Raw genomic sequence first — 72089 nt, 5'->3', positions numbered from 1 at the left:
AATCTTGAATTTTTCACATGAATTGTTCATTGAAAACCTTATACGGAACTGAAGATATAAAGTCATTAATTAAGGAAAAACAGTATTGCTCTTTGTTTGAAATAGATCCATTTATCGCATTGGAGATTTCTCTAATAATGTTATCTTTCAAAATGACACGTAGACATCAGTTTTATGTCAAAATGTGGAAATTATAGGATTACATAAAAAATAAGTATCACCACTAAGATTTTGGATATCTGTAATCCATGCGAAATTTTGTTAATCATTGGTAATTCGATTATATGACTGTAACAATACCTTGTTATATGCATTATTTGATGTCAGACTACAACCATCTTGAACTTTATCAATTATTTTCGGTGGCTGATGTAAGAAAATATTATTAGAAAGAATAATTCATGAAAAGGCTACATGAAACTGTTCATGAGTTACAACAGTTTTTGGCAAGTATGATCCAATTCATAAAAGTGTTTGTTCCTTAGATTTATCCATGGTTATTGTAACTGTAACTTTCAATGGAAATTATGTGTTTGTCATTTGAAAAGTCATAGCGGATGAAGTGAAATAAATTTCGTAATAAAAGAGATTCAAAAGTTAATTTTTGTTTTAATCTGTTATTATTGTAATTGTAATCTGTTATTGCTTCAATAAAAACATCTGAGAAATACAGGGTGGTTATAATTAAACTTCCCCTATAAACAGCATCCTAAAATCAGACAAGTGAAAGGATTGCAACGAAATTTGATATATAGACTATACACGAGATGCACTCACGGAATTTAGGGGGAAAAAAAGTTCCAAAATGTCCACTAGAGGGTGCCTTTTCCAGTAAAACCTTAATTTTAACACAATAAAACCAAACTGAAACCAAAACTGAATACAGAAGCAATATTAACATTTGTTGACTAGTTTCTGATCACCTTGTCATCGAACCACGTTAAGTAAAGTTAAGGAAATAGTAACAGTACGCTGTTTTAAAAAAAAAAGTTCAGTTTGCAGAAACAAGAACAGAAACAGAAATTGAACAAGAGGAGCAGTTGTTAATTGTGTCCAGGATGATGTAGGGAAAGGTGCTCCATATGACCACCGTCATTCCCTCGCAAAATTTCGATAGACTGTGTGTTCAACAGCAGATCGTAACTGATCAGTTGTGGTGCTTTGCACGTGAAGCGTTTTGGAGTTCTTCAAGTCATTCAACGTCGCAACAACCGTCATCATTACAGCCGGAAACATCACGACAGAGACCGCAAACGTTTCTTACCCTAACCTGTTTTGAATAAAGCTTCCTGTTCTTCGCAGACATGTAAATCTCGAGATTTTTTCTTAGAATTGACAGCTTTTCCGGGTTTTACATTTCATTCTCATAATTCTTGTTCTGGATTGTTAATATTGTTTCTGTATTCCGCTTTGGTCATTTATTGTGTTAAATTTTATGTTTCTCTTGAAAAGGCGCCCTCTGGTAGACATTTTGGAACTTTTTTTCCGAAATTCCGTGAGCGCATCTCGTGTATAGTCTATATAACAAATTTCGTTGCAATCCGTCCATCCGTTTGCGTTGTATGATGCTGTTTATACGGGAAGTTTAATTATAACCATACTGTATATACTAAATGAGAGTTTTATTAATTTTATTGAGAATGTAATGTATTATACTATACTTTTCTATATAAGAAATGTAAAGGAAAGCAGTATTTTACTCATCAGAAAATTCGATTGTTGCTCATTTCTCTCGGAGCTATTTCGTCGTGGTCTTATGCGTGTAACGGGCTTTTTGTGTGTGTGCGCGCTCGCGAATTTCAAATATAAGTTTACTGAATATGTATTTTTATATGACCTGAGCTCTAATGACAAAATGCAAAAAAGTACGTTTTCCGCAGGCAATGAATGAAATAATAATAATAATTCCGTAAGATACGAAAATGTTTTTTTTGAATTCCGTCAATTGTTTCTCTTATAATAACTGTTCAAAGCGTCCTATCGTTAATACTACTTCTTTTATTATGATTTTTGAAGTTTTCACGAATTTATTGCGCACTCTATATTTAGTCTATCAGTGTTCTATAATGTTTTATATTCTGATTTAGTAACATCCATATAATTAATCTCAGAATGGGTACTCCAAAATAAAATTTGAAACAGATAATTCTACATTTTTTAAGTTTGTAATTGGTGATTCCAGATTTTAGAAAATTCTAATCCAAATCTGAAACACCGCTGGAAATAAAGATTATTTTGTTAGGACAAAATGAAATAAAGTTTTTTTAATAACATATGCTTCTAAAGAACTTAATTTCTTATTTAGTTAGCGTAAGTTTTATAGATATTGAGTAATGCAAGTTTATTTGGTATTTATAATGGAATTGTAGAACTACGCAAAAATTGAATGAATAGTTTGACTAAGAGAACAAATCTTAAAGTATTTTTAAGTATCCTAAACAACCCTGAAATAATATCTCTTCAATGCAAGTTTGAATTTGGAAAGGGGAAAATGTCGAGGGGAGTTAAAACTGGGGAACACAATGGATGGGGCATTTTTGAAATTTCAAAATTAGTTTTGGAAGAATTAAGGGAAAATATCTGCTATTAAACTTACTTGAAGGTTTTTAAAATTTGACTACCAAATGGCTCTAAAAAGCGCCTTTGGCGGAAAAAAAAAGAATATGCTTTAAAAATTATACGCATTTTAATGTACATTTGGTAAACAGTTAATTTTGCTTGGAGTTATTGTGTTAAATAGTTTATTTATAGCTGATTTAAAGAAATAAATTTATAAAGCTGATTCCTTGAAAATCATCAAATGTTTTACCACAAGTAAATAAAAAGGTAAAAAAAAAAAAAAAAACAGCAATGAATATGATTTAATTCCATTTGTAATATCTAATTTTTTTGTTAAAAAATTATGAATTCTTTTATTTATACGTTGTGTAGTAAAATAGGAGTTTTTTCTTATATATATAATGAGATAAAGAGAAAAGAATCTATTTGATGAAAAAAGATACTTTTAAAGAATAAAGTTTCCAGGTATTTATCATTTCCAATAAATAAGATTTCGATTCTGATTGCACAAGTTTGTCAGATCATGTTAAATTATACAAGATTTAGAAACAACCATAATGGATTTAAAATGCATTTTATGTTGAAAGTCTATGAGTTTTGAAATTTTATCTTGAAGTACCTAATTTATAATTCTTAGAATGAAGAACTTTTTTCTTTATCTTTATGGTAATATGAATAGAATAAGGAGGAATTGTTTATTTAAACTTAAAATACTCATTTATTGATTTCGCTAACTAAAATATTCATTTTAACTAAAAGATGATTCGCTATCTCAGAAATTATCAGTTTTGAAAAAAAAAAGCTATCAGGATATTATAATTGAATGGTAATTTATCCATAAGTAGTTTAAAATTTTTAATTTCATCCAAGATGTCAAGTTTTCTTTGCATTTCAAAAATATTAAATAACTGATATATAATATAAATTAATTGTAGTTTGGTCAATATAAAATTTTATGAATGAAGAAGTGATAGTTCAGTAGGTAAGTATCATGATTTCATCCCCCCCCCCCACTGCCACATACTTTTCCGTCTTAAATTACTCAGCTTGATAATTTTTGTCCAAAAAATGAATATAAAATAACAAATACGCAATAAATGGTCTTCAGTGCTCGTCGCTTTTTATGTATAAAAATAAATGATAAATGACTACATTTTAATTTACCCATTTTATAAAAACAAATTTAAGAAGAGTGATCTCTATCAAAAGAAAATGAATACCTAATAAACCACATGCGTTTTTTGCAAAACCATAACTCATAAAAATAAGATATAAAAAAAGAAAAAAATGTAAAAACGAAAGTGAACTTTGGTTTTGAATGAAAAAAAGAAGGAACCAGTTAGCCTCACTCTAATCCAGGGCTGATCTGATAGCAGCTCTATCACCTCTTAAATGAAAGATTAGTTTTCGTCTCCAAACAATTAATCAGATGTGTTCGTAGTGATCCTTAATGAGGAACTCGCAAACCAGTCGTAATCTGCATTTTTCTTGCTTGTTGGCTCATGTCTTGCTTCATTTCCACGTTTTTATAACTTGTTTCCTTTTTCTTTTATCATTGTTCTTACAGCATAAAAATGTAAGATAGAGAATTAAATTCTCAGAAGGAAAAAGCAAACAAGTTAGATGGGAAAAAAAATGCATTTTGAAAAAATAATTTCAAAAGTTTTGCAGCTCTTCTGCACGAGTTGTCGCTGTTAAAACTTTATTTTCATCATATATATATAAATATTATTACATATATTGCACATATTATTATTACATCATATATATATACATAAATTAAACATGAGAGGCTTAGAAATATTTCTTTAGTTAAGTTAAAACTAATCTGATGATGAGAAAGTATTAAATTTATTACAATAAAAATCTAATTGTTTGGATGAATTGGACCCAGACATGATCTAGATTATAGAATATACGGATAACTGTCTAAAAAAAAAGATTTTTTCTTAGAAAAAATTTATTATAATATATTAATTTAATGATTTCAAAAATAACACTGTTGGCAATTTGTACACTAACAGACTTATTACTTTATTCTGTTTTAAAATATCAGTCCAAATCAACTGTTCGCTATTTTTAATTGCTTCTTAACACTGAAGTCTCGTATTTAGATGTCATTCCATCTATGCCAGCAGTGTGTTAAGGCAAGAAAAGGCCACGCTGGCTTACCGTCTCATGCTTGATTCAATAGCAATGTCTTCTGGATTCTTCTCTTACTCTTAGAATGGTCTCATCGTCAGCAAAATTTGGAATCCAGTATTCGAATACATGAAAAGGCCACGCTGGCTTACCGTCTCATGCTTGATTCAATAGCAATGTCTTCTGGATTCTTCTCTTACTCTTAGAATGGTCTCATCGTCAGCAAAATTTGGAATCCAGTATTCGAAAACATGTTTCTTTCTTTCTTTCCAAAGTGTTTGAGATAATTGTAATCATAACCGGAGTGGATGCAGAATACAGAAAAGCAGTTAAAAAAAATTATCGTTTAAAACAATCCAAATGGCAATTACAGGCAGATTGTTTTTCATTGAAAGTTGATTTACTAGGAGTAGGCTTCTGAATTAAATATACTTCTATGATTTGGTATATGGAAAAATCCGGTATTCATACATTATCTTTGCAAATTTAGATTTTAATAACCTTCAAACTATATTAGATAATAACAAACGACTTTTTCCTGCTTCCTGGCATAGGGGTAGCGCATTTTCCCCGTGATCTGGACGTCCCGGGTTCGAGTCCCGGTTTGGTCATAGTTGTTCTTCCTGTTCTATCTGTGAGGTGTGTGAATGTGCCCTCCTGTAAAAAGGGGTTGTGCAAGCGAATGAGTGATGCGCGAGTAGTCAAGTCGTACTCTTGGCCCTAGTTGGCTCTACAATAAAAACAAGAGACGCTCCCCCTTAGGCTTAAATCAGCTGTCTTCGAACAGCAACAACAAATGACATTCAATATGTGATAAAATAACTCGTAGGGTTTTTTCTTCTTTTTTCGTTTTTCAAGTGATACAGTTTTGAGTAAAACGTGGTCACCACAAGAGAAATGTGAGTGCGTTGTCTGGTTCATTGATACTAAATTCAATACCTAAATGCGATGAAACTTTCGGACACCGTACGGAAAGAAACTACCATCCTAACTGACTCTTCCGACTTGGTTAAGTCACTTATGGAAACAAATAGTATTCTTCAGAAACAGAAAAAGGATCGCCGACTTGTTTCAGATCCTTAAATGAACGAAGTACGACTGGCTTTTATAAGCAGTCTGATAAAATCAATTTACATGATTGTCAGAGAATTGGATGATCATCAGCAGTGCACCAATCCTTGCATAAATGGTTACGTCTTTATGCTAATAAGATGCAGCTGCTTTAGACACTACAGCCTACAAATTAACTTCAGCCCGAACAGTTTACAATGGATATACTGACTAACATTGGTGTAAGCATTGCCTTTTTGGAAAATATTTTATATTCCGGTGAATCAATATTTCATATATACGGCAAAATGTAGCATCACAATGTTCTAATATAGGGATTAAAACTTACTAAAGTTGCACGTGAAATGAAGAGAGACAATACCATGATCAATATGTGGCGCGGACTTAAACACAGTTGCATCATTGGTCAAATCTTTCCAGAAAGATAAGGCACTATTTCACTCATTTCTAAATGTCCATCAATTTCTGGATGAAAAGTTTCCGGAAAAGTGGATTGCACGAGATGTTTATATTTATTGATTGCTACAATCACCACGTACTGACCAAGATTATAGATCTGCAAGATTTGAAGATATATATTCTAAATTCATTTTAATGTGTCGTCGTGAATTTACTGAAGAGAAATTGAAAGGATAAAAATTGAATATTGGCTGGTTTGTGCCACTAGAAATGTACACATTGAGATGTAAGTAAAGCTTTAAGGTTATTAAAGTCTAAAGTTGTTAAGCTAATTTTTGCATTTTTATTGCATATTCTTGCTCTATTGTTTTTTCAGTTTTGAATTATAAAAACATACTCGTCCACTCATTGGCTTTTATGACGAAAATTGTTTGTAAATTAAATTATTTTAATCCAAAAAACCCTGTGTGGCTATCTGCCATTTGCTCTCTTTTTCAATTAAATGTCATTCACAGTGCAGCACTATTAGTTTTGATGAAATCTATTCGGTAACAGCGTAACCATTTATTTGCATATCTATTATGTATATGAACTTGATTTTTCAAAAAAGCACTAAACTAAGCAGATCGATTCTAGTTCGAGATTTTTTTCTTTCAAACAGTTGATAAATATTAAATTTCGTATATTTAATCTGGGAGAAGAGACTTTTTTCCAAAATGCAAGCTCGCAACCTCTCATTCTACAACAAAGCTATCAAAAGGGGACATTAACATGTTAATGTTTAAAAATTGTTATTTCATCAGTCATTCATTTAGTTTCATGGTTCAAAAATCGTTCAAAATGTTTTACAGTCCAGACCATTAAATCTAGAAGAACAGCGTTTAGCATGATCTTACTTGTAATGCGAAACAATTGTTTTTCATAGGGAAATAAAATAATACGTTCAATTCCGAAAAACATTTAAACGAATTTATAACTATATTATTTATAATGCATGTGTTTCTATAACAAAAAAAATTGTCTGAAGATATTTGTCTTTAACTACTCTTCCAAATTTGACAACAATGAGACACAGAATTTCTTCCTGGACAGAGGGATTTTTATCAACGTGCGGGTATAATTTTTCATGTTTTCAGTATCTTTGTTTTGTTGTTTTGTTGAGACATCTTTTTGTGTATAGCAGACCACCCCGCTACCACTGAACGAAACAGTATCGACAGGATTTGTTGTGGCCAACTACTGTTTTTATTGAACACCGTCTTTAACACCATCTGATTCCCCGAGCTGACATCCTCATCAGGGTGGTCAGCCCATCTTCTTCCTCGTCTTCCAATACACCTATCATCCTGTTAAATGAAGACCAGGCCACCACTATAAGAAAATCACCTCAAAATTCTCAATATTCCTCCAAATTCTCTTTCCACAACAAAAGAAATCCAAATACTTTAAAAATTTCAAATAGTTGGTAAAAAACTGTCAATTCTTAACATGCCCTTCACTCTGTTTAGGCTATTATTTTTTCCAAGTTCTGACCAAATCTCATTCAAAACTTTTTGCTATGATTCAGAACACAATTCCATAAGTCCATAAGCTCTTCGGTAGCTTAGGTTGTATTTTTCCACCATTTCACTGTTGTCGTTGTTATTCACTTTTAGTTTCATAATCTTGGTCAGGGACATAATCTCGTCGATTAAGATCTCACAGCTAATAATTGAAACTCTTATTGAGTCGAGTTCGATAACGTTATCAGGCCAAAACTTCGTCCACGAAGAGGCCATGGTGGCCTGGTGAAACCGAAGGGCCTCAGGTTCGGGACCCGATTCCACCGAAAAACCGCCGTGTAAGCGAGTCTGATGCAAGGTTACAAGTCCTGGCCAAACGACCTCTCACTGGTGTGGCGGGGTGTGGAGATGGGTGTGCTAGCTCAGGTGTCGTCCTCGTCATCTGACTGCGGTTCAAAATTACGAGGTCCGACCCAAAATAGACCTAGTTTTGCTTTAAAAACTAGACGTTAATATAATTATATTAAACTCTTCCATGGAGAAATGAAGATTATCTTCTAATAAGTGTTTAACACAGACTGACGTTCATGATATAAGCCAATCTTGCATGTGGCATCAGGATGTCTCTTCATTCTGAAAAATATTAGTCATTAAAAGACATATTTTTTTTCACGTTTTGTTTTACTTGGAATGCGAGTCACTCGTTTTGAGGAATGTTCGTTGAGCAAGGTATGACTGTAGTCACTTCTACGAAAATAGCCATTTCGTAATTAATTCAAAACTATTCCAAATTTTAACGTGATTATGTTTTCAGATTGATATTCTTTCTTTAAATAAAAATCATTACACACAGAATGCAGTAGCTGTTGCAGTCAAGATATACGAATCAAGCCGGAATCATTATCACACTATGATGCTTCAATTAGAAGTTTCAATGTCCTTTAATTCAAAGGACAATATTTTTAGAGTGATTTTTAATTAAATATAATACATGTTGAACATGATACATGATGCATGAAGACCTGTGAAAAGAGCTTTGAACGCTTTCAATAGATAAAGGGGCTTGAGAAGGATTTCATTGATTTTTTTAAAAACGTCTTTAATGGTTTTAAAGTTATTCGACTCCAGTTACGTTTCTTTGAAAATCCAATCCAAAGCATCGGTAATATTTAGCTATTTATCCACACCATAAAACTTCAAACGAAACCAAAAGAGACGGAGAGAGGGGTGGAGAAAAGATAAAAAAAAAGTCAAAGAAGTCTCTACCCTCCATATAATATTTCCCTACTCGAGCGCGAGTGTTTAAATTATAACATCAGTTTAATGACTCCATGAATGAGAAATTCTTTTTCCTCCTCCTCCTCCTCCGAGAAAAATTCGGGAGGGCGATAAATTACAAAATCCGGCAACCCCCCACAATTTTCCCTTTCCCTATCAAAGCGACCCCAGGGACTGCGGCATCTGATGATAGTAGGAGCGAGGAGCACACTTACTAGGCCGCAGGGCGATTGAAGGCACCAATCTCTGTCATCCCCCCCTTCCCCTTAAAACACCGGCAGAGAAAAGAAAGAAAGAACAGCCGAAGCAAAATACCGACCCTCCCCCGCCCAGAGGTGTCTCTTTTGCCTCAATGTTGACTCTTACTTCCCTTGCTCTCCATCCTCCAATCTCTCTCTGCTCCCGCGATGCAAATGCAGTCTCCTCGCCTCTAGGAAGTGGTGCCCGCATGGGGATAAATATACATACACATGCACGCACTTTCATGCGAATAAATCTTTTCCACCTATTAGAGCGTGCCTTCCTTTAAAAGAAACGCACCGGCGTGGCGAAGAAATAAAAAAAAGGGGGTATGGAAGTAAGATTTTTTTTAAAAAAAAACAAAAAAAGGGAAAAAATAAGCGATAAAAAATTGAAAGAAGAGGAAAGAAAGAGAATGTACGTCAAAAACAAATACTTGGAGGGAAAAATCCTTTAGAAAGTTAAAAATGCCTCGGTTGGGGTCTTTGTATGAAGAAAGTGTGGGAATGGAGGGGATGGTATTGGAGGAGGGAGGGCTAGAAAGGAAAAAAGGTGAATTCAAGGTAGGTTTTTTTTTTCAAGTTTTATCAGTTCTCTCCTCCCCCATGCCTGCGACAAGGAAGAAAAATACGAAAAATGGCTTTAAAGCAAAGAAGGTTGAGTAATTATAAAAATAAGTTTAAAATATCGAAAAGCCGTATCCTTTTTCTTTTTCTTTTCTTCCTTTTTTTTAATTTTCTGGTTTTTGGTTTGTTTAAAAATATAATAAAAAGTTTTAAAGCAGAACATTCCATGCATCTAGGGAATCTTTTTAGTCTTTTCTTTTTCCTCTTTTAAGATCTACTGTCTTTACATCTCGGAAGACTTGATTCAAAACTCTGTCTGACACATCAAGTATATTTTTAAAATTTATAGATATTTTATTTTGTTTAATATTTTTTACTTTGCTTTTAGTAATTTAAATATCACGGTTTTCTTAACTTCATTTATCAAACGAAACGTATTCAGATAGCATAGTCTGTTGCACAATATTGTACAATATTATATGGTATTAATCAATATTCCCCAATATTAAACAATATTGTGAATATTGATCATTATTATACAATATTGTTAATATTGATCATTATTATACAATATTGTACAATATTGTGAATATTGATCATTATTATACAATATTGTACAATATTTGTGTGTTATTAGAAATAGGCTAGAATTTTTTTCCGAGAAGAATCATTTTCTTTATCCGTAGATCAATGAAGTAAGAAAGATATCAAGAATGAAAAACTATTTGAAAAAAGGAGTTATATCGGATGTTTTTAAGAATTTTGTATCTAATTTATGAAATAATTTATATTCATTTTTAAATTAATGTTGTCTCTCATATTTTTTACTATAAATTTCAAAGAATTTTTTTCCTCATGGTTTTGTTTCATTACCTTGAGAGACATTTTATTTAACATTTAAATTCACAGTTATTTCATCTTTATCTTATGACAATTCCTATGTGATAACCGTAACTATTATGTAGATCTACTGAATATTAACAGTTAACATATGCTTGTCTTTATTGTGTGTCTTCAGGCTGATGTAGGATACTATGGGTATGGGCGTTTATATTACTCTAGGTATATTAGAACGAGCATCCTCTCTATAAGGTGGACATTTTGTAATAGTAAATATATCTTGAAAGTGCGTTCATCCAAATAAAAAAATATTATATTTAAAGGTGTATTGGCAGAGCAGGTTTCCCATCCCTTTTCCAATAAAGATTTTCACCAAGGATGTGAGATTAATGTTACTTTGAAGCTTCTGATATCTTTTTATGACAAATGTCTGAATATTCACGGCGACCCTATCGAAAAGCAACATTTATACAATTTTTGGTGATAAAATCATTTTGTTCACCTCCTTTGCTTTTTTTATGGTCCATCGACCATGTTAAAAAAATAGCCTAGCGCATAATAACTAATAAAAAAAGCTACATTTTTCCTGAGTGACCAATTACTATTATTCAAGTAACACCGATGTACTATATTTTATATTCATATTGCCACAACTGGGGCCTAATTAATACTTTTCACTCAAAAAAGTCATTCGAAGCTTAATTATTCACCCAATGTAAAGACTTGCTTATTGTTCATAAAAATTACTATACATCATTTTTTTAAAGTTGAATTCCCCTAAAAAATTATTCGACATCTTCTTACCACTCTGTAGATATTTTTAACAATCAAAATTAAAAATAAATAAATAAAATTTCAAACTGATGCACCATCTTTAATGTCTTGATGCACCATCTGAAAGGAAAAATCCGAGTGCAAGGAGTTAAATATCAATACGTATTTAGTCTACAACGGGTGAAGTCATGCAGCTACGGCACTCGTCGAAGAATGTTCGCTTTTGTAGATGTAGAGGATATGTATCCAATAATTACTGATTTCTCTATTTTTTTTTTTTTTTTTTGGAAGCTACTTGCGAATGGAATATAGAATTGTAAATTCCTCTAATTTTATCTTGAACTTCTAAAAATTCGAAAGAGCTGGGTCTGTTTCAGAATAGCATTTTTTTTATTATTATTTTTCTGTGGGATTTTTTTTAAAATTTTTCATTTATAACAAGAACAACGAATTTGTTCAAATACAGATTACAACTTTAATCAAATACAAATTACACTTTACAAGTTTTATATTTTTTATAACGAAAATTTAAATTTCCGTTATTTTTATGACTACAAAAGTATTCGCAAGAATTGCGAAATCGAGAAGTCATTTACTTCCACTGAATAGTAATTGATCGTTCATTACAAGAATACTATAAAAAAAGAGAAATACCACTGATGGTATCTTTATTTTTCGTGTTTTATTTGATGCCATCATTATTTTATAATTCAGCGTATTCGGGTCACTTTCCTCCTATGCTCTTTTATATTTTAAGTATGTAATTTTTTACTGGCAAAAAAAAAGGAAATTCTACAATGTATATTTTGAATACAGCTGTGTAATTATAATTATTTATCTACTCTGCATTTCTACAAAATATGTGATAAAGGAAATAAATAGGAAAAATTTATTATTTTGTCTGTGGATATAAAAAGAATGACATTTTCTGTCCGAGATACCATTATATATGATTTCATTTGTTTGAAATCTCAAAAGTATTTGGATATTTTAATTAAAATTACCTTAACTCTCTAAAATAATTATTATTATTTTAATATTCTAAACGAATAATAAACTGAAAGTAAAATAATTAAAAAAATGTTGAAACGAAAAATGTAGCTAATTATTGTCTGATAAGGAATCGAAGTCAATTTTTAAGTAGCTTTATCAAAAAATTTTATTTTTAAGGCTCAGAAATGTAAGATTACAAGCGATTTTTGACAAAAAGAATAATATCATTTTATGAAAGTACTAAGAATAAAAATGCAAATACTAATTTATCTAAAAAAATAATTTATCACAAAAATTGGAAAATGATTTTTGCCTATTAAGATAAATATACTTGTTAAACACATACCAAAATAATTCCTGCAATAAAATTTTAAAATATTAAAATAAATTCTTATTCACGAATTTCAACTTTTTATTTTTAACAGATTTCTCATCATCAGACGACAATTTTTGTGTTGCAATAATTTTTTTTGTTTATTTTAAAAAAATAGGGAATTTGTAAATCGATGTAAAAATGTGTTTTTCCTTCTTTATTTTCATTTCTTACGTGTTTACATTTAAATTAGTTGTTTAAATTCAAGTTCTAAATCAAACTTTTTAAAAGCAATTTATTAGGATTACGAATTACAAATATTGAAAATTCTCCATCGCTTAATTAGTAGAGTAAAATTCTCCATCGCTTAGTTATTTATCCCGTCTACAGTAATTTAAAAGCAAAGAACGGCAATTAATTGAACGTTTTCTTGTTATTCATTGTTTGTTCATGTATAGAGAATTCTGGACATTTCCTAAAATTCTAAATGAATTATTCTGAAAAGTATTAGAGAGACTATCCAAAGGGAAAGTTCTCTGCTCCTTTGGGTCATCAGCTGATTCAAACTAATAAATAAATATACTTTACTGCGAAACTAAATCATGTAATTCCTTGTATCGTGACTAAAATATGTAAATTAATATAACCGAAACAGACAAAATCGTTTTAATAAAAAATTATCTAATATAATAATTAAGAAAATAAATGTCATTTATTACAGTAATTCATTGAAATTACGCTCGTTAATATAGACATTTATTATAAATGTAAAATTTTGGGTCTTTTGATAATTAGAACTGCTATTAAAAAGAAATTTTTTTGCATTTGACATTACTTGGGAAATCATTTAAGAGACGTATTATTTCAAGAAAGCTGCATCCATAGAAATGCAAAGAATATAAAATATATTCTTGCCACCTATTTCTTTCACCAAAATCCCTATCATGCAAAATTAATAGTTTCCCGATCAAAACATATTATTAATAACCAACTGGGAATAACAAACTTGTCAGTTTTATAACCTTTTTGAAACTATTCTCCCCCCCCAGTCCCCCCCCAAACTCCAAAGTATTGAGCAAGGAGCACCAACACTTAATACCATCACATCCTCCCTATTTAAATTCACTTCAACATATTTCTGAAATTGGGAATCTAATGAATCGCTTTTCCCCGCAGAATGGAAATATAAAAAGCAAAAAAGGCTGCAGTCAGCTGCACGGCTCCCATCAGACGCTAAATTCCCACCTCTCCAAAAACCAATCCACGAACCAAAATAATATCACATAGAGTATGCAACAGCGGGTGAGAAGAGAAAAAAAAGTAATGATAGATAGAAGAAAAGGGAAGAAAAAAATAGCGTTCCTCTTTGATAGGAGTTGGTAGGGATTGGTTAGAAAAGAGCCCTATGAAAAGGGCGTCGATTTGATAGGATTGCCGATGGTAGACAAGGCAGCGTCCTAGACAAAAGGGGGTACCGAAATACTTTCTCTCTCGATCGGTCCACACAAACAGCCCACAATAAACACGCAGAGAGCAGCGAGGGATGCCTCAGAGGAAGGATGGAAGGAGAGAGAGAGAGGAAGAGAGAGGGATTGAGAGGGAGAGGGGCTCGGATTCATCCTCTCCAGAATCCACGCCGTCATCTCCACAAAAGGCAGACATCAACTCCACGTCGCCATGGGACGCGGCGGTCTTTTGAACGGGTAAATGGAAAACCTAAAAGGAAGAGAGGGAAGAGAAAGTCATCAGGAGTAAGAGAGAGGAGGGTCTTTCCGTGAAAGGAAGATCCTCCTGGCGGGGGAGCCTTATTGAAACAGTGAAGGCTGGCATGGCGAAGTACAAAAGCGCACAATCAGACCTCGCGGGAATCGGCCGGGGAAGAGTTCTAGCCTGTCCCCAGAGGATGGAGAGTCAGCTGCCGACCGGCCGGCCGGAAAATACCTGCCGCCCACCCCCTTCCTCCTGTCATCAATTGAATTCGATACGGAAGGCTTTTCGATTAAACCTCGGGCAACGACTCGGCGTTTCGAAATGGTATGCAAGGGAATTTCAGTTCAGCCAGAACAACGGATCAAATGGTCTCGGCGCCACTTTCAATGCAGGGGCGGCACAAAGGAGCAAGCGGGATCGATAGAAACCGAAGGAGGTGGAAAAAATAAATTCAGATTTCTTCAATTTCGCTGCTGAAATGGTGTTATAATTGTATTATGAGTAGACGATTTAATATCTCACGATTGAGGAAGTTTTATATTATTAAGACAAGTTTATTTTGAGAAAGTTATGAATCCCTGCGACAAAATTTCGTACGATGGATTTATTCGCTGAAATATCTACAGGAGAGATGATATTTTTCAGTATTTCATTAATTGCCTTTCAAGTGTTGTCGTGGCAACGCAACCGAGAAATTGAAAATATCATTGAAATGTCCAAAATTAACGTGTTATTTATATATTGCTCAAGAAAATTGTTTTTCCAAAGGTCATCAAAATTATTTTGGTCCTAGATGTTTCGTAGTTTAATAAAATTCGACCATTTATAAAAACAGCTTGATGAAAGATGATTTCTAATAAAGAAAATTAAAAAATGTTATTAAAATTGTCGGCTGTTAAGGTAAATAAAAAAAAATAATTAGATTGTAAATAAGAACTTTTGTCACAGCAACCTCATTGTGACAGAAAAAAAAAAAATCTTTCTCTCTCGGTAAAATGAGAAAAAAATCTTTCATTATTTAAAAAAAATAAAAAATGCCGTTTTATTTAATTAAAGGTACAAAGAAACTTGGATAGATATTTTTTTAAATCTTAAAGTAATGATTAAAAATCAAAATAAATTTTCGACTAATTTTTGTTTATCAGCATTTAAGACCCTAACAAATGCTCCCATCATTATTGTTTTTGTACCCGATATTATTGAACTTTACCCTATTTAGAACGTTTAGTTAAATTTAAGAAGTCCTGGTGTAAATTATAAATTAGTAAAGGTTGTTAATAAACCAAAAATTGTGTAATTACTTTATTATTTAGTCTCACAAAAATTCTAAGCCTTAACCCATTTTAAGATAATTTTTCAAATGTTTCCAGTGTTACTTCTGTTTTGAGATTGATGTTATTTACGTTTTATGTAATAATTTTTATAGCGATAATACGAATTATGGCATCTTCAATGAATTATATAACTCTTTTTCCTAATCATCTGAGAGTTATGTAAAGATCTCCATGAGGTTAAGCAATTTCCCAATTCTGATATAACATTTTATTACCCATAGTACAGAAACTATTATATTTCAAACTTAATTGTCTTCAAAGATATAAATTATTTATAAATATCGAATTTTATTATATTTATCTGGGAGTACAATATACAGCGGAATTTCCACCGTCAACTTTTAACTACCTAGAAAATTCGACTTTCCCACTTTGCATCTAAATAAGTCTACACGGATGGCTTTCTAACAAGAGAAGGACTATCGTCAGAAAACAACTTTTACGGGGCCCGCTTGCCATCTGTTGTATTCAGTGTATCTATCACCGGTGAACAATATATATATATATATATATATATATATATATATATATATATATATATATATATATATATATATATATATATCCTATTTTATATACAAGTAAAAACTGATTTTTTTAGCTGTAAATATTCCTGAAAAGAGGAGCCCGTTATTAGTTAAAATAAAAAGAATTCTAGAATAAAATTATTCCATTGTATCTGAGTTAAATGATTTTTTAAAATAATGGATTTAAATTGCTACAAGTAGAATTTTAATTTTTAAATCAAAAAATGCTTTTTCCGTGATATTATGCAAAAGTGAAATATAATTAATACTGTCATTCAAAACAGTACAATTGAAAAGCCAAAAACATTAACTCAAAAATTAATTAAATTAATAATTTTTAATTTATTAAGAAAAACGAAACAAACTTTTTATTTTAACATGGCTATGCTGTCGTACTTTCTGCAAATTGTATGATACGTTATACGCAAAATACAACTCTTTACAGATCAGATTTCTGCCTTCAAAGTTACTAAATCTGTTTTAAATCAAAATTCTAATTAGATTTTTAATTAAATAAAATTTTATCAAATTTTTAGCCCCCTTTTTTTTTCTATAACTCCATGCCGTCATTCACGAAAAATTTTCTACGCCATTTTAAAATTTTAAAAAATTAACTTTTCAGTTATACCAATTTTAACTCCGTAGAAAAATTTTCATCAACTTTAATAATTTTTTTCAAAAATTTTAAACCGTATTTGCAATAGTTCTTTTGTTGTTGTTGTTGTAAGGAAATTCGAATTAATATAATCCATCTTCCATCAAATCTTTCAGTCAAGTCTTTTTCTCACTGTTACAATTGCAAATTAGTATTATGATTATTATTATTAATAATAATAAACCTTTTTTTACGTTAATCTTAGAGCAAAATTCTCACTTTTTTAGATTGACCTTCTTTTTTGAAAATAGAATGATTATTTAATTCAAAATACAACATTTGTTACAGTCAAGGTAAACAAAGACAAGACAAATGAATCAACATAACATTATTATACTACGGTATTTTGAAATGTTTTTGTTTTCTTAAAGTTGGAATGTTTTTAAATAAATTGGAATCAAATTTAAAATAAATAAATAAAAGTAACATATTTTCTTAATCAACGCCAAACCGCCATAATCTTATACAAAATATATGAAAGAAACTATAAAAAGAATATTTAACTTTCACTGATGGCAACAGTGTTTTGCTGTTTTGTGCTTAAATATTCTACATATAATAAGAGTAAAGATCATTGGAACTGCTTTATTAACTGACTGAAATTTCATCTGGAAACAGGGGATAACAGCCATTGTTGCTATAAATCCCAATCTCCTACTTCCTTCAAATTCAAGTTCAAGAGTAAAGATAAAGTAATACAGAAGAAATTTGTCAGTTAGAAAGCATGTAACTTGCAAACCCATCTTTCACACATTTCTATGATATACATATTTATATATTCTATGTCTCTTTATTTATCTGTTTTGAAAGTAAATTCTTATATTTTTTATTTGCTTTTCCAACCTCTTTTGATTCCATGCAAACATGGGCTTTAGAAACAAATTATATTTTATCTGCTGAATATCTCTAGTAGAAACAAATATTTTCGAGATATTTCATTGCGGAATCTGATTTAAAGATTTTTTTTCGTTTATTTTTCCATGATAGAAAAGAGATGCCTCTCTAATGATGATTTTATATATTTCTTTTCTTAGCTAAAAAAATAATATCAGAATGAAAGCTATGTATTTGTATTTCATCTCATGCTGTTTTTAATAGCATGTTTTTCAGTTAACGGAACTTTCCCTCAGCAAAAAGTAAAGAAATCTGTTTTTTATATGTACAGGTATTTTCCAGAGATCCATTAATATTTATACAAATGTGGCTGACAAACAACCGAAGGAAATGACAATATTACGTAGATCACAAGAGTTATACATGATCAGGAATCCATTTTTAACTGCACACATGTTGTGGTTCAAACTTGATATTGTTCAAAACATTGAACTAAGATTTCTAAATTGTTTATTTGTTTACAATTTATGTTTAAGCTAAACGGAAGCTGTTATAGACATATCATGCAAGTAAGAACCCTTGTGATATGGCAACATCATCTATATCTTGTTTTTCATGTTCTGCTTGTATAAGAGATATTTATTTATTCATTTTTCTCAAATTTTTAGCATCCAAATTAATCTAAAGCAAAAATTTCAGCAAAACTCTTCTCAATTACGTCAGAAACACCAAGACTTGGCTGTGAAATAAAATTTCATTGCTGAAAAAAAAAAGAATATTTTTATTAGAAATATTATCGAAAACTTAATCAGAATTTTAGAAAATCCTCTTAAAAAAACTTTCATAGATTTAAATTAAAATATTTTTTTAAGTTGTAAAGTATCAAGAAATAAAGATTGCTTTTGATTTCATTCCATTGGCTAAAAAGTGAATCAAAAGTTAATACTAAAAATTTTAAACGACGATACTTTGATTTCAAAATATGTCTAAAGTGTCCCTATGTCAGTAGGGAACTGTTAGGATTTTAAGAATAAATATTGGCTACTTAAGCAAAGTAAAAAAAAGAAACAATGAATATTAATTACGATTAAAACGAAAAAGTAATTGTCTTCAAATGAGGACGTTGAATCAGAATACGAGTAGTTACAAAAATGAAGTACGTGATAATATAGCACACTTTTTTATTTAGACTACCTAGTTTTTATTTTATTTTCCATTTTTAATAAATATTACCTAAAAAGAAGAAAATCAAAATATTAAAATATATTTAGAGATATTACGTGGAAATATAAACCAATAATCACATTAGAAGGAAATACCACATATTATTATGTAAATAGATTAGATTACATGAGAATGTTAAAGAGAAAAATAAAAGAAATTCTTTCCTCAAACAATTAAAGAACAAACTACAACGATTTAATTTAGAATAAGATTGGCATTAATTGTAAATCTGAAAACCTTTTTCGATTAACAGAATCTGATTTATTATTATGATACAAGTTTTAGAACATTTATTTTTCAATAATGATCAATTGACAATGATTTTTCTTATTCCTATTCATAAGTATCATTAATGATCAATTTACAGTGATTTTTTCTTATTCCTATTCATAAGTATCTTTAATGATCAATTGACAGTGATTTTTCTTATTCCGATTCATCAGTATCATTAATGATCAATTGACAGTGATTTTTCTTATTCCAATTCATAAGAAATATAGGATCGTTTCAAATGTTTTATTAAGTGCACATGGTGCTAAAAATGGTGCTGAGCTTGGTGCAATGGCGGATAAGAATAACGCTAAGGAGTAATGGTGTTTTGATAATCACAGGTCAGCGCATAATATGGTACGGTATGGTAAAAATATTTTAACTGATTTAATGTGGATTTCTTTTGCTGAAAACAAATATCATTAGTTTTTGTCTATCATTTCTTGCTTGTAAAATATGATAGTGACGTTATCTACATTAACAAGTTAAATTAAACTGGTATATGCCCATTTACTATGATAATTTAAAAAGAAACATTTTTTTTTTAATTGAAATCTTGGACCATCTTGCACTCGCTCAGCCGGATAAACAGAATCCCTTTTTCAGTCAAAATTTGGTTCTTGTTAAGTCCACATTTCTTGGTTCAAAATTTGATAGAAATCTATAAGTTTTTAGTAAATTTCATGGTTCAGTATATCAAATTTAAGCCATATAACTCAAAGCGACATTGAACTATTAAGTTCACGGGCAGGCAAACAGAGGGATAGACATAAATAATACCAAGAAAGTATTTTTCGGATGCAGATAGATCTGAAAAATGAGATCTCGAGTTCGAATTTTTTGACGACTACAATATTTTCTCTTTGTATATTTCGTAATTGATAAAGTAAGAATTGGAGAGTAAGTTTGAAGATCTAGAAACTATAAATAATAAGTTCAAACAAATATAAAATATCGGTATCGACTCCCCACTCCCACCCACCCATCCCAAAAAAGAAAGAAAGAAGACTGTAATTTCTTAAAGCTTCCAATATTAATGTTTTAAAAAAATAACTATAATTTAGTTAGATAATGTCCTATAGGTTTATCAAAAAATACGAAATAAAAAAAGTATTAAATTTTTTAACGATATATAACATACAATAACATTTGCTGAATAATACTGCATGTACTGAAAAAAAAATAGAAATGTTATTGATATTTAAATTGAAACCATTTCCTCAACTATTTGAATACATAGGCGCATTGAATAGCAAAATTACTTTTAAAAATGGAAAAGTATGTTTAAAAAATTAGATTAATAAAGATGCGCTATAAGCGAACTTACCAAAATTAGTTAATATTAAACACAATATATGCTCGAAAGTTCCTAAAACCATCACTCCATAATATTCTAAGGTAACAATTATTAATAGAAATTAGCAGTGGGTTTTATAAACAACCTTAACAGGGTATAGTTATGAATGGAAATACCAATATTTACATTTAATACTGTTATGTGGCTTATTTCCGTTCTTGACATATTATGAAGAATGTAAGAGCCATAAAAAAATTGTTGCAAAATTCCTACGAGATAAAATATAGCTAATATTGATTCAAATAATATTTTCAAATACTTTTATCAACAATAAGCAGTTTTTTTAATATATAATAAACTGATAATATAAGCAATAAAGCTAAAATCTTTTATATAAAAATAAATCAAAAGCAAAACTTAATAGGCAATTAAGAGACTAACAATAATAAAGTCAAGACTAAAGTAAGTCTTACAAGAAACTGTTCTTGTATTTTATCTTTAGAAAAGGTACGATTTTTTATCGCTGTTTCTTTTTACTTTTAAAGTATAATTCAAGAGATCTTTTACAAAAATTTATTACAAAAAATTCACTTATACTCATGAATGAAAATAATTCATCCGTAATAGTACTTAAATATTCATCTTTATCAAGATATTCCATCAATTATTTATTATCAACTCTGTTATCCTCCTTTCTTTGCAAGGGGCGCGATGATACGTTAGATAATTAAAATGAAATGTAGCTGAATTGAAAGCGGATGCATAATATTTTACTGAAAATCAAATAAACAAATAAATTAAATTATTTCTCAAATAAAATCGTGTGAGAGAGAGAGCAATCTATTTATCTAAGCTCGTTTATTTAAAATATCGTTTGCATGAAAAGATAGCGTATTTGAAAAAAATGATTTTGTATAAATGAATGATTACTTGCTATTATATTACATTACACAGAATTTTCATGTCTGTTTTGAATGTTTAAAAAATAATATAAAGAATGACATTCGAATTTTTTTTATTGAAAATTTTCTCCTCAAAATTTGAAAATAATTTCTTTTTCTTGAATAAAATACTTTTCAAAGGCTACTTGATTAAAATACTTATCAAAGTAATAGAGCCAAAACTTGATAATTCATGACTTTAATGGAATGATAATTATAAATTAAATGAATCATTCCATTACCCTACGAGACCTTTGTTATCTCATCCAGAATAATAATATTTATTTGGGAAATATAAAAATTTGTCACTGAAACAATTTTTAAGTTATCACTTCACTTCACTTCACTTTTATTTAAATTAAAAAAATGAGTCGTGAATTGAATTTTTATTATCATTTTGTGAACGTTTTAAAAACGATTCATCCCAATATAAAGCTATAATAATCATATTTTTATTGAAAGAAATTAATACTTACTTTATATTACAGATAAGTATCTTTTTTTCTTTCTATCTTTTCAAAATAATTCGATTATTTTTTATTATTTATTTTCGATTTATTATTATTATTATTTTGTTTGAGAAACTAAGTTGCTTAGTTGCTCACCTTAAACTTTTAAGACATTTTTTACATGTTTCTTTTTACTTTTAAAAAAAATCTAGAAATTTGGGGTTTTTTTTTTTTTTTTCTTTCTTTTAAGTCTAAAAATTAAAATTTAAAATTTAAAATTTGCAACAACTTTTATTTTTTTTTAATTTAAAGAATATTATATAAGAGAAATATTAAAAATTGTATGAGTCCTTAGACGGTGGTCCTTTTTTCCTTCACAAACTTTCAAAATCAGATATTTTTAATGCCAAAATAAACAGTTTTTATTTAACAAATATTTCGACTGACTGAAATAAAAAAAAAACGTTTAATTGTTAATCAACTTCAAGAAAGTTGGTTTGAGTATCTCGTGCATAAAATGTTTTAAATTAAAATTAAAAGAAATTCTATTCAAAATGATTTTTAAAAACGCTTTAATGATACATTACAAATATTTAAATATAAAAAATGATACCGCTGCTGATTTATGAGGAAATCCAAAAAATTTAGATCACACTTTATGTGCAATCAAATTACGAATCATGGAAAAAAACTAAGAATTGCTAAAACTAACTAAACTTTGTATTTTAATTGACATTTGATTTTAATTTGTATGAGGTCGATTACAAGACTACCAAAATTCAAATAAAAGCATTTGCCATTTTATAATCCGGCTTTGTAACATATAAAAATGTTCGCAACTTTTTATTATATACCTGAATTGTTCCTCATCTTATCAGGAAGCCTGCGACATTTAAATAACCATCTATTGAATATAGTAGACCAGATTTTCTTTAATTATAGGTCTCGACTACAAGTGGACTAACATAAGGAATTTTAGAGTTATGGAATCTTTGAATTACTTGTCTGCTCGGCTATATCATTAGAAAAAAATTATTTTAAGCATTAATATTGGCTCAAAAATTTCAGCACTAATAAAATTTTGTAAAGTGACAGCATTTCATCATATTTTATTAATAATATTGTATTCAGCACTAATTTAATTTGCTAAAGTAGCAGCAATTCATCATAATTTATTAATAGTATTATATTGTCTTATAGATGCTGATTTTTTCTTGCTGACTTTAAACTTAAATAAGTGTAATAAAAATCTTGCATAAACATCTTAAAAAGGGGCTTACTTGAATTATTGAGGAAAAAAATTTAAGACATCCGATTTTTAACTTTTAAACCCCTTCCTCACCAATACAACAAAAATATTTCCAGCATTTCTAATTTATGTAAGAAGATCCTTTATACCAAACACATGCCGTTAAAATTGGAAGGAAAAAGGTCAGTAAAAAATGTTAAGACATCCAGTTCCAAATTTTTAAATTCCTTCCCCTCCCTCTCTCCTCCATACAACAAAAATATTTCCTGCATTTCTAATTTATGTAATCAAATTCTTTATATCAAACACAAGCTGTTAAAATTAAAAAGAAAAAATTCATGAAAAAATTTTTAGACATCCGGTTCCAAACCTTTAAATCAACCGCCCTAACAACAAAAATATTTCCTACGCTTCTAATTTATGTAAGCAGATTCTTTATTACCAAACCCTTGTTGTTAAAATTGAAAGGAAAAAAATTTAAAACATCTGCTTTCAAACTTTTATCCCCTCCCCAATACAACAAAGATATTCCTTGGATCTCAAATTTATGTAAGCAGATTCTTTATACCAAATAAAATGATGTTAAAAATTGAACGGAAAAAAATTCAGGAAAACATTTTATGACATTTGGTTTTAAACTTTTAAATCCCCCCCCCCCAATTCAGCAAAAATATTTCCTGCACCTTTAATTTATGTAAGAAAATTCTTTATACCAAACACATGCTGTTTAAATTGAAAGGAAATTTCCCGAATCATTACTATACAAAAGCGTACTCTTTACTAAAACTGCCAGTCCCGCAAATCACATTCCAAACTCACGCATCCGAGATCCAATGAATCACTCTTTAAATCCGGTCCAGATTAGCAGATCAAGCAACAAAACACAACAGCCTCATCATCCCATCCTACGTGGGACATGCGCAATTATGCCTCTTTCCCCCCCCCCTCCCCCCTCCCCTCCCTTCTCGTTTACACCCTCAACAAAAATGTTATCGCATTAAGTCCGCGGTCTGCACCAGCTGACGCGACCGCCCCCACCCCCTCCTTATGTTAAGTGGCCCCTTTCGCCCCCCTGCTGCAGATTGGCCGCAACAAAAGAGGCGGCTCTTCCCTTGTTATCCAGTAATGCGCCCTTATTGGCTGGCTGCGGATCGCCTCTCGGACAGATGGTGGACACGGGAAAAACAGTCCTCCTGCCCTTCCCTTTGTTGAATCCAGGAACAGAACGCGATTAAATTCGGATGGGACATTTCTTTCTGTTCGCTTATTAAATGGACTGTTGTTTTGGGATTCGGAAAAAAGATGGGTTTTTGTTGTGCTAAAAGGCCATAGCTGGTTGGATTAATAAATTTCCTTCGATACTGTTCACTTTTAAAATAAAAGTGAAACATTTTTATGTTCACTTTTACAGTAAAAGTAAACGTAGCAATGCTTGTTTGGCTTATTATTAAGTGGACTGTTATTTTATGAATAGGAAAACACTGATTTTGCAGCAGTATGAAAATCACAACATTGGATTAATAAATTTCAAATATCACTGTTTTCAAATTAAAACTGAAAGACCGTTACAATTCTTTTTGGTTGTTCATGAATTGTGAGCTGTAAAACACTGGTTTTGTCGTATGAAAGGGTCATAATGGAAAACTGTTCATTTTTAAACAACACGAACCTGAATTTTTGCATTTAAAAAGTGATTATATTTTTGAATCTATATACTGTAGGAAAATTTTTATTTCAAATAAAAAGTATTTGATTTTTTTCAATTGTATGCTATATTTATATATTTGAAATAACTTAATTTTTTTTAACTTACATTTAATGGAATTTTATATTTGTTATTATTATTATTATTTTCTTCTTTATTAGAAAAAATTCTTTTAAATTTAATTTATTCTATTCTTGAATCTTTCCTTGAATTTTGTTAGTAGTAGGTAAATAAAAATACGTTGCAATTTGAAGAACTCGGAGAAAAACAAAATAAAGACAGAGATAACACTGGATATTAATGGTGGCTCAAAAGAACATTTTTTACTTCATTTCCATTAGATTGCATCTTTGAAGAAAAGATAAAATGACCTGTTCTATATTTATACCTCCATTCAGTAATTAGGATCCTTTATCTCTTTTTCTCTTTTAAATTGAGGTGTCGAAAATTTAATACAAATGTATAGGTATGAAGAATTTTAGAGCGAGAATGCACACTAAAAAGAAATAACAAATTAAAATGGAGAAAGCACGACAATTTTTATTTGTCTAGCTCATTTACGCTTAGATTATCAAATTCACGGACACACACAGCAGCAGATGAACAGTCAACCTTTCCATGGATTTTATTCAAAATATGATACATATTTAAGAACATAATTAAGATAAAAAATCAACTCATTACGTTTTTTAATTAAGTCTGTGGGTGGCGTAAGTCTTGAAAAGGTTATTTCCAACTCAAAATGATTTAACATGTAGAGATTTTTTAAAATGTCCAGAGGTGAATTTTTTTATGATAACTGATTTTTCATTATCTTAACTGATAAAATCAGAATCAGTTGCATAAAAAAAAGGTGTTTCGAACCTGTAGTTCAAAATTTTGTGACTTGATAATGTTTTAAGCTTTATTTTTCAACCTGTATTTTTTATTATTAGCAACGATAATATTTAAAAAAATATATTTAAGAATTTTACGATGCATATGTTTGTAAATGTATTAAGTGCCATTTTTTTAAATTTAAGTAGCATAAAAATAATGGGGGAAATTTATTAAAAAACATTCATTGGTGATCAGCAGCTATAATGTACCAACATGCACTAACAAAATGCATTTAATTTTGATGCGACATCAGCGTCAATATATCTGAGTACAAGACCAATATTTAAAACAATAAAGAATTTGATTATAAAATATGTAAAAACGTTTTTAAAAAGTTATTAAAATTTGAGAAAAGTTTACAAAAAAATTGCATCATTGAGAAGATTTATTTTAAATTCTAATATAGTGTAAAATTTGCTTCTGTCCGAATTTTATGCTCCAATTAGGGATTGCAATACCGGAGCAAAAGTTCAATACCGGTATTCGGTATTTTTTAAATCTTAATACCGGGATACCGGTTTTAATACCGGTATTAGAAATTTTAGAAAAAGAAAGAAACACAAATGTTTCTTTGTTGTATTTGCCAGTTTTGTTAGAGTGTAAATATCACAAAAAATAATTTGTAATTTATAAATTATAACAGTATATAATCACAAAGTAAAGGAGCATCTTATTTATTTAAATCACAAAAAAGTGTAAATATCACTATTCAGTCTGGGGTACTATTACAACTTTTTGAAATGTGATCTTAAAAACATAATGCATCAATTGTACTGTCATTAAGCCTGAAAAGTAATTTTGTATAAAAATTACCAGCTATCGAAACGCTCTTTCGGCATCTACGCTAGTTGGTGGTACTGTTAGCAATGCGCAATATAATTTTTCCAAGTATTTACCTCTAAATCCCTCATCTTCAAATAAATCGATTTCTCGTCGGATGGTTTTGGATATAGCTGATTTCTGTATTGTATTTTGTTTAGTTGAAATTTTTTTATTTATCGCTAATTTTTGTGCAAGAGACAATTCCTTTTCACTATCGACAGTAGTGACATCATAATCTTCGATAATTGAACCGAATTCTTCTGAATGTGGATAGAGTTGTGGGTAAAAAATTTTAAGAAAATTTACTCTAAACTTAATCAGATTTGAATTGGTTCTTTTCTTTTCTTTTTCATTTTCATTTTTAAAATCATTATAATTATGTAAATACCGCAAGACATTTTCTATTTCGGTATGCCTTTCTTCTGTGCGATTTTTCAATGTAATATATAATTCTTCAGATAGTGATGTGTGCTGTTCTTTCAGTGACTGCAACATGAAATTTATTGTTGCATTAGCTGTTAATAAATTAAAATCTCTCCGACATAATGCCTCAGTAGTCAGTTTTATTGGAAGTAGAGCTGATATAGTTCCGGATATTAAGTCGAATTCACTATCTGAAAAATTAATTTACAGGTTTAAGTCGATTATTGCTTTTTGGATTGGACTTCTCAGTTTCAAAAATCGTTCCATCATTAGGAGTAAACTATTCCAATGTGTTTTAAAATCTAATATTAACATATATTCTGTTTCATTTTCAGTTAGTATATATTTTAGTAATATATCCTTTTTATAGGGGAACGTTTAAATGTTTTAATAATTTTTCGAACTTTATAAATTATAGGAAACAATTCTTGATAGATTAATATTTCACCCTCATTAGCAATATCTTCTTCAACAATTACATTGTCATTATCTTCACTGTCAATATCACTCTCACTCTTACTCTTTTCAAAGTTGGAATCCGAAATTTCTATATCCACAGTATTTGGATTCTTCTGTTCTTTATTTTTTGCTATAATACATCTATTACTCCTAATTGAATTCCATGTGCATAGCACAACTGCTGACTTGCACCAATCAACTTTCCAAATTTTTTCATAATTGTTGCTCCATCAGTCGTTAAGGATACAATATTTTCTTTCAGGGATAATCCATGTTTCGCTAATTTAAATTTAAGCAATTAATTAAGCCGTTAATTAGCTAATTAATTTCGTCCGTTATGGAGACATAAAAACAAAAACGTATACTATTTTGCTATGTTCGCGATCCCTGAACATATAGTGGGGACAATTTTAAAAATTGCTAGTTAATACCGAAAAACCGGTATTTAAACTTGTGAATACCGGTATTACAAAATTGCACAAATGGCTCAAAATACCGGTATTCGGTATCCCGGTATACCGGTATTGCAATCCCTAGCTCCAATCTTGTTGAGGAAAAGCATATCCACAAGGAGATAGAATTTTATTTAAAAATCTAATTAAAATGTTGGCTGACTTATTAATTATTTTTATCTAAGAAATGAACAAATAACAAATTTGGTTTCCAGATCTTACAGTTTATATTGCGTAGAATTTTCATCAATTCTTCATCATGCATGTAGAATTACTCATTTTACATATCATATCCGGTCTACACATTATCAAGATATGGTGATAACATTTTCCTTTTTCCTTTCACCTATTTTTATTGGATGCTTCTCAGTTTCGCGCTTTCTCTTGAGAGAATATCCTTGCACAAAGTAATATGTTATTATTTTGACATGAGATAATGACTCTGCAAGTTTTCAATAGAAATTCGTAATAACTGTGTCAAAGATTCTATCTTTCAGTTCTTTCTTCTAGTCATCGCATTTTTAAGATTTATTTTTGAGTTTGTTTGGAAAGATAGCTATTATGTAAAAAATTTCTGGAATTCAATCTATATCTGCAATAAATTCTACTAATTCTGAATTCCATGTCGGGTTTCTTCTTCTTCTTCTTCTACTTATTTTTTTTTTTTTTTTTTTTGGAATATAATCTATTGAGAATTGATTTTTTTAATTATGTAGTATCTTACTAAACAAAGATAATTGCTCAACAGAGAATCAACACATGATAAATGAAAAAAGATTTTTGAAAATGCACGATTTAGTTTCGAGAGTGAAATATGGTATTCATTTCTATTCTAGCAAGAGAAAGGAAACTGCTGTACAAAATTAGTCGTAAGCGTTCTTTTTTATTCTGCATTCAATTCAGTAACTGTATAATTTTTTAACTAAAATTAAGAAGTAATGAGATGCAATATGCATCTCAAATTAACACATATTTTCTGCAAAATTCATAATATTCAGTTTAAAGTCTTTGCTCATTTAGCGCCTACTAATTAAAAAAAAATTATAATGTTTATTATTTTTTATGTTTTTGTGCAGCCATATTTTTATACAATCATGTGTGAAGTTATTTATGCTTTTTACTTGATCATTTAAGATTTCATTGAGTTCGTTTAATAGAAAACGTGTCATTTTTATGCTTAAATTTGTTATTAATTTGTTAAATTTGTTATTACATATTAATGCTTAAATTTGTCTGTTTATCTAATCCAAATCTTTGGAATGTAAAATTATTAATATATATAATTCAGAAATAAAAATGAAACTCTATATAGATTAATAAATATTTCTAGTTTTGTAAAGTATTAAATAATTTTGAAATGTTATAAATGCACCATGACAAAAATAAAAGATCTATGCTATGTTGTTTGTTCAAAATGTCCTTTGTCGTCATTTTAAGATAGTAAAAATATATTTTGTGAAGTAGTGGACTACTTTTTTTAAATAAATATAGCCATTTACAGATCATCAAATTGGTTTTATAAAACATAGAAAAAAATATAACAGTTTTTGGTATAAATCTTCAAAACGCTTTAGTGCCAATTTCTTATGAGTATATTTGGTTTTACAAAAGGCAACTGTTTTTATAACATATATCATGATTGTCTTTTTAATAATCATAACTTACTATTTATATATTAAAGACGGCCAATGAATTATTTTGTAGACTATTACTAATTTTTAAATGTAATATGTTTTAAAACTTTTCAAGACGGAGTCCTGGCATAGGAGTAGCGCGTCTTCCCCGTGATCTGGGCGTCCTGGGTTCGGGGCATGGTTGTTGTTCTATTTGTGAGATGTGTGAATGTGCCCTCCTGTAAAAAGGGCTTGTGCAAGCGAATGAGTGGTGCGTGAGTAGCAAAATCGTACTCTTGGCCCTATTATAAAAACTACTACTATTGGCGCTACTATAAAAACAAGAGCCGCTCCCCCAACAGCTTAAAATCGCTGTCTTCCTAACAGTGGGCTTGTTCATGGCAAGTGCCATAAGAAACAACAAAATTTTTCAAAGAAAAAATTTATTATATTGTACTATATTTGTTCCAAATAAAAAAAAAAAGCAAAATGCTCACTTTTCAGTGCATAAACTAGTTTTCGTCTCTAGTGGCTACAACCGATCGGAAAAGCTCTCCCGGGGCGCATGGGCTATCAAAGCAGATGATCCATTTGGGGGTTCATCAAGTAAAGAACAAAAACACTGGGAGACAAGCGGGGCAATCGGATTCGGAGAGAGCACACACCCCAGAAAAAATTCTCCCCCCTGTGAAGAGCTAGGGAAAATCATCAAGCCACTCCAATTTGTCACGATTTTCACTCAATGAGAGGGATCCGCCTCCATTATACTACCCATGACGACCCTTTGAGAGAGGCACAAGTGCCCAGATTCAAAAGTAGGGACGCAAAACTTGTGATAATGACTGCAAATAGAGAAAGGGAGAATCCTACGCTTCACTTTTTTTTTTAAACTTTTGTTCTCTTTTTTTTTTTTTTTTTTTTTTTCTTTTCCTCTCCCTGAACGACAGGGACGAACTCGAATGTAGTGTGATGGCGTCTGATACAGTGTTGGGGTGATTATTTGTTTTTCAAAGTAAAGGTCATCCCCAACATCACATATTTGTGTTTAAATGTTATCAAAATCAGTTTATCAAGAGTATTTTGCTGATACCGGCGTTCTGGCATAGGTGTAGAGCGTCTTCCCCGTGATCTAGGCGTCCTGGGTTCGAATTCCGGTTCGGGCATGGTTGTTCTTCATCTGTTCTATCTGTGAGATGTGTGAATGTTCCCCCCTGTAAAAAGGGGTTGTGCAAGCGAATGTGATGCGTGAGTAGCTAAGACGTACTCTTGGCCCTAGCTGGCGCTACTAAAAAACAAGAGATGCACCCTCGGCTTAAAATCGCTGATTTCGTCAGCGAGCTTGCCCATGGCAAGTGCCATTAGAAACAACAACAACATTTTGCTCATGCTACTGTGTTGGACAGTTATTGCGTCCTCAATCAACCTCTAGATCATCTTTACCAATCTTGAGCATTCTTGGCCCAATGGGCAAGACATCGGTCACCTAAACCGGGCGGGTCCGAATCCCGCTAAAAGTGTAGTATCCATTTTGTATTCACTTCTCCAATGAATATACTAAAGTAAGAATGACGCTGAGAAGACAAACAAGGAGCCTGCGCAAGGGTGGCACGGAAAATCATGAAGCGTTCTGCATTTTTTCCAAACTTGGGGAACCACTTCTGTTGCTAACAAAAGAAATTGAAACTTTTTCAAAGTAAACAATTTGTATTCACTTCTCCAATGAATATACTAAAGTTGGAATGATACAGAGAAGACAAACAAGGACCCTGCGCAAGGGTAGCACGGAAAATCATGAAGCGTTCTGCATTTTTTCCAAACTTGGGGAACCATTTCTGTTGCTAACAAAAGAAATTGAAAGTTTTTCAAAGCAAACAACTGCTGTAAATTATTAATGCCGTCCATTACATAGAAGGAAATTACTGCATGATGACCTCCAAAAGAAATCTGTTTCGGAATTTGTCAAAAAAAAAACCCATCAATTAAGATCTGCAAAAAATTATCCCACATTCACTATGAGTTGCTACAAAAGTCAGCATATGATCTATCTCTTCCCAGCTTTAAGAAATAACTTAAAACCATAATTAATAAAGTTTACATCAATTTCTTGTCTTTAAAAAGACAGGAGAGAACCCCCCCCCCCTCTGCCAATCTGGTGGATAAAAGTTTTATCAAAGTTATTTCATGTTTCGTATCTAAATAGCCACGATTTGTTGCACGCATGAAATTTCTGGAAATTTTCCAGATTTTTAAAATAATCGAAAATTAGTGAAACTAATCCTAAAATAAAAAGGTGCGAGCAAAGGAAGTTCGCTAAATTCATTCTTCTCTCATAAGTAGCTTTTTATATTATTTTGATATTAAATTTAATCAAAAACTTTAACGAAGCTTGAAGTTAGAGCTTTATGCACTTGTCTAAATAATATCAATCAAATTTAATCTTTTTCTCAAATTTATAAATTGTAAATACTATGCCAAATTATGATGTAAAGGTGCATGTATTCCAAATTGTGATGTGGAGGTGACATTGCCATTTACAATTTTAGTATCATGATATTTATCACGTGATTTATATCACGTGATATAAGTCAAATGCTTAATTTGTAATCAAGTGAGCATTTTGAAAGATGTGGAATTTAATGTTGCAGAGTAGTGTAAGGTACTATAGGCTCAGACAATAGATGACAAGAGCAATTATATTTGTCATAAATGAAATTACGAAGTCAGGTTATTTGTCCCTGTTGAAACACTAAAATAAATTGTTTCAATAAGTGTTTTAATATAATTTTCTGAATAACACAATCGACCTACCAATTTTAGAATGAATAGTTAATAATAGAAAAATAGAAATAATAATAGAAAAAATTAGGATAAAAATGTATCTTGAAAAACTTTTAAAACGAATATTATGATAAAATTCTTGAGCAAAAAATTCTTTTAAACTAAGAGCAATGTATGCAAGTATGTATGTAAGAGCTTTGATGCAATTGTATATTTATTTTATTAAAAATAGGCGGGATACGTTATGATTTTTTGTTATACGTCTTTTTAATGTCATAAACTATTATTTTATATTGTAAGATATCAGAAATAATTCGAACTAATTTACATCAATCTGTATGACTTTAAGGAAGTACATTATTAAAAGAAGAAATAGAATATAAGAAATATATTCTTCAAAATACTAGATTATTTGGATATATCTCCCCAAATCTCAAATTCGATTTTCTCCTTTGGAATAATATATGAGAACTTTTCCAGTTCTACTGAAAAATGACAATTCTCAGTCAAGAAAATCATCATCATTAATAAAGCGAATTTGAATAATTCATTCTGATAATAATAATCAACTTGGATCAATTAATCGACTTGAAAGTGTCATATCATGCCAAGAAAGCAAGCTCTAAAAACCTCAACGGGTTTCAAGAATTTTTCAATCCCCACAATGTTCCGAAATAAGCGCACATTCAAGCTTTGAAAACTATAAGATGAAGACTTACTAATATATAGAAACGTTTCCACTTTCAAATTAATTTTTGCCTATGTAGCATCTTATCTATTATTGTAAGTGGCCAAAATATTATCAATTATTGTCAAGACATTGCTGATAAGATGAAGAAAACTGCAAATGCCGATAAGGATGAACATCAAATGATATTTCAGTACTTCTTTGCTCAATAATTGCTTTCTTTTCGATATTGACGTTGATCTTAAAGTAAATATTATGTATTATGAAATCTGATGGTATTTATAAAGAGGAAGGGGTGGACAGGATTCAATATTTCCTCCTCGTTTTCACTAACTTTTCATTAGATTTTTTTTTCCAAAATACACATTTATCTAATTCATTTAATAGATTAATTATAATAGATAGATAAATGTATTTAATTAACTTGAATTATAGGAATTTATATTTTTTATGTTTGTAATGGTTATTAAAATTTTATACACATATTTGTGCTTATTTTATATTTCGAATACATGTTGCATTTGCTTTTCGCATTACAATATCATAATAGGAAATAATTTCATGAGATCACACAATTTTCTTCCATTCTTTTCCAATTCTTATCGTCTTCTCTTCTCCTATAGTTGAAATATATAGAATTGTGTTTTTTTATATTCAAAAAATGAGCGTTTATAAATTATTGAAGTTCTGTAATCTCGATAGATTGTGTTAAACGAAACTCTTAATATAATGACAACTGAAAAATTAAGCAATTTTTTTCACATTTGGGAAATTTTACTTTAATTCATGAAATAAAAATATTTACAAAGATAGCAATATACATTTCTACATTATCTATACAATGTTATTTACTAAATTTCTACACTCTTTTATTTATGCAAGGAAAATTTTAATTCAGCAAGATTATTACTTTAAGCGAAATTTTCAAAGGTTTACAAATTTTTGATAAATTTATGTACAAAGAATTATAGATAACATTTAACACTGAAATTCATACAATTTCTACTATTTGAAAAATCAAATAACTTTAAAAAATATGAGTAAATTAGTTTTTTTTTAAATTTATGAATAGATTATTGAATTGTAATCTATATTTGAAAATTTTAATTAAAAGATGCATTGCAATGAACCACAGCATATGTTTAAACATTCAATTTTAAATGAAATAAATGATATTTTTTTTCTGAAAAAAAATCTGAAATAACTAAAAGCCTTTTTTCCCCAATTAGCATCATTTGATAAAAATCCTGTACAGAAATACATTAAATTATTTTTACAACTGATTACAAAATAATTCTATTAGGCTGTTCCATGTACGCACTCGTACTAGGGGATACAAAGAAGGGATTGATTAGACTCACTGTAACCGCCGGTCCTGTGCCATTTTCGTGATTATGATTGACACCAGACGACGCGATTCCATTGTCATGCAATTTGCGCATGTGTTTTTTCAAGTCAAAGTTTCTACAAAATCCTTTGCCACAAACTTTGCATGTGTAAGGCTTTTTATCGTTATGAGTGTGCATATGAAAAGTCAAGTTATACACCTGGTGAAAGGCTTTATTGCAGACAGTACATTTGTAGGCCTTCTCTCCGCTATGGGTTAACTTGTGATTCTTGTAGTTGCCTTTTTGGTGGAAACCTTTACCACAATACTCGCAAACCCACGGCTTATAACCGGCATGGATACGTATATGTGTGTTAAGTGTTGAACTCCTGTTGAATGCTTTACCACAGGTGTGGCATTTGTGGGGTTTCTCCTGAGTATGGATGATTTTATGCCGACACAAGGTGCTTGCTTGTCGAAAACCTTTACCACACACTTTGCACACAAAGGGTCGAGCTCCCGTGTGTACTGGCATGTGTCGAGTAAGATTGTAGTGGGCGTTGAAAACCTTCCCACACTCGGGACAGGTGAACGTTTTTTGTTTGTTGTGGTTCCTCTTCTGCCGAATAGGACTAGTACCATCTCCCGAGGATTCTGAAGCAGTTTTGGAGTCGCCAACGAACCTGGCATTGGTAGTGTTCAAGGCTTGTTGAGTGTTTAAAGATTCTGTCTCGACGACCTCTTCAACTGGCCTCGATCCAGGATTGGTAGCGAAGACTGGTTGAGGTCGAATGATCTTATGGATACCGGCAGGGTCGATTGCATGAAGATTTGCAGAAGGGGGCATGTCTTCCCATGATGCATCACCGTTATTCCTCACTAAATGCTGAGGAGGAAGTGCGGCGTACATGAAACCATAATGTCTGAGAAGATCTTGTGATCTCTGTTGCAAGATGCGTGTCGAGGAGCAGGTATTGTTCAAGTGGTACCTGAGGTCCTGTATGCCAGCTGAATTCTCAACTAGGCGTTTGAGAGCCAGCTCGTACATGGCGTCCACGTTCATTTGAGGACATCTTTGTTGTCCTGGAGTAAAATTTACTCCAATTTGCTCCATCTCCTCCATTCCTCTGCCAGCAGGAAAGGCGAGAAGAGGATTCACCATAAGAGGGTTGATAAGAGACATTCTTTTATTGAAGTCCTCAAACATAACATTCAAGAGAGGCGCGATTCCTTTGTCAGACGCAGATGTCGTTTTCTTCGGTCCAGGCTCCATGATTTTGGCAATGGAAAAAGCCAAGGAGTGCTTTTCTTTCGAAGTTTTGTTTGGCTCCTCCGTTCTGAGAGGACTTTTTACAGGGCTTCCATCAGAGCTCGAAGGAGAAGAGGGAGATATTACGGATGGCGGGGAGGTAGCCATAGCTTCAAGTTTGGGACAGCCTGGATCTTCAGTGGAAGATATGTCTTATCTTAGCGAAACCAGGCCATTTCATCTGGAATTAAATATGATTAAAATATTAGTTTAGATTCATATAAAGACTAAATTTTTTCCTTCAAAAACGAATTTAGAAGAAATTAAAATAATTTGCTTTAAAAAAAAAGAACATTCAAGTATAATTATAGTCTCTTTAAAATGTTTTCATAGGTCGTTTGTAAAAATTTCAGAATAGTACAAAGAATAATTAAATACCACTCTTGGAAATGGATTTAATTTACTGATATTTTAGGATTTGAGACCGCAATTTCTATTTGGATACAATTATGCAATGAAGAATCAAATCCAAATCAAATTTTGAATTATAGATATTTTTACAAAACATTACATCAAAAAATTCTAATTCTGTGAGTTTCCAAAATTATTTATCTTATAATAAATGATGTGTTACACTTTGGATTAGAATTTATTACATTTTACATAGTAAAAGATAGTTAAAATTTTCAGTAGTAAAGCACCGAATTTCAGAAAATGGTATTCGGTTCTTGATTGGAAAAATACTACCCGTAAATGAGAAGTCATTCATATGATCTTTAACTGATGATTACTCTTCCAGAGTTTGATAATTCAGTCAATAGACTAATCTTTAAATTCTTGCGTATCTATTGAGTAGCTGTCTTGGGCAATTGACAGCTTATTGGCATTCTATTATACATTTCGGTAAAACAGATCGTCCCGATAAGTAGTTGCAGAAGTCAAAGGAAAGTCAGATTGAAATCTTTACTATTTTATACCAAATTTTGTTGTGTTGGTATATGAAACAAGGACTTGAGGTAAAGGCTATTATGCAACAGCTCAATGATTTTACAGCCTTTCAACTATCAATCTTTGGACCACTTTTTATTCGCATCTAAATATGTGATGCTCCCGATACTGATCATTTCAAGAAATATACAAAAAGAAATACTTATTTGTATTGATGGAAGCCTAAAAGCAGAAATTTGTGTATCGTCCTTTCTGATTTTCTACAATAAAAATATATTGTTACATAATTATTTATTACTAGTAACCAATCATCAATATATCTGGCGACCAACTTGTTCGTCAAATATATTGGTTATATGTAATTTCAGTAAAATAGTAATTTAGATACAACTTCGTATCTCTGATTCCATCCAATCATCAGACATTAAAGTCTATTTTTTAACAATTATCTTAGATAGTTCTATCTGTTGTGAACGCGAACCTTTCTAATGAAGACCAGTCCCATGATATCATATCATTATTAAAAACGTAACTGAGCGGTTTTATATCTTTTCTAAATTTTGCGGTATTGTAAGTTCACATTTTTTCATTCGTCTTGTAAGCTACACAAATATTAAAGAGAATCTTTCTTCTTTAGCTTTCAACGCTAGATGAAAATCACGCGATTAAATGTTTAACGAAACAATGCAAACGATTTGAATTTCAAGGTAACAATATAATCTATTTTTGGAAATTCGGTAAAAAAAAATTTTTTTTTAATTGCCAGAATTTATAAAGAATATACACGAACTATTAAATAAGTGTTATTAAAAAGATAATTTTTTAAAATTTTGCAATGGGGTACAATTTATTTTTGTTTAATTATATTTCATGAAGCATTCGTGGAAAAACATTAAAACACAGCTTAATTTTTAATTAAATAGAGTTTTTAAAAAAATTACTCCGAGATGCACATTCTCATCCTCCAAGGTAACTATGTGTCAAATTTGGTAGCTGTCTGTCAAATGGTCTGGCCTGTAAAATGCCAAAGCACACACAGAAAAACATACACATATTCCACATATTCATCTTTATTATTAGTAAGAGAATTCACCAATTAATTCACCGAGGAATATGTGTTGTCGAGCTAATTACTCAGAATGCAAAGTTGTTTCCATGAGAACAACTTTGTGCATTTCCGTGCGTGTATGCCGCTTAATGAACATAAAATTAAGTTCAAGGTTATGGACTTCTGAAAAAGAACCGATTCCCTCTTTATTTGAACAGGATGGTATCACGATCTTTACTGTCCCGGCTACCTTCTGCCATGTCTTTCCTCTTCTTTGTTTCTTCCTATCCCTTTTGACACAGACAACCACCCGGTTCACTTTGCATCATCTTTCAAAGCGGGACTGCTTTAACTACCAAACCGTGAATGGCTCACAGCCACTGAGTCGTAATCCGCTCGTCTCCGCCTGCTTTTTATTCCAGCCTCTTTCTCTCTTATGTTTGTCCATCCTTCTCATGGTCGAACACACGGTTCCTCCAAGAATTGTTTGAGCTTCTCTCCCGTTCCCACTGGCGAAGGGGCAGGAGTAGGACATCGACTGCGAAAGGGGGGGGCGGGGGAATCAATTTGGCCTCTCCCGTATCCCCGGGGATACGGAAGGAAGTGGAAGATCAACTGTCTGGTATACGGATATCCGAGGATAATCGCATTCCCTGATTGCGTCACTCGGATGGTGGGAAGGACAATGTTATGGGTGCGTCTCTCCGTCTGATACTTCTGAATGATTTGCGGTGAACACGCTGAGGAAGATGAGCCCATAAAACTTCATTAAATAATCAGTTACCTATATTTCTAAATTATGTAATTATTGCAATTTTATAACGCATACATCTTTTTAGCAGACACTAAATTCTTTTTAAAAGGCACAAACAGCTAATTATTTACAAAATTATTGGAATTTCAACTTCTTAAGTAAACCAGGAGAGTGATCTAGCCAAAAATTTCTCACAATCTCTCTAAATAAATGTAAATTTGTGTTTTTGGCGCGTTTTTTCCCAAACGATTGAAGCCAAAATTCGATGCAGAACTACAGGTGCAGTCACTACAACTGCAGTCAAGTTATATGCCAAATTTGATATATTTAAATCATCGAGTTTTTTTTTAATTATCATGTTTACATACTTCTAAAAGTACAGACCCAGTGAAGTTTAACCTTTTGTTGAATTTGTCTTACATTTTGATTGGTGTTTACACTATAGGGATTCAATCTGTGTGTCTTCATTTTTGTAGTTATAGTGTTAATGTATATCGAACAGCCGGACAAACTTCGAAAAAATCTAAAATTGTGGGGAAAAGACCTTACTCTACTACTATTCATATTTTGGGGGAAAGACCTCATACTCTACCATTACTCATATTTTGGGGAAAAGACCTTATACTCTATTACTACTCATATTTTGGGGGAAAAACCTCATACTCTACTATTACTCATATTTTGAGGAAAAGGCCTCATACTCTACTACTACTCATATTTTGGGGAAAAGACCTCATACTCTACTATTACTCATATTTTGGGGAAAAGATCTCATACTCTATTACTACTCATATTTTGGGGGAAAGACCTCATACTCTACTATTACTCATATTTTGAGGAAAAGACCTCATATTCTACTACTACTCACATTTTGGGGAAAAGACCTCATACTCTACTATTACTCATATTTTGGGGAAAAGACCTCATACTCTATTACTACTCATATTTTGGGGGGAAAACCTCATACTCTACTATTACTCATATTTTGGGGAAAAGACCTCATACTCTACTACTACTCATATTTTGGGGAAAAGACCTCGTACTCATCATCAGCCTTGCTCAAAGGATTTTTGAGTCATATTTGTCAAAGACAGACACACATTTTGTTTTTCAAACTCAGGGAGTTTTAAAATGTGGAAATCTAGAGCTCGAATTTGTTTGACGATAACAGTACTTTATAATTCGTATGAGAGAAAGTAGAAATGAATAAATAGTGGAATCAACTTTTTAGTTTAAGTTATTTTCAATATTTGTTACGCCTTGTTTTTCAACGTTAATGGATGTTTAAATTTATTTTTTATTGAGTTTTTCCTTTCTTATTATGTTTTTGTAATTAAGAATGCCTGCTGAGAATTAATTATGTATATCTGAGAAAATATTGACTGCCTTTTAAGATTATGCATTAATTTATCATATATTATGCTTCAAAAGAGGACGAAATTATTCATAGAATAAGAGGAAATGAAGATCTGAATTTATCATCAATTAAGTTATTTAGCCCTTTTTAATTAAAGGACATTCATTCTAAATGAATCTCAATATCAAATTTCTAAAGTGTTACATATAGATATTACACCTCCAATTAGAAAAAAGCTCTAAATGACAAACAAATTGCATTTGATATTGTTTCTGTCTATAAATTACAACTGAAAAATTACAGAATCTGATTTTTTAAATATAATTTTTAGATTGTAGAATATTTTTTATACAATAGCATTTTACATTAAAAGAATCTCAAATTTCTAAATGTAAAATATTATGACTAAAACGAATCCAGTTATGAAGCTTTGACGCATAATTTTAGACTATTCAAAAGATCATCTTGAGAAAGATTCACCTATCAAAACATAACGTTTATTCTCGGCGTTAATTGCTAAACATAACGAGTTTTAAAGCTTCATTAGTCGTTTTATTCACAGAAGAAAGGAGTTTTGGGTTAAAATATTATTGTACAAAAGTATTTCTTTAAATATATCTACTTAGACAGAGACACAGCAGAAAATGTTAGACTTTGTAGTTTTTCAAACAATATATTCATCGACTGAAGTAACTCGAATAATCAGATTCTCTTACGTCATTTAAAGCTGTTCAAGGACCGCGATAGCCTGGTTGGTAGAGTTGGATTCACGTCCTTCAGTTTGCGAGTTCTATCCCCGCCGGTCGAAGATTTCCCGCATGCTTGGTGGCTAACGCGCGGATAAATCTGCCTTGGTTATAAAGTCTCCATGTCGAGAGTAATATCACTGGGGGTACTGGATCAGGAGTGATCGTTCTCTGATTCAGATCTAAATTACGATCTGTGGATGAGTGAATGAAGTCCGCCCCGTAAAAAGGGTTGTGACGTGTGTGTATCTATTCGTTCTCTTGGCCCTAGATGGCGCTACTATGAAAACAAGAGACGCTCTCCCACCGGCTTAAAATCGCTGTCTTCGTAACAGTGGGCTTGTCCATGGCAAGTGCCATAAGAAACAACAACAAAGCTGTTCAACTGGAAATAATATCTAAGTCAAAATAAAAGAAAATTTCCAGAATAAAATATATCTTTAATTAAATAATATAAAAATTTGGAGTGGAGAGGTTAAATGAATTTTCTCATGTAGAAAATTATTCAAATTTTTATTGTATCAATTCTTATTTTCTGCTAAACAGATTTTCATCATATGAAAGCACCGATTCAAAAATTCTCAACACTTATTCCCCGCAAGCCCGTTTAATTTGCAGACAATAATTAAATGTCTGATGCCATTTGAAAGTTTATCATTATAAGGGTGATTTTTAAAATATGGGACACATTTTAAAAGCAGATGAGGCAAGGGTGGGCATTCAAGGGTGGTCTCTACAGGAGTCCTTCAGTAGGGAATGGCAATTTGATTATAAAACCCTTTCCCAGCAACTGAGGCAAGTCTTCCTGAACTACGGCATTTTGAACGCAAGTAAAAAATGTAAAAAAAAAAAGTGTTTCTTTTCTGTTGCATCTTTGCCTTCATTGGTCGCTTTCATAGTCTCTTATAGTTCAAGCTTTTTTCATGTTACAGGTTCCATTTCGACACCATTCATGATTTTTCTCAGTTGAACATTACATTTCAATAACAAAAAGGTGTTGCGATTTGACACTTCAGAAATTTCGTGTCTGTAACCGTATATAGACATGAAACACTGCCTTTTACAACTATCGAACTATTCATTTAAATGCTAGCTTGCAAAATTTCATTAGGTTTCTTCAATATAGAAGAATTTTGAATCTCAAGAATTTTTATGCATGCTGAATCTTTTATAGTCGCCCAGAATTTCCTATCAAAGATCTTCTTATATTACTTTGCAATTCTCAACCCATGTTCCATTGTGAAAATAATTTGTCTCTGCATGTCCACCCACCTTTACTTTGCCACTTGATTTTAAAGCCACACTTCATATAATCAAATTATACATTAATCCATGACAACGGATAAAAAAAACGAATGAATTAAGGTGTACGTACATACTTGAAACTACGAAAATGGTTCAAAATATCGATTTTTTTTTTTTATTGCTTCAAAATGTTCTCTGATTCTTTAGCTTTCAAACGATACCAAGATGTTGTCAATATTCTTAATATTTCTCGAGTTATAATTATTTTTCTTGAGATACTTTCACTAAAAACTCTAGTTTCGATGTTTTTTAAACTCATTTTATGAAGAATGATATTTTTCCATTATGTTGCTTCATTCAAACAATCATAACTCAACAAGAAATGAACCAAATACAATTATTTCTATATCAAAATAATCTGTATGAAACAGTGGATGTTTTGTGCCTCAATCAAGGTTATATTTATAGAAATAAATTTTTAATAGCTATTTAAATGTTAAAATGACAGAAAAAATCTCGCTTTTTCTATTCACCGTTGATGAAAAAATTGTTAAAAAAACTATATATTTTTATAACTTGATTGAGGCAGACAACATGAAGACTAATATTAGGTATAATTTCCAACTAGAATTGTGTGTCTATACAAATTCGAAGTTAAGATATCATGTTTTAAAAAATATGCTAATTTGTTCATTAAATATTATTTAATTAATTAATAATTAGTGTCATATGGTTTTTTTTTCACTAAAATGAGTTTAAACAGATATTAATAACTAACTGTGAAAAAAATGGATTTTTAAAGTTAAAATTTAAAAAAAAATCTTCTAGTGTGCACGTACATCTTAAACAAAGAATTGCGAAAGATTATCAGATATTTTTTTTTCTTTCGATGAAAAGAAATTATTTTCAAAAGTTATTTCTTTTGCATTCGGAAAATGCTATTATATCTATATTTGACAACTGAGCGCACATCCAGTGTATGAGATAATCTATTTTATCACAAATGTGTGTCAGCATATCATGCAGAATCTCAAAATTTAAGAAACGTTTATCTAAATTCTTTTCTTTTTATTAAATATGTTAAGAGAATAATCTGGAAAATTTTCATCTTATTTATGAAAGCGGAAAACAAGATTCTAAAAGTGCAAAGGAAAAGACTTGGATATTAGATTATTTATCGTTAAAAATAATTTTTTTTTACTTGTCAGTATTTTTCAGCAAAGAGAGAGAGAGAGAGAGAGAATACCGGGAATATTAGATTGTAAATTTTCTTCTTTGTTCTTTAACGTGCGTTTATATAAAAAAAATATGTATATATAGTTTGCGAAAATGAAGTAAAGATCAATTACAAATAATATACATATGTTGTTTTCATAAATCAGATTTCGGTTAACGCTTTAAATTAATTTTTTAAAATTATTTTAATGTGCCTTCTGGCTTTAAAATATGTGATGAATGAAAAGCGTTCAAATTTTTTTTTGACATCTCAAGTTTCTATTAAATGACTCTATCAACGGACTGATTTAGCATATTATAAATATTTTGGTCCCCATTTTGGTTTTTCATGATGAAACAGAGCATACATTCCGAAATTTTAGTTTAAGCCATCGTTGCATTTTCCTTATGGAATGCGGTATTCTTTCCAAAGTAAGATAGCCCCCAACTTTATTAATCGTTGATTTATCAAATATATTACATCAAACTATCGGGTAAAATGATCTTTGGAATAAAAATTGAACTTTATTATGATTTAGGGAAGCAAGAAGCCGGCATCCTGGCCTAGGGGTAGCGCGTCTTCCCCGAGCTCTAGGCGTTCCAGGTTCGAGTCCTGGTTCGGGCATGGTTGTTCTCCTCCTTGTGTTCTGTAAAAAGAGGTTATGCAAGCGAGTGTGTGTGTTCTATCTTCATTTGAGCTAGAAGTCAGACTTCTGCCCAGGGGCTTTTACCCTCAGAAGCTACTGCGCAAAAATTTTACTTAAAATAGTCACACGACAAAAAAAAAGGGGGGGGGGGAGCATGAACTCAAATAAGCAATTTCATTTTTGTAAATGTAGTTAACTTAAAAACAGATAGCATTTAAAGTTATTAACTCAAGTAAGCTATTAACATCCTTTATTTTTATTTTTAAAAAAAACCTTTCTTGGGGCATGGCTATTTACAAGATAAGGCTTTCGGTTTCTAAAATTTTCTAGATTCCAAAAACTCTTAAAAATTGTTAATTGTGAAGCTATAAGTAATAATCTAATTTGAATAATATTTCTATCATCAATAATTAACGTGTTAGGGAAAATGGAAGCATCAATCTCCGACCATTTATGTGAGTTAGATGATCCATTTTCGAACTTAACCGAGAATTTCATCCATACTACAGCTTATTCAAATCCAATAAAAATAATTTTAACTACCTTTCTCACGAGATAACATGCAAACCGTAATATGTACTGTTCATTCACGTACTCGGAAGCCCTCCACGCTTTTGCGCATGCGTTAGAATGCATTGTATTTAGTTAAAATAGGGATGAGATGAGAAGTTTAAGCTGAGCAATAAGGCGAACTCAAATTATTCGCGGAATCAGGTGGTATAATAACCCCTCATTTTTCTGCGTCCTGCCTCTCGACAAAATACAATCGTCGAAGCGTGTTAGTCACGGAATCCTGAAATGGCCAGAAAAAATATGCAAATTTTTGTACAAAAGATAGATTTTTGATCTCAGGGCGATGATCAGAGAGCATATGAAGATATTTTCCGGAAATCAAAATATGAGAACCATTGCAGTAGATAGATTTCATAAAAGGAATTACCTACATAATCATCCAAACTCAGTTCTAACTTCAAAAATAGGCCGAATTATATGATTGTATGTTGATGAAGATAACAAGCCGGCGTACTGGCATAGGGGTAGCGCATCTTCAACGTCATCTGGGCGTCTTGGGTTCCAGTCCCGGTTTGGGCATGGTTGTTCTTCCGTTGTTCTATCTGTGAAATGTGTGAATTTGCCCTCCTGTAAAAAGGGGTTGTGCAAGCGAATGAGTGATGCATGAGTAGCAAAGTCGTACTCTTGGCCCTAGTTAGCGCTACTGATTAAAAACAAGAGACGCTCCCCCACCGGCTTAAAATCGCTGTCTTTGTAACAGCGGGCTTGTCCATGGCAAGTGCCATAAAAAACAACAACAAACAACAACCACAAATAATAATTAACTTGCTATTTATAACTAATTGCAAGTTTGAGATGCAAAAAACGATAGTTCAAGCAAATAATTTGGTTATCAAATTAAATAAGCATTTAAAAATTTATCGGAGTTACACAAAATGTTGCATGATCTAATTTTTATGGGTATTTATAATTTTCAGTATCTCGAAAAAACAACAACAATGGCCTTGATTGGAAATCTAAAATCGGATCAACCTTGAAGCTGACTAGTTTATCAAAATAAAACAAACTTTATTGCATCAATTCTCTGAAAACAAAAGGAACTTTCCGCTCTTACTATTTCTGAAATGTGGATGCAAAATACAATCCATTTAAATAGCTTTCAATATCACTATTCTATTCATTGCAGTTCCCTGAACATGAACATATAACTGGGATTCAAACGCCTAATTCAGAATGGTACAATTTCAGTTAAAGTGCTCAACCATTTCATCTTTTCGTAAACTATCTATTAACCTCCATTTAACATAAAGTTCAGTCTGTGTTTACATTAACACTATATTTACTCGCACGATTGAAGAGAAAGTAAATCCATTTCATCTTTTTATTCTTTAGCCTTTTACCTTTCCAAAATTATCCGCCATAAACAGAATGGACTCTGATGTGTGCACATGTACCAGGGCACACATTATGTACAGTAGTCCTCGCCAATATGATGAACAATTGCATGCGATGATGAACTAACAGAGTCGTCCATTTTGACGGTCAACAATGGGAAAGTTCTTGTGTGCAAATTACAGCAGATGGCTAGCTTTCATGTCGATATCGATTCTCAGGCACAAGCAGATATGGCAGAGAGATAGCGAGTATTTCATTCTGAGCAAATAAAAGAGGAATGTCGTGCGGTGAAATGAAACGCGATGTTTTTAAACATGTGGAATAAATTAATTGTTCTTGGAAGTGTAGCTGAAATAAATATTTCCAGTATTATGGATTAAACCAACCAATTTTATCATGCGAAGCCAATAAAATGTTCTTTTTTCATATCTATAATCATATATTTCAACTTTTATAATCTCTGGATGTTCAGAATAGTTCATCGATATAATGGCAAACGATGTATAAATTCCTGGAGAGGTGATTTGATGAAAAAAAAGATAGTGTTGTAATTGATGTATTAATTATGGGGGGGAGCAAACAAAGTTCAAAAATATTAATTAGGTTGCATAACCGTAAATGAGGGTAATTAGCAAATTATCTGCAAAATGGCTGAAAAGGGTTCAAATCAGCATGAAAATATTTTTGGAACAATCTTTATTTAATTACCTTTAGTTAAGATTTGAGCATACAATTTTAATCACCGCATATATTCCTATACGAATTTGTTGGCTCATTTTTATTATTCTATAATTTGCTTACGATTCTTTTTAACTTTCTAGTATATGTAATATACAGAAAATATTGTAATCACAAAAACTGAACGCGTCAGAAAGCTAATACTGTTGAAAATGAAGCCTAAAGCATTTCATACAAAAAAAGTTTCAAGTCTATATTACTGCATATATATATATATATATAGATAGATAGATACATAGAGAGAGAGAGAGAGAGAAGATACTGTTACGAATTTGCAATACAAATTGTTTTCCTGCATCATTAGTGCCATAAAGAAGAGAATTTTATAAATAGTTTCGAAGGATGTTGAATAGATATAGCTTTAATAAATACTTAGTTTTGGTGAACATTTGAAGAATTTGCGACAAAAAAGAAGATTCTTGAAACCCCCCAAATTTTGACGATATCTCAGTTACGTACGAAGATACGATATTCGTCTAGAAGCTTCTCTGCTTTGTCACAGTAATTACAAAACACCAGAGAATCAATCATAAAATAATAGTTGACTTAACTTTCACTTTGAACTGTTGATCTCCGATGATCGAAAAGAGCAAGATTGATAAAATTAGATCATAGGTTTTTAGCATCTGAAGTATATATGATTAAACGTAAAACAGTCCATTTAAGGGTTCATCGTTGTACATTATCATCCATCTAAAAGCAATAACTCAAAAACGTAATGACTTAGATAAATGAAATGTGGTAAGCAATCTTTTGATTATAATTCTCGTTCTATGTCATATTTGGGTTGCAATCGGTGAGAGAAAAGGCATTCAAAATACATATTCGATTTCCTTTTACTTGTGTACTAACTGCATTCCAGTGGTTCATCGTCAAATCGACTCTTTTGTATTATTTGTTTGCCAATGCACATGGCTAATAATACACAAGTACTGATTTACTTTATTATGGTGTGAATCACGGTACTCTCATGTACGGAACTTTGAAAATAAATATCTGAACTTTTGTTGCATTCATGGCTTGCTGCAGGTACGTGATTTTTTTCTGTAGAAGGGAGGGGTTATTAGAGAATATATTAGAGAATATGTGAGAAAATATTGTTGCGTACATCTCCGCTGATTAGGTTTCGTATTCACAAACAGACAAAATTTCAAAAAAAAAAAAAAAAAATCCGAGCTAGGAGAAGTCTAAAATTTGAAGATTCACTAAAATCTGTAGTGAAGTTATAATAATAATAATTATTATTACTATAATATTTCAATTTCGTGTACTTGATGCACGGAAACTTAAGAATGAAGATACCTAAACTTGTATTCAGCAGCATGGCGAAGATTAGACAATAAGATATGATTCACTTAAGTGGCATTCAAAGGGATACCGCTAATATATATTCATCCTTTTAAGGGCCATGGGAAATATGCTTCCGGCCAAATTCATCCATTTTTGTATGAAATTACTTAGATTGGCATAAGTTCTGACAAATCTTTCAGTAAGACAGAAATTTAGATGCTTCAGTTCCTTGCCTCACACAAAATGATGTGTTTTGTTACTTAGTTAATAATTAACCTAACTAATTAATGAATCAAATTAAATTTATCTAATAAGCTAAATGATTAACTTTTCTTAAGCCAATCTCAATACTAAAAATATTTTAATATACTGTCGACAAGAAAAAAAATGCCATCTTAATAGGTTAATGCTTCTCAAGACAGAAATCAACGAATAATAAATAGAGGTAAGGTTTGACGGTTTTTCAAACTCGGTTTTTTAAAGTAAATTTCTAATATTTGAAAACCGGTTTTTAAATTAAGAAAACCGGTTTAAAGAATTCATATTATTTTGTAAAAATTAATTTTGAACTTATTTGATTTGTTATTCATTCTATGCAAAGGGCAGCAAACACATTTTTTCAACGTTCATTTCGTCAACGTTTTACATGTGGAATAAAAGCTGAATATCTTAAACTTTTAGAGCTTCATAAAGTCTTGGGATCGATTCGTCTAGCAGTTGAAGGCTTAGGGTGACGAGATGCCAATTTATTAACAAGTGAAGGTACATTTGAATTTCTGTTAAATGAACTAAAAAATTTAAACACTGAAATAAATTTGAAATTATAATATGCTTCAGGAGACCGAATTCAAGAAAGAAGACAAGTAGAATTAGCAACTCTTTTGCTGTATTTGCAAAATCCGCAAAACATTTCTATTTTGGTTAAGAAATCAAGTGTACTTTGTTTAGCTTCAAAAACTGAAATTATTAAGTTAACTGGAAAGATATTGTCTAGAATATTTCCAAATTCTTTTATGGAAACTGATTCTGATGAAGAGCAAATCGAAGAAACTACTCATCAGAGTAATGCTTTTTTTAAAAGAAGCTATGGAAAAATCAATTCATAAGTTTCTTGAAGACCCTGAAGAAAAACTTTCAAATCTAAAGACAATGAAAGCTGAATTTTCATTATTTGAGGCAACGAATAAAAGAACAAAAAAACTTAGATTTGTTATTTGATGCCATGAAAACTATAAAACCAAGCTCAGTAACTAGTGAACGAGTATTTTCAATTACAGGCAATATTGTGTCCAAAATAAAAACGAGTTTTAGCCACCGTTCAGTGCATATTTTATGTTTTTTAAAATCCTACTTTCTTAGAAGAAATTAAAATTAGTGAAAATAATATAAAAATTATTTGAAATTTTTGTTTCAGTTTTCGTTATTTTGTTTAAGTAATATGTATATGTAATCCTTAATTTTTTTTTAAATAAATACTTTGACTTTAATATTGATTTCGTTTTTTTGTTATTTCATAGAAATTAAACAAAATATTTTTCCCTATTCTTTTTTTTTTCGACAAAAATTCGAAAATCGACTAAAACCGGTTTTTTGGAAATATTGAATTCGGAAACCAGTTGTTCAAAAGTCGGTTTTTATATAAACCCTAATGAGAGGTGATTATGGCACTGAAACAGGATTCAAAGTGATTTCAACGTCTCTCTATACGGTTATGAATGTCGATTTATTCAAAATAAACTTAAAATTTATTCAAAAGATATTCGTTTATCGACATGAATTTGTTTTACTAAATAATGGCGTGGCAACAGCTCTGCATTGAAACTAAGAAAAATGCAGACGATTTTCAAAATATCGGAAAAGATAGGAAAATATGAATCACAAAATTAACAAAAAAATTAACTCCTCTTTTTTTTAATTCATATATATTCTTTTCTATAGACTGCGTTATTCATAAAATATGGCAATTAAGCGTAGTTGAAAATATGTATTGACAATTTTCTAAAAAGACTATGACCTTTCCATTAAAAATGTTTTTCCCACCTTTTATTTTTAATTGTACACTGCATATTTTGAATTATAATGAAATCTATATTTTTAACCGACATAATTAAATATTTGTGGTATGTTTGTTGCAGTTTAGCTCAAATCTTAATACAGGTAATACATTTTATATGTATATAAATACAACATGAATCAACGTTAGAATTAAAAGAAAAAAACACTATCATTTAGTCGAATCCAGCCATCTGTAAAAGTAATTTATTTGCTTTGATTGCATTAAAAGCTTATAAAATATTAAAGCATATTTTTTTTTTCAATTTTATTTCAATGAGGTATTGCCGAATTAATGATCCTGAATATATCCTTATTTCAATTAAATATCCAATCTTGCTTCTCTTAAAGGACTTTGAAAAAGTAATTGCAATAAAAAAACGCCAAAGATTTCAATTAAAAAGGATTTCTTCATTAGATACCCGAGGACAAGTATCCGTCTGCAAAGGACATTTTCTTATGACGAGTGCCTTCCCATGAATGAATGAATGAAGAATGCACCTTGTGTTTGTAATTAGCTTAATTAATGAAAGAATCCGTCGCTACGTTTGTTATAGGAAGGAATAGCATTGTTTTTATTATGCCTGCATCTCATTCCATACGTTTGATATACTCTTGACGTCCAATGGTTTTCTGTGGTAGAAGCGTCCTTGTATGTACTCATTAATTTATTAAAATAATTACATTCATCATATTTCATTGCGAAATGCGAACTTACTTACTCCCAGGGTTTTTTGAAGAACTAGAATACTCTAGATTTTTTATTAATTTATATCTTATATTTTTTTATTTGATTTTTCTTTTATTGATTCTGATATTTTGGTACTTCAGATTCAAGAATTCAGATATCCTGCAAGGCCTAATTATTTGGCTTTTGTTTGTACTTATTTAAAAAAATTTAATTATGAAGTTATTAACAAAAGACTACTTGGTGTGAGTTTTTGGTAATCTAGTGCACAAGTAATGCTTCTTTTGTTGGTTAAGTGCGATTTTTTTTAAAAGCAAGGTCATTTGGCTGAGAATCACGAATCCAGGTTTAGGTTTTAAATATTCTTCAAAGATATGGCAACAAAAATAACGAGCCAGACAATTTATATATTGATTTCATCTGTAAATCTATCAAATAGATCAAAATTTTCCAAACTGTGGGTCGCTACAAGATTTTGAATGTACCTTTCCACGATTTTCAAAAATATAATGTGAGTTTAATCACATATTATATTAATCAACGTATTGGATAGCAACATGACAAAAAAAAAAGCGCAACATATAAACAAGCGACTCGTGTCAGTTCAGATTTTAAATACCGGATCAGAAATTCCATTTTGTTATGAACGTTCAGTTCAGTTTGCTTATGCATTCAATTCGAAACAGTCAGTTGTCATTTGGGCAAATATTTTTAAAAAATTATAATAATAATATTTTTTCTTAATAAAAATGTCTCTTTGCTTCATAAAACTTCCTTAGAAGAGAATGTATGCTATTCGTCTCTTAAAAATTAAAAAGTTTCCTGAAAATAAACAAATGGAGAGGGTCAGTTCATGCTCACGTGGCATCTACAAGAGTGTGTCCCTCACTTAATATAATTTTTGGAATTACATGTATCGCACGATAATGGCGATGCCCCCGCGAGCGTCATACAATGCCCAAATTACGAGCTGAGACGCTTACAACGTGACAATGATGTCCTTTAAAAATGGCATTCTATGTCTCATATTATTGTATAGTACCTGGAAGACCAAGCTTCACTCGGGAGGTTTTTTATTTTGTAAAATCGTAAATAAAATCCTATCTTATTGCTTGTTTAAAGTTTTAAACAGGCCGGGATAACCTAGTTGGTAGAGCGTTGGATTCGCGCCCCTTAGGTTGCGAGTTCAAACCCCGCCGGACGAAGATTCCCGGCTTGCTTGGTGGCTGACGCGCGTATAAATCTGTCGTGGTCACAAAGTCCTCCATGTCGAGAGTAATACCACTGAGGGTACTGGATCAGGGGTGATCGTTCTCTGATTCAGGTCTAAATTACGATTTATGGATGAGTGAATGAAGTCCGCCCCGTAAAAGGTAACATAAGAAACAACGGAATTATAAGCAAAGTTATCTAAATGAATTGCAAGCGGGGATGGAAACATAAGAAAAACGCATGGAAGACGCAAGCCTTAACATCTACTCCACTTCCGATACATTAACGCAGCTATCAGAAAGCCACATGTCGATATTTAGTCATAAAAAACGTTTTTTTTTTCAGGTAAGACACCTATATAGATAAACTTAAAAAGAAAAATTTTATCTAAATACAAAATTTGATCCAAATCGTTGGAACCCTTTCCGAGATACCCGAAATGAATTTATATATGTACAAGAATTGCCCGTTTAAAGTTATAAGATTTCTTCCTTTCTTTCTTAATGCATTGGAAAATTCTGTAACAAGAGCTTTGTATCTTTCTTCTTAATTTTATTTAAATGGTAAAATGTTATTTAAAAGATTTCATTGTACATAAAAAACATATAAGAAATCAAAAATTTCTGTTTTTTTAAAATAAATAAGTTGAAACTAAAAAAAAAATGTTTATTAAATGAACCTGTGGATGAGGTGATTAATTTGAGATATTTATAAATTAAACGCAGATTTTTCCCATTTTAATTTGATTATTTTAAAAAGAATTTGAAGTATTTTAAACTTCAAAGAAGGAAAAGGCATATTTATTATTGTTTCAGAATTCAGTTTATCCATCTTTGTAAAATTTGTGATTTAATTATTTTATTTATTAGTTACTGGTTTAATTTATTTATTAGTTAATTAATTAATTTATTTGTTACTGGTTTAAAAGCCATATTTTAGAAAGAACAGATTGAAAAAGTGTTATGTATCAATTTCAAAAGTTTTATATAATTTTTAAAAATATTCAGATAATAATTTAAAAAGTAATTAATGAATTAAAAACTAAATTACTAATTTTAATAAATTAAAAAGTAAAACATTTGAATCCAGAAAAAATTATGGCTTCATTTAAAAGAATTTTTATTCAAATGATTCGATTCAAACATGAAATTGGATCTAAAAAAGTATTTTAGTAATTAAAATAAAATAAGCAGGAAAAAGGTAACCGCAGAAATGAAATCAAGAATAAAAACCGATTATTAAATTCTCATTTTAAATACGCATAAAGATCATTCTGAAATGTTTTTATTTTAAATGTATCGCAGATATATTTTAATGCTTTTTTACATTTGAACGAATGAATACAATTTTACATATGAGTAAACACTTAATAGAATTTAGGATAATAGAAATTTGTCAGATTTAAAAGTCATCTTTCTTATGGTTAAAATATTGCATATTATTTAATATACTTTTAAAAAAATCCATTGGCATTTTATTGAATTCGAAGTTACACCAACAAAAACTTTTAAATATATAAAAAATTAATTTGAAAAAAATTGCAAGATTAATAACTGCTACAATGTTAATAATTGAGAATTTAATCCTCTAAAAAATAATAATAATTTAATCATCAATATTTTTTTCACTGATTTGCGCCATCTTTCTAAAACTTATTTTTGACTTTAAACCTCATACCACTCTGTGTTAAGCATTGCTCAGATGAAAATATTTAAAAGTTATTTTTAGTATAAAAACTAACTATTTAATCAGTTGTAAAAAAATTTTAAGAAAAAAAGAACTTTTTTCTTTAACATTTTGTAATAATTTTTTATGTGTGGATTTTTCCTAAATATTGACAACTTTAAAAAATATATATTTTTTAAATTTTAACAATAGATCATATTGTTGCATTAAAATTCAAATCGTTTACATTCTTTCATTAACATAGCGTGATTTCCTCGTTGTTCGTGTAATTTACTTCAATTGTTGAATCTTTTTTTTTTTTTAATTCTCATATAACAAATGTTTTTTTTTTTTTTTTAAATTTTCAGATACATACGCCACTAGAAATATTAATTATGAACCCAAAGTTTCAAAAACAAGTGTTTTTTTGATCAATTAACTATATTTTTCTCTGTGAAATTCAAATATTTACATTTAAAAGTAAAGATTTTGATTCAATTTTAAAAAATGCTGTTTCTTTAATAGATCTGTAAACCAATGAACGCAAGCATTCGATTTATACACGCATAAAACGACTTTGATGAGAGAAGCAAATGAAAAAAAATTCTCTAGTAATATTAAATTTTTAATCGTATTTCATATAAAGCCGAATTTCAAAAAAGTTAAACGCTATTCACTTGATAGATAGGTTTATTTTACACATAATATAGATAGGTGACTTTGCACATAATTATATATTGTTTGTAATCATTACAGATTACAAATCGATATAATTATGCGTAAAATCTAATCAGTTAAGAAATCACAACATTTGTTGGGAACAGATTCACATTTTTTAAAAAATATGCGCATTAATTGATTGTTTTGATTACGAAAGAATGTATAAATTGTTTTAAAAAGGAATCTTTAGTCAAATGGATCATTTTTCTCAGAAAACACAGTCGCCTTGATTAAAAACAGATATTTAATGGAAAATGAGAAAATGCTCAGCATAACTCTAATTCGATTTATTAATATATTTTATGAATTAAATCTATAGATTCTATCCTATAATTATTTTGCAGATTCTGTTATTACATGAATCCCATCCAAAGATTCTGTAGTTTTCTGAATCATGGAGAACGATTTAATCGTTTTATGAATCATTTGGTGGTTTATCACCGACAACTATGCCAAGTTGTTTCTACAGCAATTGGATCATTAAGCACTACAACTACTTCTTTATGGATTTATACTGAATAAGCATGACGAAACGTATACTTTAATGTAAAATCAACCTTCCTGTATTAACTGGGTTTATTTTATTCAATTTGTTAAAGAATATAATGTAAATAAATGTTGTTTTCTTTTGTGTAACGAAGTTGTTTACCACGTTAGTTAGTTATGCATTAAAAGCAATGATATCTTCGACATGGCTAAAGTAGAAAGCCATAAATCGTATCCAACGATTCGGTAGTTTTATGAATCTTACAAAAATTGAGTTTTTTTCATTGATGAATCTTATTTGTATCCATTTACGGTATTTTAAAGTTTTGGCAATAAAAAGATGCCGTGGTTTATGTACAATAGATATGAATTTGGATTGTGTAATTACTTTAAATAATGATTGTTTAAGTAGATGATAAAAAGTTATGGTCAACAAGCTACTTGCATTTTCTTCGAGAGTTCTATTACCACTATTTAAAATTCTGAAATTTTATTTGTAATTAATATCGATATTCTACCAGCTTCTTCCAGCAAGAAAAGCTAAAGGCTAAAGTAGATAATTAAGAAATGAGAGATGGTAAGTGGAATGAAAATTTGAAAATTGTTCTATAATCAACCATATTTTCAGATGAAACTTAAAATCTTAATTTTAAAAAATTGTTGTCGATAAGTAATTTAATTCTTTTTTGTCAATAGATCCCAATTCAAAATTAAAGAGTGCAATCCTCATTATTTTCAAATTAATTTTATTCTAAATGACAAACATAATGCATATAAAAAGAAAATTCAAAACAATAATTGGAGGTTCTATGATATGTCGTGTTAAGAAAAATTTGCAAATAGAATTTTTTTACCACAACTGGATTACAATCGTATTACAATTAACAATTTTATTTCTCAATTTTTGATTCGTGTAAACTTCAGCTTTACAGCAGTTATCTCAGGGGACATCTCTTTTTCCGTGTTTTGAATGCAGGGCACGACCTTTTAACTTTTGTCGCGAATTATTGATCTGAATAATTTTCTCTAATCAATCCTAAGTATTTTTATACTTTTTTTTTACTCGAAATAAGAATTTTGGAAAAGAAAAAATGAACTATTCTACCAATAACTATTACAACAACTCTTCAATATGAAAAATCTTTGGTTTATAATTTAGATGAATACGAAAATGCTTCTTAAGGAAGTTTGAATCTAAATAACGGAACTCCTTAGATTGATCTTAGTCAAAGCGAATAATATTTTATTTAAATCAATTCATCTTATTTAATGAATGATTTGAAATAGGCCTGCTTGTATTTTTTCCTTCGATTACCTTTATAAAAAAAGCAACAATAAATCGCAGTTTGAATTGTGCATATCTATAAGAATATCAACTCGACATATAAAATGCTATGTATTGGTGCATTAAATGTTTTCATTTATTATCGATATTTGATGAATTAACAGAAACGTTTTGAATAAAATTGTGACTCTTGTTGTTAGGGTCATATTAACCTTTTTAGGGATTTCTGATTCTGACACTCTTAAAAAAACCCTGTGAGAGTGTGACAATACAGATGTGCTTGTACCTTTCTATTTGTTTGTCAATACGTTTTAAAACAGTGTAATTTTGAATGCATCTAATTATTAGAGTATAATTAATAATGTCTATTACATTAATCTTCGTTGGTGATAAAGACTCAGAATTTTTATTTTTATATCTTAAATGCATAAAAATTATCGAAAATTGGGGAATCTTGCATGAAAGAAAAAGAAAATACAATTGTATTTAATTTTTAATGAAAAGTAACAGTTAGTTATTTAACAATTCTCTTCCATATCAATTAATGAATCACAAAATTCAAACAGAGTAAATTTAAATCTAAATATAGAATTATTGTGAAATGAAGGAATAGAATAAATGATTTTTTTAAAAATTCATCTCCAGCTATCATTAACTGTCTACCACGTCTTCTTTTTGTTGTTTCTAATGGCACTTGCCATGGACAAGCTTGCTGACGAGGGCAGCGATTTTAAGCCAAGGGAGCGTCTCTTGTTTTAGTAGCGCCAACTAGGGCCAAGAGTACGTCTTCGCTACTCACGCATCACATGTACAACTCGTTTTTACAGGGGGGGGGGGGCTCATTCACACATCTCACAGATAGAACAGATGAAGAACAACCAGGACTCAAACTCAGGACGCCCAGATCACGAGGAAGACACGCTAACCTTAGGCCAGGACGCTGGCTGCGTCTTCTTTTAATCCTCCCGAATGTACCGATTGTCTACGCAAAAAAATATTATATTGGTTTGGATAGATAATCGGAGTCGTCTGCTAAAATGTGATGAAAACAAAGAGAGTTGGAATGCCCGTTAAGAGATTCACTTGAGAATTTTGGAGGAAAAACACAAGTCAAGAAGGTAAGTCCCCTATTTGGTAGAAATTGTTAAGCTTGTTTTCTTCCTAATATAAAACCATAACCAACTTATTATGAAACCAAACGTTTATAAAATAAAAACTGAAAATTTGGCTGAACACACTTATGCAATCGATAGCCATTGTTTGAGTTTTGAATCCACCACTAAAGTTTGTATGCAATTATTATAATTATTTCTGCAAAATCGAACTATCACCACTAATTTACAGAAAGAATTTTTTTATGTAACTCAATGATTATTTTCTTAAAAAACGAGCATTATAACTATTATGTCTGTATGTTCTTCAAAAAACAGCTGTATGTCAAAATGCCTATTATAGATCTGATTCTCAACTGTACAATTGTTTTTAATTGCATCCATTCAACTTGCATATTAATATTAGCACTCTAAATTGTGTACACAGCTATGAGTACAACGATTAATCCATTGGTATCGGATTGATAAATAAACAACATAAGTATTTTGTATGATATATTCGTCAAGACCAGTGGTATGTTGAAATATTTATTATACTGTTGGCTCTTAATTGTACAAGTGTGTTCAATTACATCAATTCAACTTGTTGTATTCATTGCATGCTAATATACGATTAATCCAATGATATCAGATGAAATATTAAACATAATAAATATTATAAACGACATATTCTTCAAAAACGGCTGTGTAACCAAAATTATTATTATAGAATTGGTTCTTCATTGTATAATAGTGTCCAATGACATCAATTCATCCTTCATATTAACCTTTTGCACTCGGATGGTGACTTTCATTCACCATTCAAGACGGTGTGTCATTTTAATGTTTTATTTATTTATTTTTTGATTTAAATTGTTAAAAATACCTACAGAATGGTAAAAGATGTAGATTAATTTTTTTCTAGGAAATTCAACTTAAAACAATAGTATGTATTTTGTATGTGTTAATAAACAAGTTCATGTATTAAATAGATAATTATGCATCGAATTACTTTTTTTGAATGCAAAGGGTTAATGTTAGTTATACAGAAATAAGTAAAACGATTAATCCATTGGTATCAGATGAAAACTCGAGCCGATCAAAAGAATCGGATCTAATTTGAATCTCCCCCTCTTTACCGAAATAAAAACGATTCGATCCCACCCCTCCCCGTCATTTTTTCGAACAGCCCGTTCTTCGCTGCAGACTGCTTCTTTCCCATCGCCACTCAGGCATCGTGCTTAAAGTTTTTGTGAAAGCACCGTTCCGTCGACACTTTTTCCGGGGAGTAATTGAATCGGGATCCACCTCCCCGCTCCGTCCGGGGATCCTTTCCTCGGTGGGGCTCGGAGAGGACGCATCGAGCCGACGGATCAGAGAACGAGTTGCCGCTGGGATGGGCTCGGGTGCGGCCAAGCGGGAAAAGGGGGATCGCCAATCGATCCACCAATGGCCGTCTCTCGCTTTTGTGGAATGCACGGGTGCCGCGGTTTGAATGTTATGGCTGGCAATTTGCTTTTAATCCTAATATTTCTAGAGGTATACACAAGAAAGTGATTAACCCAGCAGACAGCAGTAAATGTATATTTGCATCCATTTTGCATTTTTAGCATTGTAATTATGCCTAAGGCTTGTAATTTTCGTACTTATTTTTTAATTACTGCCAGTCACCCTATTGCCACAGAACTAAGCCGTATAAACAGGGATTATTATGACTGGATGTTATGCTCATTCACTATCCAACTTTTGCATAAGAAAACAATGGCCACCAAAAGTTTAAAGAAATTTCAAACTTTATAGAAATTTTTTTCATTATTTCTTTTAATATTTTTAAATTTCCACGGTATTGTAATATTGTGTTAAAATTACTATCCATAGAGTCTTCCTCTAATTTCTTTGGGTTCGATACATTCTGTAACTGTAATTTTCGTATTGCCTGTAAATTTCGACCCGCCTATTACGATACAGGGCAAATTATTGGATCTAATGGTAGATTACTTGGGTTACAGGTATTCGCACGGAAAGGAAGTTTCCAAAATTTTAACATGTTTTTTTAATTAAAATTTAAAAGTAATTTCAGTTTTCCCCTTTTACTTTTGGAGTTATTATTGAAAATTTTGTTGCCTCTTTTTTACGCCACTTTAAAATTTAAAGAAAAGCTAATTCTGCGATATCAATTCCATTTTCGCACATTCTTATTTTTCTTTTTAATAAATTATTCAAAATATTTTTAAATATACTTCCTAGGTATTGCACAGTGTTGTACAATATTGGATGGTATTATATGATATTAATAAATATTCCACAATATTATGCAATAGTGCGAATATTGATCAATGTCATGCAATATTGTACAGTATTTGTGCGCTACTAGAGTTCATTTTTAATTTTCATTGTTTTAGTTATTAGTTAGTATCAATTCTATTCTATACATTCTTATTTCTCTTTTTAATAAATTATTCAAAATATTTTTAAACATACTTCCTAGGTATTGCACAGTGTTGTACAATATTGGATGGTATTATATGATATTAATAAATATTCCACAATATTATGCAATAGTGCGAATATTGATCAATGTCATGCAATATTGTACAGTATTTGTGCGCTACTAGAGTTCATTTTTAATTTTCATTGTTTTAGTTATTAGTTAGTATCAATTCTATTCTATACATTCTTATTTCTCTTTTTAATAAATTATTCAAAATATTTTTAAACATACTTCCTAGGTATTGCACAATGTTGTACAATATTGGATGGTATTGTATGATATTAATAAATATTCCACAATATTATACAATAGTGCGAATATTGATCAATGTCATGCAATATTGTACAGTATTTGTGTGCTACTAGAGTTCATTTTTAATTTTCATTGTTTTAGTTATTAGTTAGTATCAATTCTATTTTACGCATTCTTATTTCTCTTTTTAATAAATTATTCAAAATATTTTTTAACATATTTCCCAGGTAGCACAGCCTATTGCATAATATTGCGGAATATTGATTAATATCATATAATATTGCACAATATTGTTCAATATTATACAAGATTGCGAATATTGTTCAATATTATACAAGATTGCGAATATTGTTCAATATTATACAAGATTGCGAATATTGTTCAATATTATACAAGATTGCGAATATTGTTCAGTATTATACAAGATTGCGAATATTGTTCAGTATTATACAAGATTGCGAATATTGTTCAATATTATACAAGATTGCGAATATTGTTCAATATTATACAAGATTGCGAATATTGTTCAATATTATACAAGATTGCGAATATTGTTCAATATTATACAAGATTGCGAATATTGTTCAATATTATACAAGATTGCGAATATTGTTCAATATTATACAAAATTGCGAATATTGTTCAATATTATACAAGATTGCGAATATTGTTCAATATTATACAAGATTGCGAATATTGTTCAATATTATACAAGATTGCGAATATTGTTCAATATTATACAAGATTGCGAATATTGTTCAATATTATACAAGATTGCGAATATTGTTCAATATTATACAAGATTGCGAATATTGTTCAATATTTATATGCTACTAGGGTTCATATTAATTTTTATTGTTTTACTTAATGGGTTTATATTTCTTGCGACTTGATGCTACGAATATTAAATAGATATTTCTGTGAATACGCCATCTTGCTATATAATTACGAGCAATTTTTTTTAAAAAAATAGAATGAGATTAACAAAGCAAACTAAAATATTATTTCGGCAAGATGTTTTGAACTAAAGGTTCAAATCGCTTTCTAATATTTTTTTTGATCAATCTATAATTTTTTGATCAATCTATAAAATAGTTATTGGCATTAAAACAAATGGAGAATACAAAATTTAAAAATTTGATTTTTTAATCGTTTAATGGTCAATTAATGTATTAATTTAATTATTATATTTTCGATTTGAAATAAGAAAGATCTTCGCATGCAAAATTTGAAATCTTGCAACACAATGCTAAATTTTCGATATATAAATCCGTAATTAGAGTAGCATTTAATTTTAAAAAACATAGGTAATTTAGATAGTTTTAATATATATGAATTGACATAACAATGCAGCTACCAAATAGAATATGTCATTTAGTTAGATAATAAATTCATTAATCAAAAAATTAAATCTTCCCTTTTCTATATTGCAGTTTACGATTGTTGTCTTCTCTCTATTGCATTCAGCAATATCTGTGTATCAATGAGTTCAATTTGTACTTTTACGACTGTATTGTACAGCCGCATTCTGTGACCAACTGCTCACGGGGTGTTAAGAATTGTATTTATTTTCAATTAAATCTCTGAAATATAAATTAACCTCCATCATTTCGTCAAAAAAATATTTTTAAGAATAAGCATCAAATTGCCATAAACATTAAAGCAGAGTTATTATTTCTGTTCTGCTCATTGTACATATGAACTTTTCTAACGGAAACTAATTTCATGTCGTCACAGCGTTAATAACAGCGAAATTACCATGTTCATTTATCTTATAAATAAAGAACAGATATATAAAGAAAGCTTCTTATTCAACATTCAACAATGAAACTCAAGTGATTAAATATTAATTGAAACGAACAATCTCAGGGCAACAATATAATCGATTATTTAAAATTAAGCAAATACATAAATACATCATATAATTTTAAAAAATTGCGAAAAATCAGAAAAAAAATTGCCCGGCTATTAAATTAATGCAATTAAACACGCAATTTTTTCAAAATTTTTTTGAAATAGCATAAAAAAAAGTTTTTGTGCAGTATTGAAAGTTATTGTGGAAAAAATCCAAAATTCATCTTAACTTTTATTCATTTAAAATTCTAATTAAAATTTCAAAAAAAAAATTTCCGAGATGCATATTTTATCCCACCCTAAGATATAAATGTATCAAATTTGGTAGCTGTGGGTGAAACGGTTTGCCCTACAGAGCGTCACACACACATTCATTTTTATTTGTAGTAGAAACAGAAATTATCCAACTGCGGTTGAGAGATAATAGTTTATTCAGGGTAGGATTTAAAAAAATGTAATTCATAAAAACGATAGGTTGATTTTATTTTGTTAAGCAGGAAGTATTGATTTATTTTATTTCATTTCCAGCGCTGTTGTTTGAAATCACGAGAAAATCTTCTTTAAATAAAATTATATAATTCATTTTATTACAAAATACATAATTCATAAAATTTCGTAATTTAAATCATAGGAATGCATACAAATAAAAGTTTAAATAACTACTTTTTTTATTTTGAAATAATCAAGACAAACATTCAAAGAAACTTTAAATTCGAGACTTACAACGTAACATTCCTCACACATTTTAAAAAATTTTAATCTAATAAACTGAATACTATCCTGGCATAAAGAAAATGCGGAATACATATGAGATTTTTGAATGACGATCTCGTTATTTTCACGCGTTTCTAGGGATATGTCCCTAAATGCAGTCGGGACAACAAAGATAATCACGATTTCATACAAATAGAGATTAAATATTTTCTAAGAGTTTTGGTTGATTTTTATTGCAGTTGCCATTTGAGGTATTTATTCGTCTGATTATTATTTTGATATAAACACATATTATTAATTAATTGCATTTAAACCTGCTAAGGAAATAATAACTTAATTAACATGTTAAAAACAATTTAATTAATTAATAGAATGTTTAAGAAATAACAGAATTATAAGTGCTTAAACACTGCAGTTGCCATTGGATGTATTAAATAGTCTCATTATTATTTTTAAAATTTATTACGGAAAGAAAAAGAAGAAAAAAAATGAAAAAGATAATTTAACGCCATCGAAATCTAAGCCAGAAAATAAATAATTTCTTGGAAATTCTGAATAAAGATATTCTCTAATATTTGAGATTTAAAAATTAAAAAAATAGAGCATTGGAAAGATTTTTATGAATTTTGTTGCAGAAATGTAAATAATGTACTTGATAAGATATATTGTAAAATTAAAATACCTAAACTTGAAACTAAATAAATGTATAAATTCAAAAAAAAAAATCGAGTTAAAATGAACATAATAATATCAATTAAATACAATAAAAATATGCATAAAATAGACAAAATTTTTAGATCGAATGAAAAAAAAAAGGGCACTTTTTTCAATTTTGCAAGTAAACTCTCTTAATACAGCATGAAATTCATTATTAAATATCATTGTGAATACAATCGATTAGGAGCAGTATTTTCTTTTGATATAATACCTCAAAAGATATGAAAAAAATAATAATAAATAAATAAAGCATGATTCTGTGTTATTTTAAATCATCTTTCTTGGAAAATGAAATGCTAAGCTTAGTTTAAATAGTCTTAATTTAAAACTTTTTAATAAATAAATTTCTAATTTTTTAAAAAGGAAAACGAGTGAGCCTTAAAATTTTCCGTCTGTGGACAAATAAATGCGTATTACTCAAGAATTTTCAAATGCTTGTTTACGGCATTTTATTAATATAAACTTGATTCTAAAGGTTATCTAATGCCAAGAAAAATAAAAATAAAAACTTTTAATTGAAGGTTTGTGAGCATTTTATCCTGTAATGGCGGATTTTGCATCTAATATCTCACAATTTTTTTTCTTGTTATATTCGTAGGATATATTACACTAGTTAAAAATAAACAATGCACAAAGATTTGAAGCATATATATTTTTTTTATGTTAACAATCGAAAATTCAGTTTTTGTTGCGCAAAAAGGAGTTTTTGATTATGCTTATTAATTTTCTTCTGTTGATATATTATGAAATTATCTCTAAGAAAGAGGATGACTTTTTCAATCAATAAAATACATTAAAACCAGCTTGAAAAGGCGAAAGCTATTTTTGTTTGTATATGAATCATTCACAAACCTAATGGATTGAATTTTTCATTATTTAATTGTTTATTTGTATTTTAGTTTCAAAGTACTTGAATACTATTAACTTTTATATGCACGATAAATTTCTTCAATAATAAGAATCAAGATAACTTAATAAAAAAATTTTTATTAGAAATTGGAAAAAAAATATTTATTTCATAATAAAATTTACTTTATATAAATTTACAAACACATACCGCAATCCGTTGTTATAATTTTTTCACCTCAAGTCCATTAGAAATAGAAGCTATCATTAAATAATAAAGTTTTTTTATCAGTAAAAAATTCCTTTGAAAATTGAATGTGATGTTATTACTTCTTTCACTTGCTTTATTGATAAACTAATTCGGTCAGGTAAAAATTTAATAATAATGACAATTTAGTAGATTCATTATTTTTTATATTTTATAATCTGTTAAATAGAAGCTTCAACTGCAATAGTACATTCTAGAATGTTTTTTGAATTTGTATTTAAATGAAATTTTTTAAAAATTATATTATCCTTTTTCTCTATTTTCTGTATTTGAAATTAGTCGGTCGGCGGGTATATAGATTGGAAAATTTTCTCTATTCGATTGCTTCCAAAAGAACGCTACGTTTTTATTGTTAAATTTCAAATAAGGTTTGCCGTTAGAACTTATTATTATTAGTTATTTTCTTATGTACCTCCATACATGGAGAATCTTACAATCATCGAAAAATTGGACTTCGAGATTTTAATGAAATTCAACTCGGAATTAAATGAGAAAATAACTAATAAGAAATATTTTGAATTGTATGCATTGTTTGTCTGTTTGTATATGAAATAGGATAATGCAAAATTAAGAATGGAATTAGCATTTGGTTCTGACATTAAACTTGTGAAATTTATCAAATTTTATACCAAATCTCTTCAACATAAATATATACTTTACCAGAAAAAAAAAATACTCCGTTTTTTTCATAGTAATGAATTTAAACGAAAAAAAAAAAAACTTTTTAGAATAATTTTCTAAAAAAAAGTATTGGTTTTTTTTTCCTTGATTTGGAAAATATTATACATATTTTCATTTAGATAATTCGTTCCAGTAAAAATGCTAAAACATTTGTATTAAAATCCTAATTTATTTATTTCCCAATAATTCCAGTTGATTCATTTTTTTTTTTTTTTTCGTCATTGCTTATGTCTGAGCAGTGACGAAGAAAGAAAAAAAAAACATAGAAGAAACGAAATTTACTATCAACATACTTATTTAATAATTACAAAAATAATATTTACGTTTTGAATAATTACTTATTGTATTCAGTTTCTTCAAATGCAGCATTACATGCTGATTGAATATATCAATCAAAATCAATAGTTCCGGTACCTCTAGTAATTTTTATTAGCAAAATTTTGCTTGTAAATATCTTTTGTAATTCCTCAAAATTATCAAAATAGTTAATAATCTGGATAATTGAATAATTTAGGATCTCCATTATATTTGCATTTGAGGTATCGCGGTAAATCTGTTTAAAAAATATGAGAAAAAAGGGGAAAAAAGACCGAAATAAGGCTAGATGTAGGGCAAAAAAAATTGCTCTCTTTGTATATTGATTTTTGTTATAATCTTGGGAAAACATTACAATTAAAAATTCAAATAGTCATGTACAGTTAGGAGCGAAAAAAATACCATTTTAAATATTTAGAAAAATTTAAGTTATAATATCACATAAGTACTTATTTTGTCTACATATCATACATGATATTCTAATTTGGAAGTACGCAAGGGCCTTCAGAGCAGAACAATTTTATTTTTTATATTTCGATCGAAAATAAAGCTATTTTTGCATTTTTTTCAATCATTGTTTGCACTCATTTGATGAAAAAAGATTTGGAACCTCCTTTTGATTTCAAATCTATTTAAAAAGAAAGCAGAACACTAACGCATCTATTCAATTTCTTGAATAATTTACTTAAATATGCAAAAAAATAATAACTATTGTAAAAAATATACAAAATAAATTATAAAAACTCTTTTCATAATTCATTTTTTATTATATATATTTATTTCCCAATTCATGTTCATCGATTAAGGGTAATAAAATTATATAAATGAGAAATAATGAATTTCTAAATCATGTTTTAGGATTTATGATCTACTATCCGTAATTTCTCACTGTGAATACGCAATGCATTGCTCGCTTTACTTCGTATTAACATTAAAATCAAGGTATTCAAGGGAAAGAAATTAAATCCTTAAACTAAATTATTTTTTATATCTATATATTCATAATATTGAGATATTTTTCAACAAATTCTACCTTTTTTATAAATTTCCTATTTTAAATTCAATTATTAAAATTGATGCGCCTTTCCTTAATATAATTGCAATAATTTAACTAAAAAATTTTGTATTCGTCTTCAAATGACAAGATTTTTTATTCATTATCTTTGAACGAACTTCTTTTTTTTTTTTTTTTTTTTTTTTCGAATTAACAAATGAATTAATGCCATAACGACATTTTATTTTTAAAAAAATTACTCAATTTTATTTTCAGGTTAAAAAAAAAAACATCGGTTCTCTCTCTCTCTCTCTCTCTCTCTCTCTCTCTCTCCTCCCCCTAATCCCTGTATTTTTTTTTTTTTTAATTATTAGGCTCAGTATTGAAATACAAAATATGATGCGCTTTTTTCTTTTCGATATTTTGTCAATATATACCTATCCAAATTCATGCTATTACGTAACAGACTAAAATTTGCTTTAAATCATTTCAGTTTTAAAAAATTTTATTTAATTTGTCTGCATGTGCTTACATAAATTTTTTAATTCAAAGTATTCTTCGACAAAGTAGTTGCTGCCCTTTTCATGGCTTATAAAGAAAATAGGAGAAAATATGATGTTTATTATTTTAAAAATAATATAATTTAACAATGAATTTATTACCAGTGTTTCATTATCACAAGCTGGATTCTCATTTAAAATTCATTAACAAATAATCTTCCGTTTTTCGTTCACTTAGTGAATTATATGTTATAATATTTTTAAACTAATGAATTCATTAACTGGAATTTTTTAATCTAAAATTTTTATTTTTTACAAGTTTTTTTTTCTTCTTCTTATTTCTGTATATTTTCAAATGATTTCTCTAAAAAAAATTTGAAAAATAGCATCCATATTTGTTTATATGTATTCAATATGTATGTATCAAACAATAAGCTATAATGCATTATATATCTTTTTATGAACCGAGTTTATTTTAAATGCTACAAAATCAGAATGGTATCTTTCTTCATCATTTATATAATATTAATGTGAAATGAGTTTTTAAACTCACAATTTCGCACACAATCACTTAACGATTGATTAAGTATTTTATAATCTGCAAGAAAATATGAATTGTTGGGGTAAATCTGAAATAGGTGAAATATTAAAATTTTGTCATGCTTTCAAATTGTAAACAGGAAACCATATAAAATTATATATATTCTTAGAAATTGCTTTTATTTTCGTATATGTCGTCGCTTTGTACATTACAAATATTAAATACACTTATTTCGGAGTTTGATATCATTGCTGTGACTCAGAATAAACTCAATCATTGAAAAGATCATATTTTGAATTTTAAAATTATTTAAAAACCATTCTGATAGTTGAAATCTGAAATAATTGCCGAAAAACATCGAAATTGCAAAATTAATTTATATATATATATATATATATATATATATATATATATATATATATATATATATATATATATATATATATATATATATATAAAACATTAATATAATTTCATGTAATCCGTCAAGTTTAATGCTTAACTATGACAATGCTTATATTTGATTGCATTAAAATTTTTTAATTGATTTAGCATAAAAATCGTATCTTCCATTTCTTTTTCCTTATTACATATTTTCAATCATTGTCAGGAGAGGCGTCATAGGCACGTAAGGAAGCGGAGATCTTTTAAATAAATAAAAAGAAAAAAAAACTTTTATTATTATATCTTTGTGCATTTTGAAAAACAGCTTAAGAATGAATTCGGTAATAGCTAAATAAAGATAATCACCCCTACATCCTAGTTGTTAGAAGCAGCCTGGAAAAGCAGGTAATTAATTATTTTCTTTTTTATTTTAATTGTGTATTGATGTTATTAAAGGGTATATTACAGATTCCCTATCATTTATTTACATTTTACATATTATCTATCCTACATAAAGGTAAATACTACTTGAATGAACCGTTTATTCAATTTATTTAATCATTTTCCATATTAATTTAAGGAGATTAATTGTAATTTCATTGATACTACCAGAGAATTAATGTTACTGCTTTAAGAAATAAATATTAACTGAAACAAGATTCTGGATTGTTTTTAACAAAATTAAAAATTCTAACTTAAAGGTTTCGATTGCACAATTCACTAAGATTTCAGAAAATTAATTAATTGTTAATTAAAACGATTTCATGATAATATTTTGAGGGAAAACGATTCTTTAAGTTTTAAATTAGTGAAATGACATACAGTGTAACTGTAAAACATGAGTATTAAATAAAAATTCTCAATATAAAAAAAATAAAATAAATAATTAACAGAAATAAAATTATTAACTTTTAATTAAAAGATAAGATATATTTTGTTAAGATAAAATCGTTATTCTTTGAAAGTTCAACCATATTCCCTATTTAACTTTGTGATGTTACTTCATAAAGATACTGATTTTATGAAAATAACAATAAAAATAATAAATATAGAAAAAGTTGCTGAAAAGTATTACGAAAGAAATTTTCCGGTATACATAAATGATCATTTTCAAGTATACGTCTAAATTCATTAATTTCTAGTAGCTAATTTATAACCAATTAATTGAAAACAATTTTTATTTAAATAATATGCATTTTCCAATGTTTTGTTATGGTTAAATAATTCAGAAGTTATGCTGTTATTTCAAAAATTTTATATTTCAATCTGAAAAATTTGTGATTATCAAAACACTCTGGAACAAATTCTAATTACTCTAATAACAAATTTAATTAAATCTATAAAAACCGTTTTACTTTTTATTATAATTAGCTTTTTCAATTTTGTAACCAAAAAAGTAAAGGAAGCAAAAAAAAAAAAAAAAAAAAAAAAATCTTTAAACAATCACAAAGGAGATTTATTCTAGCTTGTTTAAAAATTACTTCCGATAGCGTGTAATTTTCGATATTAAGTTCAGAAAACTCTTACTGTTCTGATTTTGCTTCTTTAATAGTTTGTTTTCATTATTAATTCGGAAATTTTAATTTTGAGTTTCTGTTCAAAATGATTAAATTTTCATAATCTATATCTTAATATGCGAGTTTTTTTTCATAAATCACACACATTTGCATTTTTCTTCTGCTTTTTTAATAAATATTGTTAATAATCTCAAAACAATAATTTGTATAAGTAGATTCGTTAACAAAAATCTATTTTTGCATATGTCCTTTTTTTTATTTGAAATTATTTTTTTTGAAGTTTGCTCTTTAATCTAAATTTTAAAGAATATTTTTTCTTCAGAAGTCTATTTAAAACTTTTGAGAATAACGAATAATAAATTGTTAATAATGATATTTTCCAAAATACTATTTCTATCAAATTAAAATTTCAACATATAATGAAATCTTTCTTTATTTCATGAAATTATTTAAACAAAAAAAAATAAATAAAGGAAACCAGAGAAGAATGGAATATTTTACTTACCCAGACTTAATAGCTTCTTTGGAATCCATATTGCAGAAACTACGAATGTGAGTTTTCGAATAAGGTATTCTTCATGCGAAAGTTCTTTAATGATTTTACCATATATTTTTACATAACGCTTTGAAATTCTGTTTGGTTCCTTTATGTAGACATAACTTATAATTTTAGAATTTCCACTGGTAAATTATGTTCATAGTAATTTAACAAAGCTTTGCGATTTTATAATCATAGCAAAAAAAAAGTTTGAAAATTTTTGATAAATTCAATTTTTCTTTAACAAATGTTGGACAGTAGAATTTGGAGATGTGGGATCTTATCAAACACTGTATTAAATTCGATGAGGAATTTCAGTAGAAAAGTTTTCATAAATAAAATCCTTTAATTCTCATCAAAATTGAATTATTTATATCAATAGAAATGATTAAAATTAAAGAAAGCGATAGAACATGAAGTGGTGGTATCAACTTTAAAATTTTGGACTTTTATGTTTCAAACTTAGTTCAGTAATCACCATTGGACAGTAAAGTTAGTTGCTGATGATCCAAAGCCCAACCAACAACTACCGTTGACGAACCAGAACAGCAGATGTGTTTTGCTTTGTGTTTGACTTTACATACGGAAACCAGGACTGTTTTTTGTCACACCTTCACTTTTTCTCAAGTGCAAATTAAAAAGTCATAGTTCAGTAATTTTGACAAATTTTGTCCGTACGGTCAGTCGTTCCACGATGGTCCTCTTAACACCTTGTTCGATTAAAAGTACAGCTGGAGTCTACCACAAACGTCAAAAAGTTGAGACGATTTCTCTGGTACAAATGACCCACCAGAGCAGATGCTGGTTTAAAGAAGTGCCACACTATGGGGGAGGGGGCGATGTTAAGAGAACCCCTCTAAAAAAAAGAATAGTCCTATTCACGGACCTCAGTCTACTCTCTGCCACCACAAAGACTGCTCACCAACCGAACAGTGTAGACTACAAGAGGTACCCGTGTACGACTGGAAGACCCTCCAAAATTCGACTGGGGTTTGCGAAAAAAGGGAGAGGGGGGGGGTCTTCTGCAAATTAGCTCCCATGGGGTAGGAGGAAAGCTACCAGAAAAGGCGCAGGTGTGTGTCGCCCATTTGCGGCCAACGCAAAAGGGCGCTTCGCGGTGGTTCGCTCCCGTCGCACGCCCCGCTAGTTCCGAACGTCCAATGAGGGACGAGCTAGCATCTGCAGGTTTCCGCCAATCGAAGTGGCTGCTTTTTTCCCGTACCACTTCAGCGGCGTCGGAACTGCCACAACAATGGCTCGGCCAGAAAACTTTTTACCGTTCCCTCCTCCTCCCTCTACAACTCATCTCTCTCTCTCTCCCAAAAATCTTTTTATTTATTTTTTTAAGTATTTTTATTCTATAGCACACACCATTTTTCGCTGTTCATTATGTTGGGTAGAAATTTTCACGTCATGGAGAAATAAAAAAAAAAAATAATAAATAAAAAGGTGCATTGTGAAATTCAGAGCCGTTTGCGAGTACTGCTTACTCGCTGGCTGCATGTTAAGCTTTTTGTGATGTATCATCAACCCAACAGCAGCAGCACAGCGTTCGAAGTCTTTTGGCTCGTCGCTCTTTTTTTAGAATCGGAGGGAGTTGGAACATATTTTTTTTTATCTCATTCTTCTTTTTTACCTGTTTATTTCTTTTCTTCTACGCCGCATAATGTGGTGGAAGGCTTTTAGCGGAAACTCGAATAAATAAAAGCCGAGATGGAAGTCCATAAAAGGGGATGGTAAAAGAAAATTTTCTGAATGCTCTATCCACCTTTTACTATTCAGGTGACAACGGGAGAGGGCCCTTTTAAAAACCAAACGATTTTTTTATATATACTCATTCTTCTCCTCCCTCAGACCACTCCTTCATGCAGAATCTCTGGGAAACTGACTGCATTTCCCATGTAAGTATGTATAAGAGAACAGAAAATGGCAACTGCTACCACAGAGTCAGTTACTGTTCGTTTTGACGGAAAATTCTGAAGGGGGGTTTATTCAGGTTTTAGTTGCCATTTGGCATGATGAATCGGTACATGCATTTTTAAAAAAATATTATGAAATAAACAAGATGGAAAACACACATACACTGCTATATACTATACCTATTTTTTACTGTGCCTATTACTTACAGTGATTTGAAAATTTGTTTACTGTCAAAAAGTATTCTTTTATTAGTCAATTACTATATTTCTTTTCTTAAAAAAAAAAAAAAAAAAAACAATTCCATGCTTTGACTGCTTTACCTTTATAAATGCAGGGACATGCTATATTTGTAAACTAATATTGTGTGTAAACAAGACGGAAACACACACACAAACGCTATTTGGGATGAATTCTTTATTATATGCAGTGAGTTATTATATGCTGTTTTATGCAGTGATTCGAAAAAATTGCTTACTGTCAAAAAGTAAACATTTTCGTCAATTATTGCATTTCTTTTCTTAAAATAAAGAAATCCCATGCCTTGACTACTTTATAAACGCAAGGGTATATTGGTAAACTAATTGTATATTTTGCAATATTGGTAACAGTATATTTTTCAATATTGGTAACACTATATTTTTCAATATTGGTAACACTATATTTTTCAGTATTGGTAACACTATATTTTTCAATATTGGTAACACTATAGTTTTCAATATTGGTAACACTATAGTTTTCAATATTGGTAACACTATATTTTATAATATCGGTAAACTAAAATGCTTAATTGCAATTTTTTATAATTAAGGAATTGATGACAATTTCTGCGATTTTATTAAGGTTTATTTATACTTGCGATTTATTTATTTCCTGTTTTTGGATTTATTTCATTTTTATTAT

General features: G+C 29.8%; 1 protein-coding gene and 2 non-coding genes across 3 annotated transcripts; 2 read left to right on the top strand and 1 right to left on the bottom strand.

The window, feature by feature from the left end:
• The first annotated feature begins 31054 nt into the window (after positions 1–31054).
• Positions 31055–31157, top strand: LOC129967178 (U6 spliceosomal RNA). Its single transcript, XR_008784362.1, has one exon. It is a non-coding gene; the product is annotated as a U6 spliceosomal RNA (small nuclear RNA).
• Positions 31158–31228: 71 nt separating this feature from the next.
• LOC129967177 (U6 spliceosomal RNA) lies at positions 31229–31331 on the top strand. Its single transcript, XR_008784361.1, has one exon. It is a non-coding gene; the product is annotated as a U6 spliceosomal RNA (small nuclear RNA).
• A 2880-nt stretch (positions 31332–34211) lies between these two features.
• LOC129966607 (fez family zinc finger protein 2-like) lies at positions 34212–69538 on the bottom strand. The gene is made up of 2 exons (XM_056081104.1): positions 69237–69538; positions 34212–35803 (listed from the first exon to the last, which is right to left on the bottom strand). Exon 2 carries the CDS (start codon positions 35728–35730, stop codon positions 34270–34272), a length of 1461 nt encoding a protein of 486 aa, XP_055937079.1. The 5' UTR covers positions 35731–35803; positions 69237–69538; the 3' UTR covers positions 34212–34269.
• Between the last annotated feature and the right edge of the window lie 2551 nt (positions 69539–72089).

Source organism: Argiope bruennichi, chromosome 4 (assembly GCF_947563725.1).
Source record: "Argiope bruennichi chromosome 4, qqArgBrue1.1, whole genome shotgun sequence".
Taxonomy (NCBI): Eukaryota; Metazoa; Arthropoda; class Arachnida; order Araneae; family Araneidae; genus Argiope; species Argiope bruennichi.
Note: the sequence above shows the minus strand (reverse complement) of the source record. Positions and strands in the feature narration are given on the sequence as shown.

Coding starts and splice junctions, on each gene's coding strand:
- LOC129966607 (XM_056081104.1), bottom strand. CDS start 35,730: ATGGCTACCTCCCCGCCATCCGTAATATCTCCCTCTTCTCCTTCGAGC.